The sequence below is a fragment of a genome, unplaced genomic scaffold (genome assembly GCF_019419815.1).
Source record: "Pyrus x bretschneideri cultivar Hongxiangsu unplaced genomic scaffold, Pyrus_bretschneideri_v1 Contig85, whole genome shotgun sequence".
In the NCBI taxonomy this organism is placed as follows: Eukaryota; Viridiplantae; Streptophyta; class Magnoliopsida; order Rosales; family Rosaceae; genus Pyrus; species Pyrus x bretschneideri.
In genome coordinates, this window is record NW_025999826.1 from 852,282 (window position 1) to 924,370 (window position 72,089).

At 36.7% G+C, this 72,089-nt stretch overlaps 2 protein-coding genes across 3 annotated transcripts; both read right to left on the reverse strand.

The window, feature by feature from the left end:
• Positions 1-8,579: 8,579 nt before the first annotated feature.
• On the reverse strand, positions 8,580-20,641 carry LOC103965223 (kinesin-like protein KIN-7D, mitochondrial). 2 transcript variants are annotated; one of them, XM_009378245.3, is made up of 25 exons: positions 19,930-20,641; positions 19,692-19,789; positions 19,435-19,524; positions 19,161-19,213; positions 17,624-17,689; positions 17,118-17,171; positions 15,981-16,040; positions 15,709-15,787; positions 15,538-15,605; positions 15,040-15,096; positions 14,844-14,948; positions 14,455-14,559; positions 14,185-14,292; positions 13,944-14,078; positions 13,676-13,855; positions 13,053-13,268; positions 12,256-12,396; positions 11,700-11,819; positions 11,541-11,591; positions 11,329-11,376; positions 11,038-11,184; positions 9,919-10,632; positions 9,263-9,392; positions 9,059-9,169; positions 8,580-8,922 (listed from the first exon to the last, which is right to left on the reverse strand). In XM_009378245.3, the coding sequence occupies exons 1-24, from the start codon at positions 20,268-20,270 to the stop codon at positions 9,084-9,086; spliced, it is 3,252 nt and encodes a 1,083-aa protein (XP_009376520.2). In that variant the 5' UTR covers positions 20,271-20,641; the 3' UTR covers positions 8,580-8,922; positions 9,059-9,083. The 2 variants fall into 2 exon arrangements, with proteins under 2 accessions (XP_009376520.2, XP_009376521.2); XM_009378246.3 differs by having other exon boundaries at positions 13,944-14,075; positions 19,930-20,640.
• A 43,540-nt stretch (positions 20,642-64,181) lies between these two features.
• LOC103965230 (probable carotenoid cleavage dioxygenase 4, chloroplastic) lies at positions 64,182-65,937 on the reverse strand. Its single transcript, XM_009378252.3, has one exon. It carries the CDS (start codon positions 65,934-65,936, stop codon positions 64,182-64,184), a length of 1,755 nt encoding a protein of 584 aa, XP_009376527.3. The 5' UTR covers position 65,937.
• Positions 65,938-72,089: the final 6,152 nt, after the last annotated feature.

Here is a 72,089-nt window from a genome sequence, read left to right on the forward strand (position 1 = left end):
AGTATGCCCACAAAGCCACTCATTTGATGTAATAGCTTTTTGGAATACTTATTGTGTTAAACTTTTATATGTTTAATAGAGGGCAAAGCTTATTGTTAATCACTATTTATAGTATCTTGTGTTTAAGCAATAAGGGAATCCAAGGAATGTATTTGATCTAAGAGACAAGTGATTTAAGTTAGTTAAATTAACGAGACCTTTCTCTTATGTTCATTCCTAAAACGTTCCTAGCCATAGGATTGCCAATTGGGCATTGACAATCCGCTAAGGTTAGTATGTGTTATGTCGACTCAAGCGTGAGTATGAACTAGTCTCAAGTCATTTGGTGTTGGACACTAAGGCAAACACATAGGTGCTCGAAAGAGTAATCGAGTACACTGAACAACGATCAAACGAGAGTTCGAACATACATGTCATGTGAGAACTCAATAGTTGCAATATGCAAAGTAGTCCTTTGACCTGAGGCATCATTGATGTCTAATGGTTAGGTCCTTGATCTTTGATTATGTCAACAGCATTCCATTGGAGTGTCCAAGGCATTGTTGGGGTCAAGCTATCTAGTCATGTAGGCATATGAATGCACAACAAGGGATCTCTAACCTTCCATGGTGGAAGGAGAATACTCTAAGATATGATTCGAGAGTCTTTGGCCAAAGCATATGAATATGACTAAGGAAGATGTTCCAAATCTTATTCAATTGAATCATATAGAGAAGTATCACATTGGATAGTAAACATGAAACAAACTATCACTTAAACAATGTGATTAAGAGTATTGTATTAGAGAAGGACCGTATTGCATTGTAGTTGTAACTGGATAGGTTCTCCAACCACTTCTACTTAGCTTGGGTAACCATGACATGCTGCTAGGCGTCACCCATGGTTTGTGGAAGCCCTAAAGATTAGCAAACACTAATTTTAAGGGAGAATTGAAATGTGGTTTCAATTCACAATCGATCGTTAAGAGTAACATCGCCCACTACCTCGCTAATTGGAACCTAATGGATCGTACACCGAGTAAGGATATAAGTGAAGAAATTATATGAAATGGATAAGCAATTAAATGGATTAATTGAAGAATGGTCAAGATTAATTAAATAGTTAATTAATTATACGAAACGTTCGTATTGGGCGTTTAAGTTAGTTTTGGGCTTCGGGGCACAAAAACGTTTTGGTCCACAAGGCCCATTATGTTTAAGTTGTATGACAACTAAAACAAAATGGGCAATTAAGCCCAATAACTACATAGAGGCCGGCCATAAGGGTGGAGGGTAGTGAACTTGGCTTAATTGCAAGTTTGCCACTCCATTGTGAGGTGATATAAAGACATCTTTATAGCCATTTCATCCTTAGGGTTTTCTAATTGAATTTGGGTGAAACATATTCTCTCATTTTCTACATAGAGGCTGGCCACCTTAGGTGAGGAACATCTAGCAATCTTTCTTCCCTAAGTCATCCATTTCATCTTCACACAACATCTTTGGTGTGGAGACTTAGAGACACCAAACTTTTGGTGTTTTGGAGAACAAATCCTCAAATCCTCAAAGAAGAAAAGGAGCACTAAAAGGGAGAAAATCACAAGGAAGATCCAAGGAGCAAGGAGGTGACTTGAAGGCCCTCCACTTGCATGAATCCCTTGTGCAATCAAGGATGAGCTTCAAGGGTAAAGAATCTCTAAATTCTTATTCTCTTTAATATTGTTAAAGAGTCTTATGGTTCACCATATACTAGGCTTTGAAAGTCATGAGTTTTATGAATTGTTTTTGAATGCATGCCTACTTTAAAGTGTTATTAGTTTGCATATGTATTCAAATGTTCTTACATGTTCTTAGCTAGGACAAAAATTTTCCTTCAACCCTCTATAGCTGGAAGACAAATGTTAGTTATCCTCCATAAGAAAATTTTAATTTTTGGGAGAGTCTTCATTCCCCATATTAGCTTCCAGAAGGTTAGATCCACAGAAACAAAATTGCTAGCACTCGGGCTAGCCAACAAGTGATTGTTCAAAGACAGAGCATGGCTAAAAGCATAACCCGACTAACTGAATAATCTTCATTCAAAGACCAATGACAAATCAGACAATCTGAATGGGAGAGATCTCCAAGGAGGGTAGCCTCAATTGTGGCAGATTTCGATGGGGGAGGAGATGTCATACCGACCCTAGATTCCATTTACGATCAACAATCGAAATGACACCCGTAGACGTTTTGGCCACATTATCCGGAACAGGCATAATCAGGTGAAGCAGACCATCAGGGGTGGAAGTGAGCCATTTATCTTGCCAAATACACACAGTTTTTTCCCTCGCCACTTTGCCATTTGGCCTTTTGCACAATAAGGGCCTAACTTGGAATAAGATTGCCCCAAGCCCAGGAGGCCCAACCACCGTTGGAAACATTGAGAGCGTCTTTTGAAGGAAAGTATCGATCTTGGAGAGTTCGTGCCCAAAAGGCAATTGGATAGGAATTGAGGTGCCATAATTGCTTTGCCAACAAGGCAGTATTATAATCCAAAAGACTTCTGAAGCTAAGCAAGCCACGCTTTTAGAAGCAGAAACCGCCAACCAATTATGCCAATGAATCATACACTCGTTTTCCTTTTGGCCCCACCAAAAAAGGGCTAGAAGACCATCAATGTCATGGCAGAAAGTAGCTGAGAATAGGAAACAATTCAGAGGGTAAATAGGAATAGCCATCGTAGCTGCCTTAATTAAAATTTCACGCCCTACCAAAGATAAAGAAGTCGATTTTCAACTTTGAATTTTCTGAGAAATCTGATCTTTCACAAAAGACAAAGCCTCCTTTTTAGAACCACCCAAACAGTAAGGAGACCAAGATATTTACCCAAGTTCGAGGTCTGGAAATGTTGAAAATATTGCAACCTTCAATGATGATAGTTTGGGGGGATTTGGCCGAGAAAAAAATGGAGGACTTTTGCAGATTGATAGTTTAGCCAGACACCTCACAATAAATATCCAATAATCTTAGGAGGGCCTAATAGTTATCACGATCCACGTTGATGAAGAAGATAGAGTCGTCGGCAAAGAACAGATGGGACAACACATGGCATGATAAAGCCAAATAAATACCATAAAGAGCACCCACCTCACAGTACTCACATATTAAGGAAGAAATGGCCTCTGTCATGAAAGGGAACAAGCATGGAGATAACGAGTTTACCCAGCGAAGACCCCTTGGAAGGGAAAAAAATTTCTCTATTTTTGCCGTTGAAAGTGACAGAAAAAAATACTGTTTTGATGCAGGTCATAACCATCGCCACCCACTTTGAATGAAAGCCCAGCCAGAGGAGAACAGCTTCCAGAAAATCTCACTCAACTCGATAATAAGCCTTATTCATATCCACTTTCAGGCCCAATTCGAAGTCGTGTTTAGTTTTTTAATGCTTTAGAAAATGAAAGGCTTCGTGAGCAATGAAAATATTGTCTTGAATCCGATGCCCCGGAACAAAAGCACTTTGATGATGAGAAATGAGACCCGGGAGATAAGCCTTCAATCTATTAGCCATCAACTTCGAAAAGAACTTACAAGCAAAGTTACATAGACTAATAAGACGAAATTGAATTATAGATTCAGGCGTCTCCACTTTTGGAATGAGAACAATGTTCGTATGATTCATATCAGGATGATGGTGCCTAAGAGATGAGAACTCCGAAATGACCCCAAAAATAAATTATTGACAATCTCCCAACAAGATTGATAAAAGTTCACGTGAAAACCATCATGATCGTAGCTTTCAAATCTCCCATTTAGAACACCGCACCTTTGATGTCCTCAAGAGTAAAAGGTTTTAGGAGATCATCATTGATCTGTGAAGAAACCACATGTTTCAGACCCGACAAAGCAACCTGAAAATCTCTTGGTTGGGAAGCCAAAAAGAGATTTCTAAAATAGTCTTCAATGTGGCTGCGAATTTGGCCCTCCTCCTCCAACCAGATATCATTCTTATTTTTCAATTTTAGAATGCGACTTCTTTACCGCCTAATAACTGTAAATTGATGGAGAAATGCAGTATTTTTATCTTCCTCCCGAAGCCAATTGATACATAAAGCCAATAAAGTTCCTCATTTCTCCAAACCTCAGCTAGCTTTTGGGTATTTGATAAGTGCACTTCATGCTTAGTAGTAGAGTTAGGCTGAGATTCATTATCTCTGATGATTTTGAGCAAATTGTTGATTTTCGTCCTATTGTTAAAGAATTTCTTACTCCAAGAAGACAACACATTAGAACAATGAAGTAAATTATTGGACAAAGCATACCCAAAGGAATTATTTATATCATCATTCCAAGCTTCTTTACAACATTAAGAAACTCAAGATCCCTAATCGAAAACGCTTCAAGTGAAAAAGGCATGGGGCCAAGAACACTAGGATGAGAAGAGTAAATGATTAAGGGGCGATGATCAGAGCCCATCAAAGGACCATGGGAAATCATCGCCTGAGGCCATCAATCCATCCATTGCACGTTAACAATAGCTCTATCAAAACGTACCTCAATCTTACCCTAATTCTTCCAGTCACGTTCCCAGGTAAACACTGGACAAATGTATCGAAGATCAATGAGAGGTTTATGATGCATAAAGTTCTTTAGGAATATGGTACGGTCGTAATCTTATTCTCTACCTCCCATCTTTTCACGCGGCTCGTTAAAGCCACCAACACATAGCCATAGAAGACCAAGGTCAAAGAATGAGATGCAATATTCTCCTAAAAAAAACTTTTTTATGATAGTGAAGAGGACCATAAAACCAGAAGATATGAATGGAAGGGGACTCGGACTGCACTTGGACACATGTGTCGATAACAAAATTAGATACATATAAGATTTGGACAGCAGTACCATATTTCCACCTGAGACATAACCCACCAGACTTGCCAACTGCAGGAACAGAAAAAACATTGCAAAAACCTAGGGAGCAGCCAACCTTTTAAAGACATCATTCTTACACTTAGTATTAGATAAAAAAAACAACAACCAAGGGCTTATTTATTCTTACTTGCTCACGAAGAGCATCCACTATCAAGTCTTGCCCAATCCCTTAACATTTCAAGACTAGGTAGATCACTTGTTCCCCCTGGCTATGTCAGACCAACCACCAGTGCCCTAGAGAATTGTGGGGTTCTCCACACCCTTGATAGCACCACTGTCGACTTCACCCGATGAGTGTGGAGAAGCGGTGGTATACATGTCATTGGAATATTCAATAGAAATTACTGGTTTGGTTGTTGCCAAACAAGAAATACATGATCTACCGCGACAGGCAGAGGGTCGGCCACGGTTACGCATATAAGTTGCCACAGTAGCAACCTTGGGATGCTTGGTCTCCTGGGCTAGAGAATGAGATAGTTGATTCTCCAGTATTATAGTTTTTTGTTTTTTCTTTCTACATCAGTATCACAGTTATGAACCTTTCGTTTCTGAGCACTTCGAATTGGCATAAGGTCAAAGGAAGGTTTCCCCAGATTTCCCAACAAAAGACTCTGAGTAATGCTAGACATGATAGGGCCACTGCTAGCATGATTAGGAGTCCCATGTGGAGATCAAGACTAATAGGTGTTCCTGATGGAAGTCCAATTAAGCTACATAGAGTGGATAGGGTTCCATTTGAGTAATAATGATAGGAAAGAAAAAGATCCCCTTCTTGGAAACACATGGTTGCTTTAGGGGGTGTGGTGGGGTTTGAGGTATAAGGGGAGAAGGAAGTTCACTTTGAGGGTGACAGAAAGGCCAAGGTTGATTGGAAAGACTCAACAAGCCAATTGTCAGTAGAAGTGGTTGTGGGTGGAGGGAACTTTTTCTAGATAGGCTTGAGTTGGTTTCCGTAGGAGGCAGGCTAAACGACAAAAATGGTCCCCCCCTAAAAGATTTTTCTGTGCATCCTGGTAGAGATCACCGTGGCTGAGGCACCCCCTACCCCCTCCCTTCGCCGACAGTTTTGGTAGAGAATTACCAAGAACCCAAGGAAGGCTTTGAGAATCCCTAGGGGATGGGGAATTCCATCTCTTCCCTCCACTAGAACCATTGTTAGAGTGAGAAGCCAAGGTAATACAAGGGGGACGGACTTGTTCCCCAATCATGGCCGAAGAGTAAGGACAGTCTTGCACACATTTGGTGCATCATGCTCACAATATTTGTCAAAATGGCCTAGTTTTCCACATCTAAAACAAAAATTGGACAGTCGTTCATATTTGAACACCAACCTAGTTCTTCCCCTATCACGGCGCTGTAACCAAACTCCATTAGATCATGGTTTTGCTGGCATCAACTTTAAGACGAACACGGAGGAAATCACGAACTCCCTCCGGACAAGCTAAGGTGTCGTCAACAACAATAACTTTGCCAAAAGGTCTCACACACACGAGCATTTTGAATAGAAAAGTCTTCTAAAAGCACCCCATGCATTTAAACCCAGTAGTAAATCCAATGAGCAGGGATTTCCTCAAAAGTAAGGTGAGATGACAACCTATAAACAACCAGAAAGTCTCCAGCAATATTCCACGGACCGTTATCGAGGATCCTGTTTGCTGCAGATTCTGAGGGAGCGGTGATGGTGAAGGTAGTATCCGTATGAGCAGAAACTTTGAAGTCTCCATAGAGGGCCCACAAACTCTTGATTAAATGCACAATAGTACTCCAGGGGGGGTAGGCATTCCGCAGTCAGGAAGCCTGCCAGGCAGGTACCAGTATTGATGATGGGATGTTCAGGAGTTCTATCTAGATTAACTAGAAAATTGGTGGTTTGAGTGGGACTTTCCTCCATTTTTCCAACTTGGGATTGAAAAATAAGAAAACTGATAAGGGATGTAGGGTTTAATTAGGGAAGGTTGTGATGTGAGCATGTTGAAAATGACAGAGCCGGAAGTGGGAATAAAGGGATGTTCCTTAACATAGGTAGCAAAGCCACCGGCTAGGGCTGCAAGCTGGATACTATAGGAAACATTGACATAAAAGGGATAAACTCTCCATGGAGTACGTGTCCAGGGATTGTGGTGCTGGGAACAGGAGGTCAAACCCCAAAAAGAGAAAAATATCCCATGGAATTTCATATTTAAACTTAGACATGAAGTAGAGACATAGAAAAAGACCCAAAAGGAAGAGAGATAAAGAAACAAAAATATATGGTATATCTTGGAGGATTTGAACTGGTAGATGGAGGAGGCAGCGACAAGATGGGATTAAAAGCAATAAGTGGCCGGAATTAATACTGGGAAAACTTATTAGATGTGATGGGTGGAAGGTTGGGACTGAGGCAAAATATCTCATACAACTAGTGGATGGGAGAGAACCAGTTATGTTGGGGACGAAACACGACGAACAAGATGAAAACCAGACAAACTGGTGGAAACCCTAGCTAAGCAAGGAGAGACTCTCAAGACGAGAGAGATTTAATGCTAGACACAACATTTATCTCACCAACATTTGGTATGTCATTTAGTGGAGATCAACTTATGTAATTAGAATCAGAAACTCACACTACAAAAAGGGCATCGTTTGTGTTATGTGTAAATGAATCAATGTCGCATAAAGAGAAACTTATACATGATATTGGATCATGAGTACGGGATATTATACCCAAACTATGAAAGTACGAGCGTTGCTCTCCTAAACATCAAAAGACAATAAATACACTCACTCATAAAAAAATGATGTGCTGAAGAGAATCATGCACGAAAGTACTCCATCTTTGAGGTGTGAGAAATTGATTGCGTATTTAAAAATTAATTTTAATTACAAGCAACATTACTATATTAAGCTATTGTTTAAGAATTTAATCTACTAATGTTCTCGTTTGTCAAAAATTACAAGCGGAGTTACTATATTAGGCTAGATTAGAGAGTGACAAGAATTTCAACTCAAAATGCAATAGATTGAAGAAGGAGACCCTGTCGGCGAAAACATCCACCATTACATATCTAAAAAACAGTTCACCAGCTAATAATAACCCATGGAAAATGATAATCACCGTTCGCACTAACCTCATGTGCATCGTTCACTACATAAGCAATACAAAGCTTATTCTTTCTTGAATCAGACAATGATGCTTGTGCTTTCACAGGGATTGGAGCAGATTACACAAGAGACCCTATATGAACCCCTATTTGTTTTCTCCCTCTCCACTCTTATAAAACATTGTCCATTATTTCCGTTCATTTTATCCAATTTTGATATCCATAAATTAAGAGTGTAAGAGAAAAAAGACAAAAAAATAAAAGACGTGATTATCAATTCCGTTCTCAACCTATGTGATATTTGCATCCACACTACATCATTGCCTTACAGAGCCAACTAAATGTGTCCAGAGAATTAAATGTAATACGAATTTTGTTAGCAACAGTCACCCACCATGCCGCCCTTTCTTAGGGACAACTAAAATTTACTCACATGGACTAAAGTTCACGGTCACCGTGGCATACCGAACCATTAGTAAAAGACCATGTGTCAAACTATCTCCACGTGGGCTTGTATTAACGGCTTGGAACACCACCGTGGCGGCAAAAGGGAAAAGAAATGCTAGGAAGTGTTGCATGTCCAAAATTCAGAAGAAAATAAACAGTGAAATAATGAAGGAAACACCTGAACAGGTGGAAGAATAATGCTTCTTAAGCATACTTTGTTTTCTATACACGGCAAAGAAATGTTTTATATAGGACAGGACCCCTCAATCACAACATTTTGCTGCATACTTAAAAAAACAAAGCAACATCATCCCCTCTGCATCTCAAACTCCCAAATGTGCTCATTTCTTTCTTCCCCATCTTTGTCCCTAGTTATTTCACAGGACCCAAATGGAGAGCGACACAAACAACATACCGATATACTCTTTTACACAGTTACTTACATACACCCAAACTAATTAAAGAATCTCACCCACTATTTCACATAAAAAAGAATGTTCATAAAAGCCCTGCAAAATAGAAACGCAGGAAAGCAAATTGAGAGTCACCCTCGCTAAAATATGAATAGATCACACATCCAATACTGCAAATTGATCGAAGTGATCCAAGCAACGAATTGATCAAAGATTGAGAAACTTGCATTACCTTCATTTCCGGGAATAATAGACTGTCACGAAGTAAATGCAAAAAGCCTATCTGAAATCTTTGTACGACAAATTGGGCACTCAGAACATGCAAGTGAACAAGACTTACACACTGCAAAAGGTACACCAGAGTTACTATTGGAAATGATTGAGTAACTAGGGTTGAATTGAAACTTTTGTTACACAAAACTTCAGAATGACTTACAACAAAAATGCCGGCAAGGGAGAAGAATTGCTGCTGTTGGTGATTCAAAACATACTTTACACAAATGGGAATTGGAATCTCCGTTTCCCTGGTGTTTGAGCTCTTTCTCCTTCATCTCTTGCATTCGAGCCTGAAAACATAACAGTGGGGTAGATTATAAATGGCTTTCAATTATAACATTTTTAGGATTACAAAAGGACTCCTCTACTTCAAACCACACAACTTGACGATAATTCATTAATGTGTAAGTCTTTAACTTAAGCATCCGCATGCTTTTCACAAGAACAAAAAAATGGTTGACCCCTCATACTAATAAGCATATGATAACATCATGAATTCATCGAAGCCAAGCATATGAAACAGAACCATTTGGATTGAGCCAAGAAGGACACAATCTCTATGCAAAAATGTTTCCAAACCAAACCTATGACCTAAGAAAGCAACGCCCTAAAATTAAAGTACCAATTGACTCTTATTTTTCATGTCCTCAGCGCCATTCAAACATTACTGTGCTTTTGACTTATTGGTTTTACAAAACTAAAGGAACCTTAAAACAGAACCGATAGCCTTTTAATGTCCCCAATCCAAATCATAGAGGAATACTGAAACAATCCTAGAACATTTATTTCAAAAGAGAATGCAGATTCTCGGGTTACCTTAAGGCGAAGAACAAGAGGTTCATCCTTAGGACTTTCATCATCAGCGGATTTTGAAGCATCCAAAACTTGTCTCTCTATGGTGGCAATCTCATTCACAGTTGCTTTTAGACCATTACTATTTTCTATCACATCATTATGCCTTTCTTCTGTGTGTGTCTCAGGGATAGACCCGCCCTCTTTCTTTAATTTTGCGACCAACACCCACATGTTTGCTAAATCATTTTCTAGAGCGTCCTCCCTTTTCTTTGCATCTTCAACCTTTTTCCTGTACTCCTCTTCTGTAAATTCCTTTTCAGCAAGGGCAGTCTCAAGAGCTGCCTCTCGCTGTTTCCTTGCTTGGAGTTCCATCCTTAAATCATCCGAATCAAGATTCCATGCCTCAAAGTTATCAGCACCACCAGATAGCCTCCCTTTCCTCCCACCTCTTGGTCTATCATTGTACTTCCGACTAATGCCATTAACAGGTTGCATGGAAGAACTTTTAGAATTGACTAACTCCCGGGCAGCCAACAACTCTTTTTCTAGTTTTGCATTCTGCAATGAGAGCTTTGTCACTTCACCAGCCAAATTCTTCAATTCAACAGCAGCAGCAGAAGCCAGTTCCTTTGCATAAGAAGCTTCTTCGGCCAGTTTTTGGTTCTGCACATGTAACCCACTCCTCTCCTCTGAGAACTGCACGTGCTCCAGCTTTAGTTTTTCATTCTCAATCCCCTATGAGAAGGAACAAAAGCATCAATTAGTTAGATGTATAGCATGAAAGTTGAAGCAACGTCTCTTCAACATCTTACATTGCCACAACAATATATTCAAGCACACAAGAAAGAGAACTCCTAATATTAACCAATTCACGTGAAAGTACAAAGAAAATATAACTAAACAAAGCTATGGATTTCGCCATCTAAATAATAAATAAATATAAGTTCAACTGGCAAGTAATGATGACAGAGAAACTATAACTTCTACATAAAGTACACATGAACCAAGAACAATAAACTAAAACAAAAGAGAGGGTGCTAGTCAATAGTATGTAAATATACTTGAACTAAAGGTGGTAGCTAGCATTTACTAATCCATTAAGCTCTATAGATTGATGAGCCAGAAAGTGTCAGTAACCACCTGAGACTGAATTTTCTTTTGCAACTCCTCAACATACTCTTCAGATACACACTGCTCGGAAGACGGTGATGATCTTTCACCAGATACTGAAGCCAAACGCTGCTCTAACTGATCCACTTTTTCTTGCAATTCCATGTTCTCTGCACACTGCAAATACACAGAAAGCTCAGCAATATACTTCAGGATTTAAAAGCCTGCACTGATACAAGTAAAGCATAAAATGATCAGCTGAATGGAAGAAAAAGTTAACAAAAGATAATGCTCAAAAGGAACTAAGGAAGGCATTCTAGCCTTATTTTGCAATTGCTCCTGGAGAATACGATTGTCTGCTGATTTTATCTGCATGAAAGGTACACTTAAAAGATGAGTTCCACGGCAATTAGAATGTAATGAGCAAGGGTTATATCCCCAAACACAGATAACAGCTAAAGCAATAGGAAAAATTTAAAATTAAACATTGCCCATTTTGTGTACATCAAAAACTGATATAAGCATGCACTCACTTCCAACTCAAATCCCTTCTCATTGCACTGGGTTGTCAGTCTCTTAACTGTCTGTTGCAGATTAAAACAAAATTTCAGCAATTTTTTGACAATAGTAAAACAAAATTGGAGTACTACTTATGAATAACAATAACTAAGATGATGAGAATGCAAAACTACCTGCTGCATCTCAACCATAGATGCATTAGCAATTGAAGCCTCACCACTTTCGTTAATGCACTGTTCCAAAACCCTCATTTGCCTTCTCTTTTCATGGATATCACATTCCAAGTTCTCAATCTGTAAGCATGGATTTTTAATCACGATCATTTTAAGCAAAATAAACATACTTCAGCTGCTGCTCAAATGAAGCTGTAAACTGTTAAACTACTTAGGATGTTGAGTGTTAAATGGAGATCATGAACTAGACAGGCCCGTAAATTTTACATTATTGCTTGTAAAAACTGATCAGATTCAAATGAACATGACCTCATTTATAGCCACTAGCCAGAATACCACAGTAAGATGGATCCAAATGACAAACTCCGCAGATATATTCAATTAGTTCCAACTGTCAATTAATATTGTGTTAAATAGGCCCTACCCAACATTCAACTAACAAGTGCAAGCCACTGTCTCTTATTTTTTTTGCTAACCAAGCTTTCACAACATTCCGGAGACAATAATTAGGACTTCCAAGTATGCAGAATAGGATTAATAAGAATAGAATATATACTTGAGTTTTGGAGCTTTCAGGGTCATCTACAGACTGCTCCACCAATCGTTTCAAGGAGCTGGTGCCCAGTGCAATCTCTCCAGCAAGCATCTTAACTTGCTCAACCAGCAGGTCTATGTGATCTGACATTGTCATCCCTCCCTAAAGTATATTAAAATAAGCAATCATAATTACATCATAATAATGAATAATAAATCCTTTAAAATAAATGAATATTGGAGCCAACAAACGAATTCATACTGAAGTGTCTAAGTAAATTATATATAGAACTTGCCCAAGGGCAATTATTACTTACCATAAGTCTGTTAATAAGAAATAATAGTTATTATGTGGTACGTGGCAAAATCAAATAGTACATACAAGAAACTTTATGGCACATCCTGATTTGATCATTGAATGAGTAAGAGTTCTGAACAGGAAAAGTATTTGAAGGAAGAATGGTAAGAACTCTGAAAACTAGACAAGATAAATCCTCATGTATCTTATTTGCAATTTCCTACAAGTGTATATGCTTGTATAAGCGTGCATAAGCCCATATATATATGTTGCACGCAAGCGCGAACATGTGGGAAAGAAACAAGCAAGTTCCAATTCCCTCTTCCTCAGACAGTTGGCCCCAGAAATGTTTCGCAAAATTAACTTAGCCAAAAGACTAAAGTGCTTCCTCATATATATTTCAAATTATTATTACCAAGACTTAAAATAGAAATCAACTGTATTTGTGATAATTCGACAAATGCATCCAAGCTTTATATGCTGAAATGGAAACAGAACAAAAATATATGAAAAGTAGTTACCACTGGAACTCCTGAACCACTGATAAGTTCACCCGCTTGAGTTGAATCTGTAATTGTACTGCCAGCTGGTGGGAGCTCTTCATTCCACCTGCTCAAAGATCTCTTGTGTCTAAAATCATAAGCCATATCTGATGGAACAGCAGATGCAGAAGACAGTGACTCCTTTTGGTTCTCACCTTCTAGAAGCAAGGGTCCATCTCGCACTACTTCCATTTTCTGCCATACAAAAGCCACACAAATAGTAAACATTGTATGATGCTTTCCACTCCAGAAAACAAGTAGGAAAGATCAAGTTTGACGACACTATAAACCTTTTAAGAGAATATTAACTAGAAAGGAAAGAAAAACATAACATTAACATTAGAAGTTAAGTGATCAGAAATGAAATCCTTTTTTTCTTTGCTAAAGCTAAGCAACCAAACAGTAATATGAAACAAACATCCTTGTCTGCATAACTTGCAAAACAAAAATAAATTCTCAAACTTTCAACACAGTTTCTCCTCGTACTGACTTGTCACATTTGGCATAAATATAATCAACATTCAAGCTCAAACAACTAACGTCAAAAAAAGGAGAAGAAAACAGTACAGACCATATACAGCTTAAATGAGTAAGGAACTCACTTCATCCTCACCAACAGAAAAACCGCGTTGGTGGCTGGGAATATCACTCAATCCAGGGATGGTATTTTTCGAAGAAACAAGGATGAGCTTCGTCAGCCTCTGGATTCTACTCATAAGAGCAGCCTTCGCTTCCTCTTCTTCCTCCAATCTTGATTGCATCTTAAACTGACCTTCTTCCAACTATTTCCAAACCAAAACAATCATAAGTAAGTCTTAATTTAAACTCATTAGTAAGCCAAAAGAACTTATTTCAGTTTAGGAACAAAACCTTTTGCTTTAAGCTGACAATCTCCTCATGACTGATGCCAACAAGCATCCCCTGCCTTAGTTGATCAAGTTCTGTTTTCAGGACCGAAATCTCTCTTTGATACTTCTTAATCAATGACTTTTCATCAATAATCTGCTAGAAATAATTTCAAAGAAAAGCCAAAGGGCAGAATAGTGAGCCGTAAGTGTTTAATGTTGAGTATTGACTTAAAACTGTATTCATGCTATGAGTCTTTGCACACCTTATTACGCGATGCATAGATTTCTACTCGCTTTGCCCTGCTTGCAAATTTCAATGTATTATGAGTTTCCTCCATGCTACTTGATGCAGGAGTCACCGTGCAAATAAGCTGGGAAACATGCGCAAGGAAAAAAAAGCAAAATAAATAAATAAATATGAAAAGCAAAGTTATGATAGTTGTAACTTTTAACTGCATAATTTTTTCAGAATAATTGATTCAAAAAGCAAATTTCAAAGCACATGGGCTAACAGTTGTAGTATTGGAACTCACCGAAACATGTCCATGCCCGCTTAACGAAGATTGTAAAAGACGGGTAAGCTTAGAATCTCGATATGGCACATGGGATGCCTTTCCCTCACTCAGCTTTCCGATTACCTTCATTGCAACCATAACATCAAGTTATGAATTAAATATCCTATTGCTTTTCTGTTCATTAGAAACCTGATCATGATTTATAAAAATGGTGGCCACTTTGTTTTCTAAACAGTAAAACTTGATCATTTATGAAAAGTGCATCAGCATCATGTTGCAGAAAAAATTGTTGCTATATACATTCTTTCATGTGGCTAGAATGGTGTGCATTAAGGCTTTACTTAGCCTTAGGACCATAGATAACACAAATTATGCAGTTAATGTTAATCAAATTGTACGGCACTTACAGTTCCAAGAGTTAGAAGACTCTTGTTTATGTATGATCCTTCCTTTCTTCTTAGTCCAGTTGTTTCGGTTTTCGAGCTCTCAGATCCAGCTAGATCAATTAAATTCTAAAGAAAACAAACAAACAAATAATAAGATTAAAAACATGTATGAAACTAAAAATCTAATATTTGGGATGACAATCCGTTTGAACCATACAAGTTGAGAGAAGATCACTCCGTCATACTCATCACCATGGGCACTGCTTTCTATCATCTGCAAATGCATCCGGTGAATTAAATATGATTAGCACGAATGTTTCACAAAAGTCACAATGTCATGTGCTTGTATAAAGAAACAGAAAAATACTGACACGAAGAAATTTTTACAGAGAAAAGTAGGAAATAACAAATACAACAGTCAAAATATTTACAAATTTATCTGAAAGCCTTGTACCTCCCCAGGCAAATATTGTATTGACAAATGAACTCGAAAAAATTTGTGCTACGTTCCATAAGGAATATCCAAGGCTCAAACAAGTAACCAAAACTCTGCATTTTAAAATTGACTTAAAACTGTTGCTATGTTTAATTGATGCATGTCTCAATGTGTTCAGAATTTGGTTCCTCAACATTATTTAAAGATAAAACATTAAATACAGATTGAGTATATAAAAACTTTACAAAATCAGGGAAGTATGTTGTGAAGAAGGTTTACCAGTGTAAATATGGTGTGACTTCGACTGCTGAACAGATTAAAATTGTTTGATCCAACATGACGATGCTCTGCCATTCCCATGCATCGGTTCAAAATGCAGTCAATAAATCATTTTTAACCTAATAAAACTGGGAGAAACAGAAAAGCCAAATATGTCATCCCTGCAAGTACCTTCTCCAGCAGCAATGAAAGAAAGTGCATGCCCAGGAGACAAAACGACTTCTTCTTTTATACCCTCAACATAAGTACCCTGAAAATTCAAGGATACAAACAGAGAAAAATGATAAGGCCAGCAAAAACTAAATGTGCTTATGAATACAAGATAAAAATATACATTTATTATTCCCCTAAAACAATATAAGTGGGAATCTTTCAGAGGCCCTAAAAATAAAAGAAAATAGATACAGTTAAATCAGGAAACCATTAAAAGATGAGTTACAAACCTGGGAATCTTCTCTAACACGCAAATTTTGACCTGTTGGATCAAGCAAGTCATTTATCACCTGATACCAGATGCAGAAATAGCACCTTAAATCAATACAAATAAGAATATTGAACATAAAAGAAAAAACTTTCACTCAGGAAAAAACTAAAAAGGATATCAAGAAACATCTGTCAAGTAAAAACTTAGATCATGAAGATGAAAATATACAAATAAATGATGGTTGGAAGAAATCCCAGAGTTTAAATTACGAATAACTTGATATAGATCCAATTTTGTGAACCATTAATAGGATTAGTCCACTTCATTGAAATAGGTCCAATAATTAAGATTTCACGTATGCTTATTTGTGGTTTGTACCATATTTACCCCTTAGGCTTACGAATTGTAGTAAATACACAAAATTTCTTAATTATGGGATTATTTTTGGTTTAACTAATCCCTTAATTGTAGGATTAGTTATAGCCATATAATCACCTCAACCCCAATCCGTTTCATCCCTCCTTTTTTTCCTTCCAAACAATTCCCTCTGTTAGATCATGGAACCAATCCTCCTCTTTTTTGTCTCTTCTTTACATGGGTTATATTTTTTTTGTTTTTCCCTCCAAATTCGTTCCTTTAATGGAGGTATATTATATCATATTTATATTTCTATGTTCCGCCATGTAGGTTCCCAGCATTTTTCTTCCAATACAATAGGTAGTTTATTTTTGTTTTGCAGGAAGATTATATCTGCTTTGTAGGTATAAAGCATCTTTCTTCCTATACAATAGGTAGTTACTAGATTATATTGGTTTTGTTTTCTTCATAAATAGTAAGTAGTTACTAGATAATATTTTAGTTTGAGTATTTAAATATTCAAAATTTAAAAACTGAATAAATGATTAAAAAATTTAAAGAATTTAAATATTTTTATCTAAAGGGGCAAAATTGATATCAAAATATTTAATTGGATAACTGGACTCAGTCCCAAAAACTACCTATGTTTTTGGACCTAGATCCAAAAGCCCCTTTAAATTATTAGGAAATATCTTCAAAACACAGAGGAATGACAGGTACATTAAACCAAGGAAAAACTGAGCTACCATATAATCTCAAGCCCTAAAATGTGACTGCCAATACATATAGCTCCACTGACCTCGTTGTAGATCTCTAGGTATGAGACACGCAGTAAAAATTCCCTTCCTGGGGTCTGAAAAATGAATGCAGCTATGAATTAGCCACCAAACAGGAAACTCAAGTCTGTCTCTAGTGTTTGTATCAACAGAAACAGAAAACAAATAGACACCTTGATGCTGAAAGACAGACAGGATATGCAATAAAAGCACTTACAAGTAAATTATCACAATAACATTGATGAAGAAAACAAATCACATCTGGACTAGTATGTTTAAAATCAAACTATTAAAATAGATGCAACATATATGTAACTCCCAAGGTAATACTAAGAAACCAGTGTGGGAATGAAGGGAGGGAATGGAGTGGTGACTGTACAAAAATAAATTTACTTTCTGAGAATGTACAAGAAAAAAATGGCAAGAAATATCCTAGCGTAATGTTAAACTGAAGGAAGGGGGAGGAATAAAGGAAAACTAAGATTTAACAGTCATACTTCAGAACTACAAAACTCTTAGGAGCTCTTACATCTTGAATAATACTGAAGACATCCTTTATCGCCAACGGTATGACACCTGGAGCATTTTGATCACCCTGTGTAGATTAGAAATGAGTAAACACAACAGTAAGGGAACCCAAACAAACAATATGAAGTATGGCAAAAAACTTCATAAAGAACAAAAGTAAGGTACAACACAAACATATGATGAAAATTATGGATGAACAAACTAAGTTCAAAAGATCATATTCTGGCAGAATCTAATGTGACCTTGCCAGATAGAATGGTATTAGGGACATACGACACATACAATGTTCCAAAGTAAACAAGTTAAACATAGCTATATGTCAGTGCATGAACAGTTGTTCATCTACATTTCGGCTAATCACAAACCAAACCTAGGACTTACCCAACTGCACCTTAAAAATCTTCAATCGTTTATGGCTTCATTAAATCATTATAGCTTAGTTAAATTAGATACTGATACTTAGGTGCTACCAGTGATGTTTTGACTTGCTCAAATAAATAGATCCAAATGACTCTGGATAATTTGATGATCAATGGAATCATGCCTGAGAGTGCATTTCTTTATATATTTGTAAGAATGCAGAAAAGAATCCATGTCAAGCTTTTGGGGATTTGGAGTCAATTGGGTATGTCAGGCCCAGGTCTTGTTTTTGGGTTACTATATGGTAGAAATGTAAAAACAATAAAGCTGTTTGAAGAAGGGATCCTTTAAGTTTTATGTGGTTCTTGTGACTTGAGACATGAAGAGCTTCTGAGGGAGTGGAACACTCCATGATGAAGCTTAGGCTCCATCATTTAGATGGCTTTTGAGGTTCGGCTTGTCATTTTAGTTTACCAGATATACATCTATGCTAAATTTCTGTCCTTCAGCCTTTAACAAAGTTCTTTTACATTATGTATTAATGTGCGTTGAATCTAAAGGGGAAGAGGGGATATAAGTGCTGGTGCAGGATTTTTACTGGAGTTAAACGAAGATAGTTTTGTAAAGGGTTGATAAAGATTAGAAAGCACAAACAGCGTGCCCATTTGTTATCAGGTTTTCATGACCACTCTTGCGTCCCCCCACTAACAATCTACAAGCAAATACAAGGGTTTCCAAGTATGTAACTCCTTTATTGTGAACAACAACTAGATCAATCTTAGATGGGTGCTAGGTCTGTTTAGATGTTGGATTACTGCAAATCCAAGCAAAATGAGCACATGGCCATCAAATTTCAACTTCAAAAAATCCTTGTAATGGAGAAAAAAAACAGATAAAACATTCACATTGAAAACAACCACTATCATTATGGTGTAATAACTTCCATATACGTAGTTTCTCATTCATCATTAGACATTAATATTTTCAGGGCCATGGAAGGCAACCTTAAATCTAGTCTCCTAGTGTGGGATCAAAGAGACAGAGTGTAAACATTGGTCATTATAACCTTTTCAGCACAACTCACAAACGGAGCTTTACTGAAAAAACAAGCGAACATGATTTTTCAATATTCTTTAACTTTCAGTAGCATAATCCCAAGAAAAGAAAGCGGAACTTACATGCATAGTGTGTGTCTTTCCACTACTTGTCACACCATAAGCAAAAACGGTACCTGCATTGTCAATACTCAAGCCGTAAGAAATGGAAAATTAACAAGAGAATTGAACATAATTTACTTAATCTATCCGTTTTCAACTAAACCTAATAGACTTTGGACCAGTCTCCACTTTTCATTAAAAAAATTATACACATTCCTACAGAAACAATATCAACATTTCTTGTTAGGGATTATCAAATTCTCCATTTGTGATCAACAAGAGAAGTATGTCATACCATTGACACCTTCCATGGCAGCTTTGACAACAGGTTTAGCGGCAACTTCGTACACCTCTTGCGAATTGGCATGCTGTCCAAAAACCCTATCTGCCGCAACAAAATCATCCCCAAATCCAATCAGTTTTCAAAAAGTTTCTACGTTAAATGCAGATTAATTCCAACACAATTTCTTTTTCATTCCCAAAACAAACTGAAATCAAAATGAACCCCACATCAAAATTTTCAAATTTAATGAATACTAACTAATATATTACCAAATGCATAGGCCGTAGCTGGATTATACTCATTCCTCACAATCTTATCGCCGTCTGCATACCAAGTGACCTCATCCCCTCTCTGAAACTCCCTCTCGCTGCAACCAAAACCCCCAAAAAACGAAACCAATTCAATCACACTGCCTCAAAACCAAACCCTAGAATCCAACATTTCAAAATCCTCCAATCCCAGAGCTCATAGATCTGATCCAATACGCTCAGATCTACTAACACTTACCTCAGCGGCCGAAACCGAATCGTCACCGATATGCTATCCCCACCCTTGGGCGCCTCGAGCATCTCCGCCAAAAGCTCCTCGGACGCGAACCCGACCGGCGAGCGAGCACTGTAACCCCCCGAAGCGTACTGCATTGAATCGGAGCGGCCGCGACCCGGCGTCATGGATCGGGACCCGAGTCCACCTCCCGAGTTGTAGAACGAGGAGGCCGAGGTCAAACAGGAGCGCGGAATCATCCGACCGTTGATCAACGCGGCAGACGAGGAGGTGGAGGAGTAGGGACTGGATGGCTTCCGGTAGGAGAAAGGCGAGCTGCTGCGGGCTCGTGAGGACGAGGCCATCCAGCTGAGTCAATTCGGACGGTGACTCGGTGACAGAGATTTGGAAAAATGCAGCGATTAAAAAACAAAAAAAATGGAAGAAGTAAGAAGAAGAAGAAGAAGAAGAAGAAGAAGTAAAAGAAGAGCAAAGAGAAAATGTCAGAGCGGTCACATGGCTCGCGAACCGAAAGCGAAGAACATTGTTTTCCCTTTTTTAATTTATTTACTTAATAATTATTTAAAATTAATCAAATCTTTCTGCTACTATTTTTCTGCAATGTGTGCCACTGTAGAGAGAGAAAGTAGCGAGAGAGAGATAGAGAGAATGTTTCGTCTTCTTAAAGGCAAAGTGAGAGTTGCAGAGAGAGAGAGAGAGAGAGAGGGGGGAGACGAGTGAGAACGACGGTAGTGGATGAAAAATAAAATTTGAAAAAGAATAGATAATTAATTACTGTGGTGACGTGGCGGGGGATTTTAATTTGGAGGATGGGCAACCGCGCGTATTGTGAATTAAAAAGGGGACTTTGAAAAATAAAATACGCTGAGAATGAGCGGGAATAATTGTGGCCGGCCGATTAGGACAAGTTTATATAGAGGCCAAAATTAATATTATTGTTAGTCTTCTGTGTTTGTTCTGTTTGCGGTGGCCAAAATTAATATTGAGCTTGTTTTTTAATGTACTTTTAAAATGATCGAAAGTATTTTTAGTGAAAATCTTTTTGGAAATAATTTTTAGTAAAAATGCTAATAAATTTTGGAAAAACACTTAAAGTGTTTCCTGAAAGAAGCACATAACTAGTACTTATTGTAGAAAGCACTTAAAGTGCTTTTGGAACCCGAGAACATTTTCTTTAAAAACATTTTCAATCATTTTTAAAACACATCCAAACAAACTCATTATTGTTAATCATTTTGTGTGTTTGTTTTGTTTGCGTTGGATAAACTATGAGTAGTACTATTCACTCATTTTTACTTTTAACATACTTTTGTTTATTTTTGTCCATTGATTTTCTTCAATTTATTTGATTTGATGGTCGGAAATTGAGGGGGTGTAAGAGGTAAAAATGAGTGTGTGGAGCACCACCTTAAACTATTAAAGCATTTCCGATAAAAGATGCAAAATATTGTAAAATTGGTATTTTACAGTTTTGGTTGGCTGGAAAACATTACAATGGCCGAATGTAAAATATTCATCTCCGCTAATAGATGTAAATAAAAATGAAAATTTGCACTTTTCTTTACATTTTTTTGGAGGTGGGATTTGACAATCAAAGAGAGAACAACAAATGGAATCTCAAATTACATCTTCTTTCATCGAGAGTATAATTAACATTTACATCTCCCTAAAATATAAAATGAGATGTAAATTAACTTTTACGTCTTAGATTTGTATTTCTCTGTCGGAGATGCTCTTACAATTTTAAGAGATGGAGGTTAAACTCAGGTGCAAAGAGATAGACATTGGCCTGACCAACTCGGCATGTCACGCCCCCGATCCCAACATATGTCTAAGATCGACACGAGACATCAACACATCCTTGTTTATCCATCATGTCTTGCCTCCAAAACAACCAAAACTCAATCAATGATTCAACCACGCAATCATTTTCTTTTATTTCATGGATGCATCTAACCTTAGCGTTAGACTGCCTACGTACCCTAAGAAGGGATCAAGTCTTTCGTAGTTCACCATCCACTACACTTTGACGTTTATCCCAGTACGTTTTAACAAAAAGGCATAGCATTCCTCAATCAATTATTGGGACTTGACAAGCATGAATTATTTGATTCAGGCTACATAACAAACCTACATGATATTCAAGATTTCCATTCCATCAATCATATAAATCACTATGTTTTCAACATAATACCGCAATTCATAGCATGTAACATATCTAAAAAATCAACAAAGCACATTATTATTCCCTAGTCACATTGATCACCTAATCTAATCATATTAATAACAATCATATCCAACATCATTCCACAATCACTTTAATTAACCAATTTCATGAATCAAAGATGCACAATATTAACATTTAACTATGTTAATCAATCAAAAAGATCACAAATCATTTCACAAAATTTAATAAAGGAACTCTACACAATTCCTTACTTGGATTATAAATAATAACATGGTAAATCTAATTTATACTCATAACGTCTACTGTGGGTAATTCCCATTCATTCGAATCTAGGGTTCCAGTCTAACTTTATGGAAATGAGCAAGAGTAATGATTCCAAACCACTTAACGAAATCAAACTAAAATATGGTCGCCTACCGAAGTGTTCTACGTATAACTAATCATCATCACCCCTAGCATGGTTATGGTCCCCCATTGCGGATAAACTAAGCAGAACCATAGGCATAATCTAAGTGTGCAGGCAGTGATCACCTAGCGTAGATATACCAAGTATGATCACCCCTGAAATACGTATGGTCCCCCATGGTGGATATATCACGCAGAACCACATCCTAACTCTAGGTAGTGATCACCCATCGCGGATATACCCAAGTGTGATCACTCCTAGAATGTGTATGGTTCACCATTACAGATAAACCAACCAGAACCATAGGCATAGTCTAATAACGTAGGCAATGATCACCCATCACAGATGTACCAAGCATGATCACCCTTAATAGTCCCCCATTGCAGATATACCAAGCAGGACTATATCTTATAGCTCTAGGTAGTGATCACCCATCACGGATATATCAAGCATGATCACTCCTAAAATGCGTATAGTTCCCTATTACGGATATACCAAGCAGAACCATAAGCATAGTCTAATCGTGCAGGCGGTGATCACCCATGTAATATGTATGGTCCCCTATCACGGATATACCAAGCAGGACCATCCATATACCACTGCTTCATGGTGTAGTAAGTTCAACACACAACCTACCCCTAGGAGTTACAACATAGAAGCTTGCACTATGAACTTCTCATGGCCAATAACATGTCACACAAGCATAAAAGTTCTACATAATACTTCTAATATGATTCTAGGCTCACATTGTCATAACAGTTATCATACCTATCATTCATATTTTCAAGAAGATAAATACACATATACATATATATCACAATAAGGCATCCCATACACATAAATCAAGGTATATAATGTCTGGGATAACTCACTAACTAATATAGGCCCACTAAGCCTACATAGTCTCTAGTAATACTAATTTTAATATTTAAGAATGAATAAGAACATTTTGATCAAAATCAACCCTAGTAAATCAATCAAGAAGATCTGCCCACCGGATTTCTAATCCATAAGTTTCTAAGGTCCTCAAATAATACGTATAAATTCTTACTAAGATTTGGTGATGATTTAACGATCGGTTCATCGTTTACTACAAAGATCAAGGGGCGACAATCTTCGAAACTAGGCTCAAACAATGAAATCATATCAAACAGCTATCAAAATTGAATTCAGAATATTGAATTTAGCCTAGAAAGACAAAGTTGACCAACTAGCTATGCGCCGCCGTATGCAGCGGTTTCTAGCGAACGGAAACCCTATTTTCCGATTAACTCCAAAAATTACCAAATTTTACAAAATTGTAGAACACAACAAGGGGAAGAACTTTTCTACCTGAGCCAAAGTCCAATTCGGCCGGGAAATGCTTGAAATCCTACACGGTTCACCAGAAAACCCTAGAATGGGTGATCGTCAAATCGACATCACCTGGACTCCGATGCCTCGAACCGTGGATGAGTCTTGCTCCTGAGTTCGAGGAGAGATGAATGGAGGTGGTAGTGATTATCAGGAAAAGTCAAAGCGACAAGATTGCCCCGTGAGTGCCGAAGAAGATGACGTTCGTTCGTGGTGAAATCGCAACCAAAGCCATCAAGTTTGGGTGGGATGGAACTTGGGACGGCGCCGAGTTAATTGGTGGTGGTGGTTCCCCGTGATTCGTTGGAGAAACGTCGTTAAATGCGTCAGAATTTCTGGCAGGACCAGGTCAGGTCACTCGGGTTGAAGGGGGTCTAGGTTAGCTGGTTCCTCATTCCCCTCATTTCCCTCCTTTCTGATTGGTCCCTCTCTCTCCCTCCTTTCTCTCATTTTCTCCCTCTCTTCCACTGCCATATGGCAGATTCTAGTTTTTTTTTTTCTTTTCTTTTGTTTTAACTAATTATGAAAAACCAAACTTTGTAACTAAATAATTATATTCTAATATTAACAAAAATGTAGTTAATAAAATCTAACAGATACGAAGTACGTAAAATAAATAACGAAATTCTGGGGACGGGATTTCACATTGCAAATTTACATGCACTTGTGAGTCTTTAAATTTTTGTTACCCTGTGAGTTCTCAACTTTCATGTCATTATGTAAGTTTTTAGCTTTGCGTTACTTGTGGAAAAAGTAAATATTTTTTGTATCTTTGGATGGAATTGTGCTAGCTTGTACAACATGCTAAGCGTTTGTCGTTATTATAGCCGTTAATGATTGTTCGTTGCAAAAGTCAATTATTATGACATTGTGTGAAGTTTGTGCAAATAAATGATGAGTAAGACGTTTGAAATCATTTGTAGGTTGATGTGTCGGAGAAGATTACGTTCGTTTGTTGTGAAATCACGACCAAAGTCGTCAAGTTTGGGTGGGATGGAAGTTGGGACGGTACTGAGTTAATTGGTGGTGGTGGTGGTTCTCCGTGATTCATCGGAGAAATGTGCTGATTCATCAAATGGCAGGATTGGGTCGGGTCACTCAGGTCCAAGGGAGGGTCTAGGTTGGCTGGTTCTTCCCTCCCCTTCTTTCTCTCCTTTCTGATTGGTCCTTCTCTCTCCCTCCTTTCTCTTCCTTTCTCCTTCTCTCCCACTGCCATCTGGCAGATTCTACTCTTTCTTCTTCTTTTTTTTTAACTAATTATGAAAAACCAAACTTTGTAACTAAACAATTAAATTATAATATTAACAAAAATGTAGTTAATAAAATCTAACAAATACGAAGTACATAAAATAAATAATGAAATTCTAAGGACGGGATTTCACACAGCAAATTTACATGAACTTGTGAGTCTTTAAATTTTTGTTACCCTGTGAGTTCTCAACTTTCATGTCATTATGTAAGTTTTTAGCTTTGCATTACTTGTGGAAAAAGTAAATATTTTTTGTATCTTTAGATGGAATTGTGCTAGCTTGTACAACATGCTAAGTGTTTGTCGTTATTATAGCCGTTAATGATTGTTCGCTGCAAGAGTCAATTATTATGACATTGTGTGAAGTTTGTACAAATAAATGATGAGTAAGACGTTTGAAATCATTTGTAGGTTGATGTGCTAAAGAAGATTACGTTCGTTTGTGGTGAAATCACGACCAAAGTCGTCAAGTTTGGGTGGGATGGAAGTTGGGACGGCGCCGAGTTAATTGGTGGTGGTGGTTCTCCGTGATTCATTGGAGAAACACCGTGATTCGTCAGATGGCAGGACTGGGTCGGGTCACTCAGGTCGAAGGGGGGTCCAGGTTGGCTGGTTCCTCCTTCCCCTCATTTCCCTCCTTTCTGATTGGTCCCTCTCTCTCCCTCCTTTCTCTCCTTTTCTCCCTCTCTCTCCCACTACCATATGGCAGATTCTAGTCTTTCTTTTTCTTTTTTTTTTAATTAATTATAAAAAACCAAACTTTGTAACTAAATAATTAAATTATAATATTAACAAAAATGTAGTTAATAAAATCTAACAGATACGAAGTACGTAAAATAAATAATGAAATTCTGGGGACGGGATTTCACACGGCAAATTTACATGCACTTGTGAGTCTTTAAATTTTTGTTACCCTGTGAGTTCTCAACTTTCATGTCGTTATGTAAGTTTTTAGCTTTGCGTTACTTGTGGAAAAAGTAAATATTTTTTGTATCTTTAGATGGAATTGTGCTAGCTTGTACAACATGCTAAGTGTTTGTGGTTATTATAGCCTTTAATGATTGTTCGCTGCAAGAGTCAATTATTATGACATTGTGTGAAGTTTGTACAAACAAATGATGTGTAAGACGTTTGAAGTCATTTGTAGGTTGATGTTAGCACAATCCTTTTATGTTTATTGTCTCTCTTCGAACAAAATATTAATACATGAGGTTACAAGTTATTTCAGGTTGTTGAACTAACATGGATCAACGCCTAATCTTCTCCATTTAATTAATTTCATCGGTATTATGGTGTACTGATTTTTGCTAAATTATATGGTTAAATGCAAGTGGTTGTAACTAATGTATTGCCGTATTTGTCTCCAACAAATATGCATGCACAGAAATTTAAATATAAATTTAAAATTAATTAATGTTAAATTGACTATCCAGCTAGTTCCATTTAATGGAGTTCTAGTATCTATCTATATATATATGAAGTTAAAGGCCAAAAAGGTGAATCGTACGTAATTCCAAAAATACCCTTTTCTAATTAGGATTTTATAATAAAACAGTTTAATTTCTAAAATTTCAAACTAATAGAATAAACTACCCATGTAGTGCAGTAGTGGGCGGTTTTCTTCTTCTAATTTTGTAAAAAAAAAAAATTATTTAAAACAAAAATAAAAGAAAAAAATTACAAAAAAAGAAAAAAATAATTGTAAACGAGCAAATTGCCACGTGTGTGTGGCGAGAGGCTAGTACTCCATGAAAGTTAAAACTTGTGATGATTTTTTTTAACAAACAATCGTACTTATACTAAGGGGGTGGAAGAGTGGACTCAGCTTCACAAGGAACTAATAATAACATGGTTTAAATTCTTCTTTGACGAGAATTAAATTTAAAACCTCTCATTTACAACGAAGAAATGGTTCAAAAAATTAGTTGCGGGGAATTTAGGTAGAACGAGAGCATCTCATATCATCCCAACGTGTTTCGGTGCATGTACTTGTGCTCTTCAACAATGCCTTAAAAACAAGATAATAGATTTTTAATGTCGTCCTCTATTATTTTCCTCTTCTTTATGCATTAAATTAGTTTTTTTTTTTTTTTTTTTTTGGATCTGAAATGTAAACTTCATCAAATCGAAGCAAGGTTATAGGCCAACACAGAGGAAAACAAAATAACCTAAATATATTAAAGGGAACCAAATACATAAAAGCCCAGCTCAATTAAATAAGCAAAAATGAAAACCTAAATCCATAATCTCCAACCACAGAAAACAGTGTCTGCTGTAGTTACCACCACAAAAGTCATGCCAACCACTGCCAAAGTTGCAACACTAAAGAAAACAACTGAGTGGTGAAATTAGTTAAATAACAAAAATCAGACTTGTTCTACAATGATGCATTTTTCTCTGACCAACACCAATCATGGTCGACAAATCTAACAAAAAATTGTAGTTGGAGTACAAAAATTATGTCGTATCGATTGTTTATGTAGAAATGTGATTTTCACACTATTTTTTTAGTTTATCAAACACATCTCATTATTTAAGGTCATCATAGTGAATAAGTAATCAATAATTAAAATTAAACAAGAGTGTGTGAAAATCGTTTCCCTTTATTAGGTTATAGACAATGTTTAAGCATTTAAGAAAATAAATCATTTTTATATTTTATTGGTGGACAAATCTACCACTATAATAATAGGCTACTCAATCTTAAATATATGGTAATGATTGTTATTTACTAGCAAATGCCACACACTCAATGGGTGAGAGAAACAGACTTTTTTTTTTTTTTTTGCGAGAGTAGTAATTTGTTTTTGACGAGTTGGAAGTTTAGGAGAGGAGAGAAAGACCAATGGGAGAAAAATGTGGAAGAGAGGGAGGTGGGAGGAAAAACAGGGTAATTTGTTTTCTGAATCTTGCAGAACAAGAATAGTCAACCTCGGCGAAGTCGGTGGACTTCGCCTACCTTTATGGAACAAGGATGATGGTTGCATCATTGATCATTTTGTGCAACGGACTCTGGCCTTGGAAAATCATTGTCTTCCAGCAATTATGCGTGGTTTTTTTTAGGTTTTTTTCCTTTTGAAATTTAGGTGCTAGAAAATATTTTGGGGTAAACTTAGATAGAATGGGGAGTTTAAATCCAAAAACTCTAAATATTTAGCCATAAAAGCATATCAATAATATATTATTTGCCAATACCAGAAAAGTCTTTCACCTCTTTTACTAACAATGCTGCAGATCCAAGTTTTGATGAAATATAGGGTTGGTTTAGGATGGTGGTGCTATTAAAGCAAAAAAAATAACTTATTAAAAAAATCTGGAACATCAAATATGTGTGGTAAAACAAAACAAAAAAAAAAAGAAAGCTTTTATTAAAAGAATGATGTTAATGACAGTGAAAAACATAGAAAAGTAGAAGCACGGTCTACCATTTGTCTTCCATGTCTTGCATAATAAGACTAGTTAATCTTGGCAAAGTTGGGGGACTTCGCCTACCTTTTTGGAACAAAGGATGATGGTGGCATCATTGATCCTTTTGTACAGTTTACTCTGGCCTTAGAAAATCATGGTCTCACTGACACGTCCCGATCACGGTGTTCGAAGGACAACGGGATGGGCACGTGTTAGCCGACACCCAAGGATGATGCAAGCCACTTAATTAATGCATATGCCGAGAACATGTAAAACATGCATATAAATTTCGCGCCCAACCACACAAGGTAAAATCAAAATACACACCTTAACGAAATAATAATAATAATAAGGTACTGATCACTGATTGAAGAAACATATTCAACTGCCAATGTTTAAAAAGTGATAATGCATGCACATGTTCAGAGCATACTACTAATTCGAAAAACAAGTGAAAGGGATGTTAAAAAGTGTGATTACAAGAAATGCCCTACGCAGAGGGAAAGATACAAAGTCATTGATATGCAAATGCCTTGAAGCTCAGATCGTATGCCTTGTTCCTAGGTCCTGAAGGCAATGGCGGATCCACTAAGGGTCATGAGGAGTCAACTCACCCTCCCAACTTTGGCATACCTCCATGGAAGACCTATATGATGCCCCCTTGATATTTAGAGTTTTCCTTGAGATATACCCTCCAGCTGCTCGATGAAATGCCTCAATGAATGGGCAAGGCAAGGAAGGGTAGGCATTATGTACAACATGGGTGAAGGCTGCATCGTGCCCTTGGCTTCAATGATACTACTATGTACTACAACATAGTTTGGTGCTGCAACCTCTGTTTTTCCACCTCTAGGATTTCTCGAACTTGCCTCAATCCGCCAAAAAATTTCCTAAAGAGAAGTGGATAACAAGGAGATACATGTTTGATGCCTCGAGCTAGAATATTGCTACTCTCAAGTCCAAAGCTGCCACTTCCTACCAAACACTATTCACTTTGATGCACTGGCCCTCATTTGGAAGTTTGCTTTTGAAGCAAAACCAAGTCATTTGATATATTTTTTTTAAAAAAAGACCTAGCCACATAAAAAAAAAAACTTAAGCTTCTAATTAATCTAGACATATACAAATCCAAATCTTTAAAATCTGAATTTCTATCTCTTCACAACCCAAATTCACGATCTATAAAATTCTAATATTCATTGTATTAATAATGAAATTATTGTAAGAATTTCGAATCTCTTTCCCTTCCATTAATAGTAGTAAAGTTAAATAATAATAATTATAAAGCTATAATATGATATTTTCAAAATATGAAACCTTGTTGTGAACAATTGTCGCTTATAATGAACACTTGTAGTTTGTAATGTTGTTTATTTATGAATTATGAATGATGGAGTTATGATTTATTTTTTACGGCTATTTTTTGTTGAAAAAATGTTTGTAAATCACGTGACCTCCCAAACAATTTTTTTTTGGATCCGTCATTGCCTGAAGGGGGTGCAAAACAAAACATGAGTGGACCAAGTTTAATATAAAATAATACTAAAAGCAATTACCCTTCAAATGTACTAACCCCCATTTTTAGAAAAACTCATATAGCATAATAAGTAATAGGTTTTCTGAAAACCCTAACAAGCCATAAAACTTTCATAAAACATATATCATATATAGTGTGTTTAGACCATCTCCAACCCTAACCTAAAATCTAAAAATATTTAGCCCAGAAAATTTAGGTTTTAGCCCAGAAATAGCTTTTCTACTCCAACCATTCTGGCATAAAATTTTAGCCTAACAATATTTAAATTTTGATAAATTTTGAAAAATCACTAAAACAATACATGAAAATCATGATAAACCACATAAACTTAATACAAACGACATTTAATAAACCACATAAACTTAATACAATCGAAAACTCATAAACTACATAAACTTAATAATGATATCCACCATCTTGACTTGGTGGTGGATTTGGACCTCTAGCATGCTCTTTTGCCATCTTGAAAAATTTGGAAATGAGAAGAAATGGTAGAAAGAAAAATTGGAAGAACTGTAAAGAAAAATTGGAAGAACTGTAGGAGAAAAATGAGTTTTGTGTGGATGTTTGAACAAATACATAGGTATTTATAGAGTTTTTGGGTGAATTTTTTAAAATAATTTTAGCCATTGGATTTAAATTTGGACCGTTAGATCTTTTTTTTTTACCGTTAGATTTGATTATATTCGATCTAAGCCGTTGGATTCAATAAATATAGAAATATAAAACTAAAAAAAAAACATTTTCACGTGGACCGTTGGATTAACCAATGGTCCAATTAACACAGCCATTGGATTGAAAAAGGTAGCCTAACGACTACAGACAGCTGCTGACAGCTCGGGGACATGCCCACATGGGTGGGGTCCGCCTCGACTGAGTCTCTGGCGCATCTGCGTGTGGAGCAAGTCCTACTCGCGTTTGGGCTTCACAGCCCTGGTTTCAATCGCACCGGTTAGGGTCCACTCCAATTTGTGGCCTAAACTTGGGCCGGTATTTAGCCCCTGGATGAGTTTTAGTTTTTAGGTTAGTTTTAGGCCATGGGTTGGGTTGGGTTTTGGGGGGGGGGGAGGGGAATTATAGGTTTTAGGCCAGAGTTGGAAATGGTCTTAGTAGTGGTATCATAATTACTCGGACGCACATGCATCGTCGCCCGAAGGCATATTCATCACTCCCCCTCGAAAGGCACATTGTATGAACACCCGTTAAGTAAGCACAGAAAATCATGAACATCTATTCAATATATATATATATATCATTGGAGCTCAATAGCTCAAACATAAATCCATGTTCATAAATATTTCAGTAAACGTAAATTCGATAAAGCATAATATTTCACAAAGCGTAAATCCGATAACTCATAAATGTTTCATAAAATCATGTTTTTCATGTATGCATTTCTAGTAATAAAATCATGCATTTTGGAAAGGGTCCACTCACAGTTACTCCGTTAGCAAAGTGTCATTCAACAATAGGGAGAACGAGATTAGCTCTAATGACACACCTATGCACAAAAGATGACTAATTAGTAAACCCTAACAAGAGGATTGAATTTGAGAAAATGGACGTCGTATTCGAATTCAGGACATCAAAAAACCTAAGGAATGACCTCGGGTTCCCCTATGCGTCGAGATGGGTCGCCGGAAAGTTGGCCAAAAAAATCGCTTGCGTTGCTTTCCACGGTACCTCCAGGGAGGCGTGTGTGCTCCACATGTTGGCCATCGCTACACCACGCGCATCCTCACTCGCTGGCGAGTATAGTCCTACTCGCCTTCCTCACGAGGCCTGAGGTTAGCCTGTTTCTGGGCTCAACTTCCCGAGCTCGTTTCTCAACCATTTTTGATGTTTCAAAAAGCCAAAATGAAGCTTGACACAAGGAGAAGAGATTTATACCAATTTGAGACCGAGTAGTGGCCGGAGTTGGCCAAAAAATGGTTGCAAATTGGTTGTCTTTGTTAGAAAACTGGGGAAGCTTTCCCTGTGAGTTTCCTACATCCAAAGGTTACCAAAACTTCTCAAAACTACTCCTAAACATACATCGAGGCATGATCTATAAGTTTTGGATGAGGTTTTAGGCTTACCTTCGTCGGAGAAGCTCGGTGAACAGTGACGGTGCAAAGGAAAAGAGAGGGAGTTTGAGGGGTTTCCTTTTTCGTTCTAGGTTCACAACTAGGGTGGTTGACGGTGAGGGTGTTGTCATTGTTTGTTGTTGTTGTGTGTTGTGTGCCCTCGGGGAGTGTTGAGACAAAGAGAACAAAGAGATGAAAGAGAGATGAGAAAAGTGAGAGTTTAGAGAGAGAGAGAAATGACAGTTTAAGGGATTAAGGGGTCACACGGGAAAGAAGGGGAAGTCGGGGGACAAAGGTGTAGAAGTGGGTCCCAGTGGCTCACAAATTAAGGCCACTAAAGACGAAACGTGAAATTACTGAAGTACGCTCGACGTTTCGAAATTCATAAAAATTACATTCTAGCTCTAAATTCAAATCTGCTTGCTCCCAAATGTTCTTGGCGATGAGTACAAAAAGAATAAATTAAGAAAATTAGTTATATGCATCATGACGAGATGATCAACGAAAGTCACATTCATGCCACGAAGGCAATTTGGTAAATTCACACATTTAATAATACAAATACGTAAAAATTTAGGACAGGGTATCACACTTATAGGGGTTATGCATGGTTTTTTCCATTTTTTTTTATTTTTTTTATTTTTAAATTTAGGTGCCAGAAAAAAAATATTTCAGGGTAAACTGAGATAGAGTGGGGAGTTTAAATAGAAAAAAATATTTAGACATAAAAGCATATCAATAGTATATTGTTTGCCAATACCAGAAAAGTCTTTCACCTCTTTTACTAACAATGATGCAAATCCGAGTTTTGATGAAATATAGTGTCGGTTTGGGATTGTGGTGCTTTAAAAAAAAAAAACAACTTATTAAAAAATTTGAAACATCAAATATGTTTGGTAAAACAAAAAAGTGCTTTTATTAAAAAAATGCTGCCAAGATAGTAGAAAAACATAGAAAGCAGAAGCAGAGTTTACTATTCTTTAAAAAAAAATTGTTTTTTTTCAAAGCATAGTAATCAGTGCCCATTTAATAAAATTTTCAAAATGGCAAATATACCCTCTCATATTTTACAAAATTACAATCATTACCCCTACATTATTCTCTTTGACAATTATTATATCACATTAAATACCATTTCATTTTCAGTCATTTAAAATATTCACAGCAATTTATATAAAAGTTTAGCAAAAACTCAGACACTTTTTAACATACTTAAAAGAAAGTTTACCAAACACTCAACAACTTTTACAACTGTTTATTCTCATAGCACAACAAAAACAATTTTTTTCAAAAAGCACAGCAATACCAAACGAGCTCATAATGCCTTATCAAGAGACAAATGCTTCCATGATTAAAAGTTGTGAACCAATTATAAGCTTTAAAATTGTAGTGAAAGTAACATAAGAGACTTTAACATTTTACCACCAATCAACTGATTTACTTATTGCTTTCACGCATTGACGAGTTAGGATTTTAAAATAATAGGATTATAATATAAGCTCTAAAAAATTGATCATACTTTCATTCAAATTGTCATTGATATGTTATCATAATTCAGAAACATCATATTAAACCAAGAGACAAATGGGGAAAAACTACTAATATTATATAGCCAAAAGAAGACTATGAGTCACGACACAATAAAGAAGAACGGGGGAAATTTTTTTATCAAAGGGGAAACTTGATTTTAAACGACCTTAATAAAAGTGTAGCAAGTTGTATGTTCTTTAGCTCGAGTATTGCATTTAATTGAGATTTAATTTAAGTTCGAGAGGAAGAGAGATAGAGGAGAGAAGAAGAAAATACATGAATAAAGTGGTGGTGTGCTACAAGGAGGAGAACAACTAATATAGGAAGAGCTTGGAGTGTAGTAGGCGGGCCAAAAATGCTAAAAATCACCTACTAAACATTGCTTTTATTGAACGTCTTATAGGGGTCAAGACAAAGTAACAAGAGGGTTACATTGGATTTGTTGGAGTCATAGGCACTCAATGCGCCCAGTGTAGCTCCACTATTTCCACAATGGATAACCTCGATTGTTATTTAACTATTGGCATAAAAACAAAAAGATTATGATTGAATTTAAATAAAATATTTAAGATATGTTTGGTATTTAACTTGAATCTGATTTTTTTTTTAAACTCAAAAACAATTTTTGAGTCTCAAGTCAATAATCCTGGTTTGATAGGACTATTTTTTAAAAATGAACTCAAAACCAACTTGAAAAATTAGTCTACTTATGAAAAACACAAAAAAATTAGTTTTTAAACTCATATCTCCCCTCTTTTCTTTCTATCTTAATTCTTCCTATTTTTTTCCCTCGCCTCTCTGTTCTGATTTTTCTCTCTCCTTTCTCCTCTCTCTCTTCTGATCATTTCCCTCTCCTTTCTCTCTCTTTTAACAAGATATTTTATTTGATTATCTTCAATTCATTTGATTCGACGATTAAAAATTAAAATAATATCTAAAAAGTAAAAATAAATGTACAAATAGCACAATGCATGAATAATGCATTTCCAAAACCTTTTGGTTCTTGTGTTTGGGTGGTTCAATTGAGTGACCGGAGCGAGCTGGAGGAAGAGAAGCTAGCTAAACTAAGCTGTGCTGTCACCCTCACCCTCTACTTTTTTCGTGACGTTTAAAGGCTTGCACACTCACGTGCAATGGGGGCCTTTTGACCACTTTGTCATCAACGATTGCCGTGTGGATGTGGGTTCCATGCCAATCAAATACAGCTCTCCCCATTCATTAGGAGTTTCCATTGTTTTATTTATTTATTAAATGTCTTCTCCTTTTTTTTTTTTTTCACTTTTCAGCATAAAAATATGAAATCTAAATCGGATGAATATAAGCTTAAACAAGAAGATCCCATCAGCCAATCCCCTTTTGTCATGTCATCAATCCTGCACAACAACATGATTGTACTCAATAAGTCCAAGACCTTTCATTTTGGTTTTTTTAACAAAAATTTAAGTAGTGCTTTAAGGTCAATATTTTTGTTGTGTGATATGTCTCACATGAGGATTTTTTTGGCCTCGTTTGACATTAATAATTGAATTGAAATAGATAATTTACTAAATTTTATGTAAGACGTGGAGAAAATGGATCGTCAATTTTCAAAATTTTGTCAAATTTGAAGGTGATAGATGAGTTAATATTTATCCTTTCAAAATTACTAAAACTGGGAGGATTGAAAGTATAAATTTTCTTCATGAAAATCCATCGTTCCTAATTCAAATTAAATTGAATTAAATGAGTAATATATTGGAATTCACTTCTTGACATTGAAACAATATTTTGTGTTTCTGTTCACGTTATGCTAAAAAATGGTGTGTCTATATTATTTTTCTTATGACAAAACTATATATTATTAAAGAGTTAAAAAAAAAATTGACTTCTATAAGGAAAAGCCAAAGGCCCAAAAAGGGGACCAAAAGTAGGCCCAAGTTCGTTCATGTGAGTCCCAGTTGATTTGGTCCAAATAGAAATGGCAATAGAAATTAGAAAGGCCGCTGCTTCCTTCCCCTCATCACTTGTCTCAGCAAAGCTAAAAGCACAGAGTAGCTCAATTGCAAGAGTATGCTGCTGGCCTCTTTCTACAATCCTGCAACTGCAACCTCCTTCATGTTTCCAAGGTCGCCATCCCCGACACGTACACATACACATGGTCTTTCTCTCATCACCAACACCAAGTAGTTATAGTAGTTGTGCATCACATTCAAGCTGTTAAGTGTTTGATGCTTCAGGGATGTTCAGTCCTCGGATGGAGTTTTTCAAGAAATGGGTTGTGTAATGGCGAGAAGAACAAGCAAGGAAGACCGAGATGGTGGCCAAGATGTCCAAGTGCGTTTTTCAGGTGGAGAGGAACGACTTTATCTCGGAATGGTCTTTGATACTTGCAGAGCAAGGTTGCTGATCGACAAGCGAGGGACTATTCATGCCGAGGGAAAGGGAAAGTACCCTCTTTTTATGGTATTATGTAGTTGATCATTTTTCTCAAACTTCAAATTTTTGAGTAAATGTTATTTGGACACACAAAATTGACTACTTTGTTGACACGCTCATGGTATATATGTTAACATTTTAAGCGTCGTCGTGCTTAACAATATTCATAGGATCTGTTCCACAGCTTGGTTATCTAACACTACAATGAACATTTTATAGAAGCATAATCTGCCTGAAGAAAACAATGTAGCTCAAAACACATCTCATGTATTTTTATCTTTTACTTTCGACAAGTAATAAAAATGTAACTTTTCCAACTTTTTCAACCTTGATTATTATTCTAGGAGTTAATAGATTAGTTTTGCAGTTCAAAATATAATCTTGAGACGACTTGTGACTGTACATGAAGGCACATACACACTTGCATTTACGCACGTCTATGCGTCTTTGCGAACAAACAAACTCTTGTATTTTGAACGGTTGATTAGTTTTTGTTCTCTATGCAGGTTACATCCACGTCCAGAAAGTGAGGTGAAGTTTTTGCATGGGGTTCTTGACTCCATTGCATGTATAGAGGTACGGAGATTTCCTTCCCTCTAATTAAGCTTGATCAACAAACACCACGGAAATACGAGACACATAATAAACAAATTCAGAGGCTGATGACATTGAAATCTTCACTTGTGAAATGAAACAGGCAAACGTTTATGGCTAACGATCTAGGAGCAACTTAAGTTGATCAAGTGTTCACAGCCCGATGTGGTGCCGGGAACGAGAAATGAACGAAGATAAGAGAGAAGGTACTCGGTCTGCCGATGAGTAGTGCAACTCAAATGGAGGTTGCTTATGGAGCTACATTGTTGGCATTAAAGGGTATTGTGATGTCTGAAATACCAATATGCACTCATTCCAAAAAATCACGTGCAAATCACATGCAACTTTATAAACGAAAAAATTGACGAAGTTTATCGTAATGACCCAAAAACCTGGTCAAAGCCCATAGGTTCAATATCAATTTGGAGTCTGAAAAAGCACTTTTTACGTGAAGCAGCATCCGTTGTTTGAGGTGGTGAGACTTTGAACTTGCGACCAAACCCAAAACAAAAAAGAAAAAAAGAGAGAAAAAAAAAAGGATATTGAATTCCCTTTGTCCAAGATTCATTGTGATCATCCCTTCCACTCACATTACCCATCAAACATTCTTAATTCAAATATAATTGATTAATCATAATCAGAGAATGCTTGCATGGCTAACAAGAACGAAATGCAGGTTTCTTTGATATTGGCATTGCCGTTTTCTTCTTTAGGTGAGTCCTTTTGTTTTCTCTCTAGCCACTTTTCTTTTCCATTTTTTCCTCTTTTTTTCCAAAAGTCTCAACCTTTATTTCCATTTCTTGCTTCCAGGTATTGGGTTGATCTTCATTTGATTTTCTTGGAATTTTCATTTGATTCAACATCTGAGGTGGGATTTTTGTTCTGTTATTTTTTCATATTTTTTTGCTTTTAATTTTGATTTATTGGGTATCCATATGACTGTTTGTCTGATTAATTATACGTATTCATGCAGATTGATGCTTAAAATTATAATCCAGAGGAAGCAATAATGGGATTAGTGTTAAAAATTAGAGTTAACATCCGAAAATCTATGAGCATTTCAATCAGAACATGTTACAGATCAGTTTGCAATCATCCATTTCTTGGGGGAATGTTGCTTTTCTTCTTATTTCTATACAGAGAATTTCCTTTTGTGTTTTCTCTGTTGGTGTATGCATCCCCTGTGTTTGTTTGCTCTGTTGTTCTTCTTGGGACCCTTTTGATTTTTGGCCAGTCGAACATACTTGAAATCGAGAAAGAACAGAAGATTAGCCATGCCCTTGCTTCTCCTAGAACTCGGGTTTCGAGGGATGACATTGTTGTTATTGAGAAAGATAGGAGGTTTCCCGCTGAAAGGCTTTCAAGAAAGTCTAAGGACACTGCAGAGAGTAGTGAGGTTGATGATTATGAAGGTTCAGTTAGATATGTGCCACTTATTGATGAGTGCTTGCAGAACATTCTGAGTGGAAAGAGATTGATTGGGGATATGGGGAGAGAATTAAACAGTAAGGACTTGGAAAGTCAGCTAAATGTTGAAAAGGAGAAAGCGAGGCATGAAGGCATGACAAGGAAAGTGAGAATTGATGAGAAGCAGCATTCTATGGTTCAAAAGGTAGGAGATGAGAACCGATATTCGGTTGATGCTCACAAGGGTGATCATTACTTGGAGCCTAGTGGTGGTGATGATAATGCTGACGATGACGATGACGAGGCTTCAGATTACGGGTCAGAGAGGGCAAACAGTTCATCACCAGATGCATCAATGGCTGACATTTTTCTGATCCTTGATGAGCTACACCCTCTTTTAGACTTAGAAGCTCCACAGCCTGCTAACGATGAGTCTGACTTTGTGTTTGATAGAAGTAATGATGGCAGTAATGAGTTGAACGAGGATATTCGAAACAATGATGGAGAAGTAGAAGAGGACGGGGTTGATGATAATGATGTCGATGAAGAAGAAACACATGGTGGAAAGGAAGATGAATCTGCAATCAATTGGACTGAGGATGACCAAAAGAATCTCATGGATTTGGGGAATTTGGAGCTTGAAAGGAACCAATGCTTAGAGACTGTTATTGCGAGGAGAAGAGCAACAAAAAGCTTCAGTTTATCAGCAGAGAATAATCTAATTGATTTAGATAGTTCTGAAAATCCCTTTAATGTTACACCAATATCGACAATAAGGCACAACCCGTTTGATCCTCAATATGATAGTTCGTATGATAGCATGGGGTTACCACCAATTCCTGGTTCTGCTCCATCGATTATGTTGCCAAGAAAAAACCCGTTTCATCTTCCTTATGAGTCAAATGAAAATAAACTTGATCATGTCAAGGGAGACAGTTTTCAACAACGCTTTATGACATTTCAACCCAAGGAAGTGTTCTTCCGTAGGCATGAAAGCTTCAGTTTGGGACCGTTGAGCTTAGGGGATGCCAAACAAGAGAGGCAAGAGTTTAAGTGGAGACCTTTTTTTGTACCAGAACAGTTAGCTCCAGAAGGAACAAGTTATTCCTCATTACAAAGACAATCAAGCAATGTTAGTGATTCGAAGTTGAGTTCTAGTCATGATACTGAATCAATGAGTTCTGCAGCAGATATGGATGACAAGAAGTTCAGTGAGCAAGACTTTGCTAAAGAAGCAGAAGTGATCTCCAACATTTACCAAGCTTTTGATCTTGTTGGCCATGGAAGTCAATCTTTTGAAGATGTACAGATGGAAATAATGGAACAGGATGGAAAAAAGGATGTTCAACATAATGAACTAGAGATAAAATTGGGCAAGGTGGAAAATTCGGAACCAAGCTTGTCAAGTACAAGAGGGTTTGCTACTCATATGGAAATAAATGATGAGTCAAGCTTGTCATCATTGTCACAAGTAGATGAAAAGATTTCAGATGTGAGGAAAGGTGGATCAACAAGTTCAAAATCAAAAGGTGATCTTGTTGTGAAGGTTGCAATTTCACCACAACCTCCACTTGAGGATTCAGAAGTCTACTTTACGAGCAGTATGATAGACGACAATCAACATAAGGAGCCAATTTATGACTCAAGCCCTCCTGCATCTAAAGGGGTCCTTTCCTTTGACTCCATTTCTTCAGACTTGCGAGCAGAGATATCTAAATTGATATCGAATTTAGACTCAGATGTCGATCTCTCTAAGAATTTGGATGAGAATGAAGCTTCTTCAAATTCTTGTTATCAATTTGTTTCTTCCAAAGAAAATCCACCAACAAAACAGGAGAAACACCTATCATGGTTAAATAAGTCCATGGTTGAACCGTGTTTTGATGAGCACAATTCACTTACTGTAAGTTACCTAAGCACTATGCGTTAGAGAATGTTTGAATTATCTATATGGTTTACTCTTATACCTTTTGAATAATCTGTAGCACTCAATTACTGTTTTTAAATAGGTTTAATCACTTTTCATTTACTGTAATCGGCATAATTAAGTTGGATGAACTTCCTTTTGAATTATCTACAACATGCTATTATTGTTGTTAGACCCTAATTTTTTCCTTTGACATCAAGTTGCCTTGTTCTTTTTAGTGCTATCAAAGTGAAAGTTCTATTCAAAATGTTTCTGCAAACCACATAAATTTGCATGAGGGCAATGTCAAGTCGTGTAGATTGTTGCCTTTTTTTTTCCTTCTATTTTTTTTCCAGTTCAATCGATGTGCATGTCCAAGTAATTTACTTCTCATGCGGAGTATGTAATGCTCTCATGGAATGTGTGTTGTTGATTTATTGAAAATAAGAGATTTAGATACATGCAAGTCTAACTGCAGGATATGTTTATGTAATTCCACGGTTTTAGATTTATTTGAAATCTTGTGTTTAAGCTATATTTGCTTCTGCAGAATCTACATTAGTGCAAGCATATTTCACTATTTATGTGTTTGACAATTGTTATACCAACCTATTCTTCTTGTTAGGTTAAATAATTTAGTTTGACATTCATGTGAAGTCGTTGTACTCAATTTTGGAAATTTATACTGAAAACTATACAAGATTCTAAATCATGACTTTTTTGATATTTTAGGAACCAGCTTCCATCTTGTCAAAATCCAAAGAGGATTCAAGCACAATTCAGGATGTGAAAGTATGGGAAGTCGGTGAAGTTCAGGACCCTGGTTTGACAAATTTGTCTTTAGTGACTTCTAAATCTGCATCAAGCAATACAGAATCTAGTGTTCAAGGACCTTCTACTACTTATACTGCTTCAAAGAAAGTCTCTGAAGTTAATGTTGGCGAGCCTAAAAAACCATCTAATTTGAAGGATGGATCAACAAAAGTAGAAACTAATGATGTGGGTTCTACCAAGGAGACTGCATCTAGAAATTCGGGATTTAGTGCTCAAGAAAATTTTGCTACTCAATCTACTTTGAAGTCAACCTCGAAAGGCAGTGTTAATGAGCTGCCAAAACAACCAAATTCGAATGATGCATTGGGTTCTAAAAACGAGATTGCATCAAGTTATACAAGCACTGATGTTCAAAAAGTTGTTACTACTCAATCTACTTTGAAGTCGGTCTCTGAAGGTAATGTTAGTGAGCTACCAAAACAATCAAATGCGAATGATGCAATGGGTTCTAAAACTGCATCAAGTTATACAGGGTCTAGTGTTCAAGAAGCTGTCACTATGGATAATGCATCAAAGCGCATTTCAGAAGGTAATGTGGATGAACTGACAAAGTTCCCAGATTTAAAGAATGGATCAGAAAAAGTAGAAGCTAATGCAGGGGAATGTACCAAGCATATTTCATTAAATAATCCAAGATTTGGTGTCCAAGAAACTATCACCACCGATATTGCTATGAAGCCAGTGTTAAAAAGGAATGTTGGTACTACTACAGAACCATCAAATTTAAATGATGGATTTGCAGCAGTAGAAACAAATACAGTGGGTTCTACTAAGGAGGATGCATTAAGTAATGCAGGATACGGTGTTCAAGAAACTATCACTGCATCAAATTTAAATGATAAACCCGAAAAAGTAGGAATTAATGCAGTGGATTCTATCAAGGAAATTAGATCAACCAATTTAGAATCATCTAATGACAAAACTATCACTATTCATATTGATTTGAAGCAAGTCTCAAAAGGTAATGTTGGAGAGCTACCAAAAGCATCAGATTCAAAAGATGGACTGATAAAAATAGAAACCATTGCAGCGAGTTCTTCCAAGGAATTTGTATCAAGCAATGCAGAAGAACCTATCACTACTCATTTGGCTTTGAAGCAAGTTTCAGAAGGTAATGTTGGTGAGCTGCCAAAACCATCAACTTCAAAGGATGAATATGACAAAGTAGAGACTAATGCATTGGGTTATACCAAGGAGATTTCATCAACTAATACAAGATTTAGTGTTGCGGAAACTATCACTACTGATACTGCTTTGAAACGAGTCTCAGATGGTAATGTTGGTGAGCTACCAAAAGCATTGGATTCAAATGATAGATCGACAAAAGTTGGAGCGAATGCAGTAGGGTCTACCAAGGAGATTGCATCACATAATACAGATTCTGGTGTTCAAGAAACCATCACTATTGATACTTCCTTAAACCAAGCCTCAAAAGGTAAAATTGGCGAGCTGCCAAAACAATCGGATTTGAAGGATGAATTGACAAAAGTAGAAAGTAATGATGTGGGTTATAACAAGGATATTGCATCAAGCAATACAGAAGCTGGAGTTCAAGGTACTATCACTACTCATACTTTTCTGAACCAATTCTCAGAAAATGAGAGTGAGCTTCCAAAACCATCGATTTCAAAGGAAGGATATGCAAAATTAGGAACTAATGTAGCGGGTTCTACAAAGGAGGTTGTATCAAACAAAGCAGGACCTGGTGTTCAAGAAACTATCACTATTGATATGACTTTGAAGCAAACCTCTAAATGTAATGTTGGTGAGCTAACAAAATTGTCAAACTCAAATGATGGATCTGAAAAACAAGGAACTGGTGTAGTTAATCAAACTAACACTAATGATACGGCGTCAAAGCAAGTCTCAGAAAGCAATGTTGTTGAGCTACCAAAACCATCAGATTCTAAGGTTGGATCAGCAAAAGTAGGAACAAATGCGGTGGGCTCTACTCTGGAGACCGAATCAAGCAAATCAAAGTCTGGTGTTCAAGAAACTATCACTACTGAGGCTGCACCGAAGCAAGTTTTAGAAGGAAATGTTCATGAGCTTCCGAAGCCATCAAATGTAAATGATGGATTGACAGAAGTAGAAACTAAGGTAGCAGGTTCTCCGAAAGAGATTGAATCAAGCAATACAAAATCTGGTGTTCTAGATGCTATTTGGAAAACCAAATTTTGGTGAGTTGCCAAAATCATTGAATTCAAAGGATAAATAGGAAAGAATGTAGTGGGTCTGTACAAGAGATTGCATCAAGCAATGTCATTACTTGTGTTGCTTTGAAGAAAGATTTAGAAGGTAATGCTGGTGAGTTGCTACAATGGAAGGAACTAAAATCAGTTATCTCTAGTTTCTAAATTTTGTAAGCAAATTTCACTTTGAATACATGCAAATGCATCATATTTTTTTTCAAAAAATTCGTATTATTGTCTTGATGGATATGATTGTATTTTGATGTAAATGATACTACAATTTCTTTACTTTCGTTTATTAAACACATTGATTAGGTTTTTCCTTGATCTAAAACACTGGTTAAGAAATTTGAATTTGAATAACATTAGCAGTATTAAGATGTGTTAACTTGTCCTTGATTGGTTTTATTACACAAAAATTAACACTTGCTCTGCTAAATATAAAGAATCCAACATAATAATGAATTGAAACCTTATAGTTTTTTGACATTTAATTACATAATTACAAGGTTAAATGAATCATTATATCAAGTAACAAGCATTTGATCATCCTTAGTTTTTTTATTTTTTAGAAAAATATACAATATTCATTAAGATAAAGAGAAGGCTTATATGTTAAAATGGTCCTTGTGTTTTAGTCATTGGATCAATTTAGTCCTTGTGTTTTCAATTTAGCCAATTTCGTCATTGTATTTATCTCCGTTAGCAAATTAAGGACATTTTCATCTAATTTCTGTTAAAAAAATTATAAATTATTAAAAACTTATTTATAAAATTATAATTTATTTGATTTAAAATATTTATAAATAAAATAAAATTAAAAGAAAATTATTCTCTCCCAACTCTTTGACCACCTTCCTAACACTACCTCGTTTCTTTTCTATGTCACAACCTTTATCATTTTTCAGATTGGAAATTTTATTTCTTATATGTGTTATTTCTCATTAATTTGCATTTTCTGTAAAGAGTAAGGATAATTATTTCTCATATGATTTTTCTTATGAATTTTTTCAAAGAGATTGAATGAAATGTCCTTAATTGGTTAACAGAGACAAACACGAGGACTAAATTAGCCAAATTGAAAACACAGGGACTAAATTGGCCATATGACTATAACAAAGGGACCATTTTGACATTTAAGCCCAAAGAGAAGACATACAAGATGATAGACACATAAAAGTATGTAACGAACACGAACATATGCATAGGTAAGAAAAACAAGATTTAAAAACATGAAAAATGGAACTAATACTTGTTTGTTTGCTGACAGCCTGACGTTGGTTCCTTATCAAACATGCATAAGGAACGTTCCCAATGCCTTTACCGTTAGAGAATACCATAATATCTTGGAGGTCCACATAATAGTCCTTAGTTGCAAAATCTTCGATCAGTGCTAAGCTCACCACACTTGCTACCCCACAAGTGAGAAATATGGTTGAGAGTTCTTGTCGAGCACATTTGTAGCACACATGGATTTCATTTATCATTGAGTTCTAACTAGAATCCATGAAAACAATGTCGCTTACATCGACCAGACGATCCAAGAAGTCAACACCAAGAGTATTGTGCCACCGAAGTTATTCTTCAGTCATCAGCAAAGCATTAAAAGATTGAGGTCAAGCAGATCCAATCGAAGACAAAATTGTTGATCTCTTCATGAAGTTGTTTCCAATGTATATCTTCCAAAATCTTACCAACGTATTTGATCGCGTGACCTATTGTATTTTTGTAGGGAGTTTTGTCGAACTTAGGGGGAGTATCTTGAAACTTGACCTTAATGTACTTTTTTCCTTTAGATCAAGAGCATTTTTCCCATAGGAATTTTGCTAACCTAATGAGGTTTTGATGAGGCACCCACATGAGGATGGTCATACCTTGTGTGCATTTTCTACTACTTGATGCATCCTAAAGATGCCAAGTATCGACATTGCATTAACTCCCATTTTTCGCCTTAGACTATGAGTATGTTCCATTTGGTTTATCGCAGCTAGCTTTTGGTGAGACTTTATCCTTTACATGCATCCTTACTTTAAGACTCACACATGCAATTCTTGTGCTGAACTAGAACAAATGACAATTGCCCCCATCTGCTAATGATGAAGACCTGATGCAATTACTTCTTAAATTCCACACATTCAAGAGAGAAGTGTTGTTAGTAGTGTTTTACTTTAAGTGTGGTTGTGTAAAGAAGTAGAAATTCAATAGGATTTAGAAGATTTTTTCCTTGTACAACTTGTATTACTTGTTGGGTAAGTAAAACCCATCATAATTAGTATAAATAAAGACATTAGACATGAAGAATTCCACACATAATTCTTTAAGTCCTTCTTCTCTCTTTGTGGCACCTTGTCTCTATTATCTTTCAACAATTAGTTTCAACAAAAAAAATGTGAATTATATGTATATTTAAAAATGTGTGAAAAATAATAAAAAATAATATGTATTAAACATATGTTGCATTTATAACACACGAATTTACTAACTAGCCCTCAAGTACGGTCTGCTCTTGGGCTTGGGCGGATTATTATTAGAGCATTCCCACCGTAGCAAATTGCTCGGGGGACAGTCTCCAAAACAAAGGCCCGAGGGCCGGTGGCAGGCCTCCAGCGTGAGGAAGCCCGAGGGAAGGGGGAGGCCCGAGCAAAGGGCCCGTGAGGGATTGCTAGCCCTTGAGCCCGAGGTGGGAGTGACGCAAGGCTGACGCCAGGGTGGCGTCAGCGTATTATTTAATTTTTTTTGTGTTAGGCGCGTGCACCCCACCCGCGCGTGGGGGCGCGTCCCGACACATTAATCAGAAAAAAGGGTTTTGTCAGTTACCGTTGGGAAGCCACGTGGCTTCCCACGGTGCGTTAGATCCTAACGGTCACTTAATGTGGACCGTTAGATCTCAACGGTAAAAAAAAAAAAGTGTCAGATTTAATATCCACCGTTCGATCTGAGATCAACGGTGGATATTAAAATGCTTTAAAAATTAAAAAATAAATGAAATAATAGTTTAAAAAATCTGAAAAGTTACCGTTGTGACACGTGGCACAATCTGGAGCGTTGGAATTCAAATTTTTTTATATCCAACGGCAGAGATTAATTAATTGAATAAAAATTTAAAAAAATTGTAAAAAATTCAAAAAAATTCAAAAAAATTCAAAACAATATCTGAAAAATTTGAAAAAAATTGTAAAAAAAATTGTTTTTACTTTTCTATAAATACCTTCTCATTATCATCTACCTTCACAACAATTTCATATTTTCTCAACTACTTTCAATCACATTCCTTTCTTTGTCTCAAAGTTTGAATCCATTTTTTTTCAACAAAATGACCACTGGTGCAGGTACGAATTGGTCGCTTATTGAAGATGTTGCGTTGTGTACTAGCTGGGTTGAAGTTACTCATAGTTTGCTTACGGGTAATGAGATGCAGTTGCGAGAAATGTGGAGTCTTATTCATACCAATTATCTTGAGAAAATTGGTGGGAAAAGAACCAAAGAATCGATGTCCAGTCGTTGGAAATTACTTAGCCAATCGTTTAGTACGTGGAGAGACGCTTTGGCACAAGCTAGTAGTAATATTCGAAGTGGGGAAAATTACTCGGATATGGTAACAAGATATTATTATTTATTGTTTGTATTCTTTATTTGTTACGTACAAAATTTATTATTTATTGTTACTTATTTGTTACATTATAATTATGTTGTTTGTTACATTATAATTATGTTGTTTGTATTATTAATTTGTTTGTTACATTATAATTATGTTATTGTTACTTATTTGTTACATTATAATTATGTTGTTTGTATTATTTATTTGTTACTTATTTTCATTAAAATTAATGTATAATATCACTTACATTAAGAAAAAAAATGTGTATATTTAAGGTTAAAATTATTTACTAAACTTGGAACTCTAGCCCCATGTTATGATTAACATGACATATATATATATATATATATATATTTATTTGTTAATTATTTTCATTATTTACTAAACTTGAAGCCTTCTTACTTATTTTCATTATCTTTGTTACTTATATATATATGTATATATTTGCTAGTTACTTATTTTCATTATAATTATTTATTTGTATTATTTATTTGTTACTTATTTTTATTGTGTAGGAACTTCAAGCACAAGCTTGGTACGCTGCCAAAACCAAAAGCAAAAATAAATCATTCAACCGGTGGGAATGTTGGAATATTGTCAAAGATTGTCCTAAATTTAGAGTTGTGTCAGTTGGTCCAGAAGTGCACATGAATAGCACCCCTCTACACTCTACACCCGATCATGAGAGAGCAGATGATGCAGAAGAAGTGCCCGAAACGCCCCTCCCTGAACAAGTGTCGGGTTCGACCCGTTTTCCAATTAGGCCTCAAGGTAAGAAGGCGTCAAAGAGAAAAGGGAGTGCTTCCAAGAACGATTATGCAAAGTTCATGGAAGAACTTACTCGCCAAGGTGAATTGACTTTGGCGAGGGAACTGGCGAAAGATGAGGCTAATAAGGCTGATAAGGCATCAAAAGCAGCAGCTGTTGAGAGAAAATTTTATGCTAATGAGAGAGAAAGAGAGCTACTTAGGCAAGAAATGGAACATGTTAGAGAAGAAAGACGAGCTCAACAAGATCGTGAGATTATGAACATGTCTTTAGAAGGGAAGTCTCCAAATTCTAAATTTTTTTGGAAGTCAAAGAAAGTGGACGTGGTGCGAAGGAGGCGTGCAAGAGAAACAATAGCAAGCCAAGGTGGTTCTAGCACCGCAAGATAAGATCATCCTAGCACCACAAATTGGTTAAGTGATGATGAATAGAGTACTTTTTGTAATCGGAGCCCATAATTTTCCAATCACTTTGGGTTGTAATTTATTATTTATTGTTTGTATTATTTATGTTGTTTCCATATTCATGAATATTTATTCAAATTAATTTGGTAAGTTATTTATATTAAGAATTAATTTGGTAAGTTATTTATGTTGTTAAAAGTCCATGACCATGACCATCGTTCTAATTAAAAGTCCTTGTATAAAATAATTAAAAGTCCATCGTTCTAATTAAAAGTCCTTTACATAGATTACATATACTAAGAATTACATAAACATAAACATAAAAAAATTACATAAACATAAACATAAACATAAACATAAACATACTAAGAATTACATAAACATAAACATAAACATAAACATACTAAGAATTACATATACTAAGAATTACATAAACATAAACATACCAAATAATAAAACACACCAAATAAAATAACATAAACATACCAAATTCAAAATAACACACTAAAATGAACTTAATTATCTTCAGCTTGTTTCAATGCCCACTGGTGCTCTATCAAGTCAATTTGTCGGGCATTGTGCATGTCTGGCATTTGAAATGCAGTATATCGTTGAATGAGCCTTTCATTGTAACGTCCATCCCTTTGTAATGGCTCATGTTGCACGGGGTCATCGGTGGCGTCATGAGCACAATATATACGTGTTCTTGAATTGTTCATCGGGTCTGGCTCATATTCATCAACAGCTTCATAATCGTACTCATCTTCCACAATCATGTTGTGAAGAATGATGCACGTCATCATGATGGATCGAAGCGACTCTACATCAAACAATCTGGCAGCACCCCTGACGATCGCCCAGCGAGCTTGGAGGATACCAAAACAACGCTCCACATCCTTCCTGCACCCCTCTTGACAGCTTGCAAAGTGTTTTTCCTTCGCACTCTGCGGACGTGGCACTGTTTTGACAAATGTGGACCAGCGCGGGTAGATGCCGTCAGCTAGGTAGTATGGCCCGTCGTACATACGTCCGTTGACCTCATATGTAACTTTTGGTGCCTTTCCTTGCAGGACATCGTTGAACACTGGGGATTGGGCAAGGACGTTGATGTCATTTTGAGCTCCCGGGACCCCGAAAAAGGCGTGCCAAATCCACGTATCAAAAGATGCCACCGCCTCCAGAATGATACTTTTTGCCCCTTTTCTGTCCCCGTAAGCGCCTTGCCATGCACTTGGACAGTTTTTCCACGTCCAGTGCATACAATCAATGCTTCCAATCATCCCAGGAAAGCCACGTATCTCCGCCTTCTTCAACAGCCGCTCCAAGTCCATGTGTGTGGGTTTGCGGAGGTACTCAGCGGTGTAGATAGATTCCATTGCTCCGTAAAACCTCATCAGGGACTCAAGAATGGTTGATTGCCCCATCCTCGTTATCTCATCCACTTGGTCTGCAGATGCTCCATATGCAAGCATCTGCAAGGCAGCAGTAATTTTTTGCTCCGGCAGTAGACCCATAGCACCAAAAGCATCTTTTTTTTGCACAAAATAAGAATCATGGTTGCAAACAGCAATCATGATTTTGTTGAACAAATGTCGTTCCATTCTAAAACGACGTCTAAAGTACGTATCAGGGAATGCACTATTAGGAACAAAATAATCATCCAAGAGTTCCATACCTCGTCGTTGCCTGCTTCTATCAAGTTTTCCAGAACGCCTGGGCCTGCAGATCTGAGCCGCAGCTTGGATGACTCGACGGGAATGTGAGGCTCTGCCCCTTCTTACGTTGTCATCTCTCATTTGACGCTCCTCATCTTCTTCCCTCTCATTTCTTACCCCCTGGTGATTGAACATTGATTCTGATTGGTTAAACAAGTCTTCCTCTTCCTGATTCAATTCCCACATCATCCTTGAGGAAGAAGAAGAAGACATTGAAAGAAAGAAACATAAACTATGAATATTGATATTGATTTTTGTGAATAAGGAAGCAGAAATTATGAATAATGATAGAGATCTTGAGAATTTTGGTGTGAGATTTGTGAAGATGGATGGTGGATTATATAGAGGATTCAGAAAGGATTAGGTTCTGCATAATGCCACGTGGCATGCCGTCATTCGTTAAAAATCTGATGGAAATCTATCATCAAAGATTGTTAACAGATTATGACACGTGACATGCCGTCATTCGTTTAAAATCTGATGGAAATCTATCCTCAAAGATTGTGAACCGATTATGACACGTGGCGCGACGTGATTGGTTAATAATCTTATCAGAAATCCATCACCAATAATTGTATTATTTTGTATTATTTAATAATACTTAGGATAATGACACGTGGCGCAACAAGAACGATTAAAAATCTTATCCGATATTACATTTAAAATTATTTTGTATTAATTTTATAAATAAAAAAAATACTAATATTTTATTGCCTATTGCCAGGGCTATAGAAGTGTAACGGTGGAGATGCAAAATCTATTGCCAGTGCTATTTACTGTTCATTAAGGGCAATTACTGTTCATTAGGTGGATTGAATAGTGTATTGCCAGGAGGAGGGCTCCAACGCTGAAGTTGTTCTTAGAGTGACTCTGAACAAATCCAAGGCCCGCATTGTTTAGAACCAGCAAAAAAGAAAATGGCGGCAGCAGTAGGAGTTCCAACCTGTCACCGGCTACACCTCCCACCACCACCATATTCTTCCTTCTCCCTTTTCTTCAAACCCCTTGTTACCTCCACCACCACCACCATTGCATTCACGCATCTCCACATCCCACGCCGTACACTTATCTCCCATTCCCTTCCTTCCTTCTCGTCTCGCCCTCTCTTCTTCTGCCACCCTCCAACCGCTCCCCACTCTCCTCCTCCCCCAAGGCCTCTTTACAAGAAGAAGCACAAACCCAACGACTCGAAATTCCAGAAGATAATAATAATGGTGAAGAAATTGAGATCGAAATTGAGAACTCGGATAATAAAGAGGATGGCCAAGTGAGTTCGGATCCCACACCTGCTCTGAAGAGAGATGGGGTGAAGCCGCCGACGCCGACGGTGAAAGAAAAGAAGGAACTTGCGTCTTATGCTCACAGCTTGGGGAAGAAGCTCAAGTCCCAGCTGGTGGGGAAGCCCGGCTTGACAGCCAGCGTCGCCGCTTCTTTTACAGAGAACCTTGAATCCAGTGAGCTTCTCAAGGTAATTTCTTATTTATTTGTTACTTGTTATTTTTGGAAAATAAGATTTTGGTGGTTCAATTAGTACCCAGTTGGGGTTTAAGGGTTTATGCCAACATTTAAGGGGATTTTGTTGTGCTAGTCTGAAATTGGTATGCTGTTATTGAAGAAAGCTTATTCTTTGCAAGTTTCACATTGTCAGATTTGCCATAGGAATGGATTCAAGATTGTTTGGAGTCTTATCCTTTTCTTTTTTGTTATAGAACTGTTCACTTTTCGAGTTTTTTAATTTTCGAAATGAGAGATTTGGAGATTGTTGGTTCTGGTAGTTGTAGAATGCATATATGTTAGCTTTCTCACTGCTTTTTGAGTATCAAGTATCAAGGGATTTTGATACGAAAGATCATAATTCTATGCTCTGTAAATAGTTTGCGAGGATCGCACTGATATTTATCTTACACTTCGGGAATTCGAATTATTTGAGGTTTAGGGCTTTGTTGAGTTGAGATGATATAATTGAGCAATCATGCTTAGGTAGTATCAGCTTCCCTTACAATCACAGTTGAGTTAAACTTCATATCAGAAGTTTAAACAGAGTTTACAAATGTACAATGTTTGTAACATACACTTTGGGGCCTTACTTCAGCTGCTGGGAGCCCAAAAAACTACATTTGTAGCACTCTCTAAGGGCATGGAATGTCTAATTTTTCGGTTAGAATCTCGGCAGTAATGTCTCTATTAAACTCCTCAATCGGAGGATGTCAATTTTTGGGATGTAGCCCAAGGCCAACAAGTTTGTTTTCGGTCTTGGCTAGGTAAATTGTCGTAAATGCCCCTTTTGAAAAAGCTTCAAAAGAATTTTATCCCGACTTTTAGAATTCTTAGAATTTTGCCCTTTAGAGTGAAAAGACATAAATAACCCCTTTTCTTTCTCACAGTCTTCCTTCGCTGCTTAGATTATTTCTGTCTCATCAACTCCTCCTTCACTTTGCCATGGCCTTGTTCATCCATCGTTACCCACACTTACAATTATATATAAGTCTTCAGTAATAGGTTTTATTTGAAATGATTGGATTTGAATACTTAGGGCCTGCTTGATATCCTATTCAAAAGTTTCATCATTTTTCAAAATGTGTTAAGAACATCTCTTAACAACAATTTTCTTTAAAATCCTAAAGCTTGTTTGGTATGAGATTCAAAATTGTTTTTAAAGAAAACAATCCCATCCTACGACAGCACCCTGATGGAGTGGAACTTTTAAATTTAACACAGAGAAAGAGAGAGGGTCAAAGAAGAGTGAGAGCATTGGAAGAGAGAGTAAGATGATAGAGGATCGGAGGAGAAGAGAGAGAAAGAGAGGAGAGAGAAATAGGAGAAAGGAACGAAAGAGAGATAGAGAAGGGATAGAGAAAGAAGAGACGGGATTCGGTGTGAGAGGAAAAGGGAGAGAGAAATTGGGTTTACATTTAAAAACTCTACAAACACACTTTTGGTGTAAACAAGAAACAATGCTAATTTTTAAGTTATTCTTGAGTTCAGTTTAAAAAAAAGAGTCCTACCAAATAAGTTTTCAAGACTTAAAACCTGAAAAATATTTTTGAGTTTAAAAGTTGGATTCAAGTAGAATACTAAATAAGTTTCAAACTTAATTTTAGAAGAAATATGTTGAATACTTCATTATTTAATTCATCCTTTAAGGTTTACAATATTTAGGCACACACTTATTTACAAGGAAAGTAATTACAAAATATAAGGAAACTAAATCCTATAAATTACAAATCCTAATCCTACCAAAAATAGGACTCCGTGAATATTTACAATTAAGACTCAAATCAACACCCCCCTCAAGTTGGTGCATAGATATTATACATGCCTAACTTGATAATTGAGTTTTGGAAAACCTCCACATACTTTGTTCAATCATGTTGTACCGGATTAACAACTATTTCCTTTGCAGATTTATTGTCACAATATGATTTTGTAGTCTCCTTTGGTTCAAAACCAAGACATCTCAAAAGTTTTCATAACCAAAGAAGTTCACATATTCCATTTGCCATACCTCTATACTTAGCTTTTGCAGATGACCTTGACAACACTTTCTACTTCTTACTATGCCGCGTAATCAAATTATCCCTAAAAAACGTAAGATACCCAAATTCAGACCATCTGTCAGTAACATTGTCAGCCCAATCTACATTTGTAAACACCTCAACCTTTAGATGCCCATATTTTCATAAAGTATTCTTTTATTGGGTGCAAACTTAAGATATGCCAAAATTCGCATTACTGCAATCATGTGATCTCCACTGAGTGAGTGCATAAATTGGCTTATAACACTCACAACATATGCAATATTAGGACGTACAAGTTGGAGATAAATAAATTAATCTCCCCACAAGTCTTTGATATCTACCCCTACGAACAGGAACTTGATCTGGGTAAATGCTCAAGGGATGCTTTTCTACCATAGGAGTATGTAAATACACATTTCCTATGACAAATGAGACAAGAACACATGTACAAAATAAATGTAGGGGTTTTTTTTTTTTTTTTTTTTTTTTTTTTAACTTTAATCCATGAAAAAGATTGGAATTTAATAAAAACATGGTGTTAGGTTTACATATTGATTATAGTCCCTTGATGTGTCCTTATTTCAAATTAATTAATGTGTGTTTTATTCAATGTCTTCTATTAAATATTTAAATTTATTAATATACACATTTTAATTATTTTTTACCAAATAAAGTTTTTTTTTAATTTATTAACTTTATTTAACATTTTTCAAACTTAAAAAACTCAATTAATGTACCTAAATGTTAGTACCAAAATGTATGTATCGAAATATATTATATTGAACTAATGTACCTAAATATTAGTACCAAAATGTATATACTTAAATGCATGCACAGAAATGTATTATATTGAATTTGTAACGACCCATGCCCAAATATTACAGTTTTTATAATTTTTAAATGTGAAATTACGAACATGCCCTTCGAGGTAAATGCGTTGACTTTGTTTGATCGCCTTGTCATGTCACGTAAGATTCATTTTCTTGGCATATCCTCGTAGTAGTTGTCACGACGAACGCGTGAGTGCAAGCGAAATCGAATTTGGAGTTATAACGAAAAGTTATTAATGAATGACGTTTGACCATAAATTTGGAAGGCTCTAGATCTTGCTAGAGCAATGAGATGGTGCCATGAGTGTGCCCAGGATGGAAGGATGAGAAGATAAAGGAGAGAGATGGACGGAGGAGAGAATGGGGAATGAGAGAAAGGAGGGGGACTGCCCAATCGGGAGAATGGGGGGAAAACAGTGGACCAATAAGAAAAGAATGAAAGGAGGGAAGGGAGAGAGAAGGAAAACACCAGATCATTCGACCCGATTCCTGCGCTTTCTGACCTACATCCCACCATGTTTTTCGACACCTTTTTAGGTGATTTTTCCTGCAATTCACCGCCATCCACCATTTGGAACACATTCCACGACCTCTCTTCTTCCATTTTCATCGATTAATCGATGGATTTTGGGCCTAGATTCGTGGATCTTACGTCAACGATTTCGAGGGCACCCACGATGGCGATCGACTATCTCTGTAACCACTATCGTCAACCACCACCATGGTTTGACTCCTCACGAACCCGAGAACAAGTCCCAAGCCTTGGTTGGTGTGTTGGAGTATCAAAGAGGATGAATCGACAACCACCAATTTAAAGGGTTTCTGACAGATCGAGGGTGATTTAAGGTGTTTCTTGGTTGAATTGGATTTCGGCGTAGGTATGAAAGTTATTCCTCTTATTGAGATCTTTATTCCTATAAAATTTAGGAATTTTTGAAGTTGTTGACTTTTCCAATATGTCGGGGTTGCCTGCCGCCGAGTGCGGCAGTGCATGGCATTCCGAGTTGCCGCCTCATGGTGGCTCATGCGGTGATGCGTAGGGGGAAACCCGAGGTCCCTCCTTACGTATTTCAAAGTGCCAAATCTGAATTCGCTGTCCGTTTTCTTAAATTCTATCATTTAGGTATAGTTTTACTAAATGGTCTCAAATTTGGTTAGGTGCATCGGTTGGAGGTGACACCATCCTTGCTAGCTCGAGTGGTTCTCGGGCAACAAAATATTTGTTAGTGGACCCCTTCTAAACTTGCATGTTTTTTTTTATAAAATATTAGGCTTGCATGTATGGCATGTTTCACAAATGGAGCATGATTGATAATATGTCTTTATAGATTTCCATATTTATGTTTTATGGATTTATACACTATGATTTATTTAAATTTCTTTACGAAATATTTATGATTACTATTGAATTTACGTTTTATATATTTTATTATTAGGCGTAACCCGAAGTCATATAGCTTCACCTTCGGGTGATGGGGCCTACCATGTTTCTTCACTGGTGTAACCTAGTGTCGTACAGCTTCACCTTCGGGTGATGGACATGTACTGCATTCGGGCGACTATGATACCCCTAGAGAGAGTACAATATTGAGGAGATTTACGAATTTGCCTTTGGACGGTGATAGCACCGTTATTGAGCATGATTTTACTCATACTTGTTTTACGAATGATTTCATGGCATGTTAGGGTTTTTAGAAGAACCTATTATATAGTATTATATATGTTTTCAAAATAGGGGGTTAGTTTGTTCATAAATAAAATGATTTTCGTATTATTAGTATTATTATAAACTTTAGTCCACTCACCTTTTCTGTTTTGCGCCCCCTCAGGATTTAGATTTGAGGCACATGATCCTGCATGTTTAAAATGGCTTTGTCACCCTCGGGTGTCGGCTAGCATATGCCTATCCTGGTATTTGGGGATATCAGGATCGAGGCGTGTCAGAATTAATGTACCTAAATATATGTACCAAAATAGATATACTACTCTCGGGGATGTTGCATTTTAGACGGGTTATTGTGAAGCGTGATTCCGCTCTCGTTATTATTGTTTTCAATAACTACTCTCGGGATTTGTCCGAGTTTGGTTTGCTAGCGAAGGATGTCAGGCAAGTGGCAGAGTTGCTTTCCCGGTCCATTTTGTGCACGTGCCAAGAACATGTAATGGGGTTGCCCATAGATTAGCTAAGTTTGGCATTTATGGACCTCCTGATCTCATTCAGGACCTCCTCAGCCAGGAGTTGATGTAGTGCATTTGATTTCAATAAAATATCAAGGTTTTGTCAAAAAAAAAAAAAAAAATTTAAATAACTTAATGTACCTAAATAAACAACACAAAGTATACCAAAATATATTGTATAACAAGAATTAGTTTATCTAAATGTTTACAACATCATATATTATGATGAATGAAATGAAAATTATAATTATAATGAAATATAACTAATACATTAAAATTAGGAAGAAAAGGAGAAATAATTAAAACATCAACATATAATTAATAAATGAGGTGATTAATTTACTAAGGGACTAAAATTATATTTTGATCTTACTTTTTGTTTTAGTTTAAAAGTCATATTTGCCAGGGATTGGAATTAAGTTTCCTAAATAATGTATTGTATTAATGTAGGTTTAGGGTTACAATCTCTTTACAATTTAAATCATCTAATTCGATCTCTGAAATGTAAAGTGTGTGTGTAGGAGGTTGTTGATCCAAAGCTTGTGATGACTTGATCTCGGATGAATGGAATGCCGCAAGGGTTTGACTTTTGGTGATAGAAGAATCAACATGTGTAGTGGTGCTCGATGATTCTTCACGAGTTTGGCAAAGAACGCAAAGAGTTTTTTTGACTCTTTTTGAATGTTTGGTTGATTGGGAATTTGAGAGTTTGGAGGGCTTGAGAGCTTTAGCGTTTGGGTGTGACACACCCCGACATGGAATGTCCACCTGGACTCCTAATCGAGCTGTGTTGGGTGGCACCAGGAGGGTGACGAAGCCATAAAGTGTAGTGAAGTGGAAAATGTGGGTTAATTTAAACCTAAAAGTGCCTAATTGCAAGAGTGCGCATGTGAGCGGGAATGAACCCATTTCACATGTGATGTCAGAGCATAAGTAAAGTACAGTAAAGTAAAAGAAGAATGATACCATCGGAAGTATTCCCATAAGAACGTTATGCCAGAAATCCTTGCCGACACGAAAGCTTTGCCACTAAAACTTGGATAGGTGAAAAACAAGGGTGAGTGAGCCTAAAAATAAAGTTTTGTAAAAACCCTTTCAAAAATGTATAACCCCTAGCCGTAAAACAAATATAGTTTCCAAATATGTATACTACATAGCATGAGAACACTTATGGTAAACAATAATACTTAAGAAATACGATAAGTCATAATATTTCACATAAAAAACGTATAATATCCAATAATCACATTATCTCGTGTAAATGAACATATAATATCGGGTGCTCATCGACATATGCTGACATACAAGTTCATGCATAGGTATCTAGACATGACTGGGTGTAATAATGATTTACACTCTAGTACTACAATCACGTGAAGATTGGCGTTATGCATGTCATATACGAGTTCTAATTGCCTATAGCACTCTAGGACAGAACTGGCACCTACAATGGATTCAAAATGAGCGTACGGTGCGATGTAAACATAAACACGAACCCTGGCCCTGGCCCGAGCGAGTACTAACACCAGTGTAGCACACGATGAGCAAATCACGCAAATAAATTCATGCATGCATTGGTAAAATCGATAATTCTAGTCAACAATACTATTCATTGCCGTAAAAATAATTAAGGCAACCCCTTATAGTATGTATGCCTATGCGCCTCGTAAGACGTAGAATAAGTTCATAATTTTTGTCGATGCACTAATTCTTATAAATGTTAATCTAATCTAGCGTAACGTGGAAAATTCTATATTAAATATATAAATAGAAACTAAATAAATATATAACATTTAAAAACAAAGACCTACTCTCAGATACTTGCGAAGTTGTAGCTGCCCGAATGAGGGAAGCCAGAGTCTCTAATACTAATCACACGTAAGCATAATATTGAGACCCATTAGTAAAACTCCACTAAAATGATTACATTTGGAAAAATGGAGGGCGGATTTGGATTCAAGGCGTCGAAATACACTAAGAAAGGTCCCGGACAATTTTTGTAAAAAGTCAACGGTCTACCCTAAAAAGTCAACTGAACCGCCCTGGCAGTTAACTATGTTAAAACTTCGGAATTTTACTAAATGGATGTAAAAAACAGACTCGGGATGTCAAAATAAGCCTGGACGGATCCGAATCCGAGTTTTTTTTGGATTGGGTCGACCCATTCCCAGTCGTGGGTATGGTCACCGATTTTTGCAAGGAAGAAGCCCATAACTAGCTGGTTTAGCCAGGATATATCTTGAGCTTCGTTCGAGCTTGATTCTTAACCAAAATTTCACGTTTTACCTATGGAAATAAAGCTTAGAATGAGAAGAGATTTGTACCAAAAAGAAGCTGAGTCGTGGCTAGAGTTGGCCGAAAATGACTTGCAAAACTCGAGCTCTTCGTCGGAAAACTGGGGAGAAGCATCCCCGCGTGGTTGTTGCATTCAAATATTGTCATTTTTCTCAAAACTACTCCAAAGGTACACCAAAACACGATATACTAGGTTTAATAGGGTTTTTGAACGTTACCTTCGCTGGAATCGACGAGATCTTTGTTGGGAAACCACAGCTCCTCACCGGTGGTCCTTGGCTCGATGGTAGTAGTTGGGTTCTCGGGGTGGCAGCCCAGACCAGGTGTTTGAAGTGGTTTTGCTTTTGTGGTGGGATGAAGATGATGAGGGATGATGGTATGGGTGGTTCATTGGAGGAAAAGTGGCGGTGATGGTAGTCGTTGTTGTTGTTGTTAGGGAGAGATACGGGAGAGGTGAGGGAGAGAGAACTAAAAAGAGAGGAATGCGAGAGGATGAGAACAAATGGCGAGAAAGGGGTTGAGAGTTTGGGTGAGATGTGGGCCCCACGAAACCAAAAATATTAATAAGATATAAAAAAATATCCCACCAAAATTATTAAAATACTAATATAATATAATAATAATTATGAAAAATATATAAAATAAAAAATAGTAATTTTTACATAAGTATTTTTCAGATTCATAGTTTCGTAAAACCTTCATTTTAACTTGAATTTCGATTTTGCTTGCGCCTACGCGTTCGAGTACATCGAGAATACAATAAAATAATAGCTCATACTCGTCACGAAATGACGGTCAACGAAAGTCAACAATCTTGCCACTGGGAGCATTTTCGTGAATTCACTCTTTTAAAAATAATAAAATCGTAAAATTAGGGATGGGTTATTACAGGGTGTGATTGTGGGCTTGATTAGTTGACCTTGATTGTGAGCTTGCCTACAAATGGATTTGGCCTTGATTAATTGATGAAAGAACCAAGACTTGATTTGTGGCTGGGTTTGTGATTTGACTTTATCAATTAATATTTGATTTAATTTAACTTAAAATCAAATAATTCCTTTTTGCCAAACATTGACATGTGTCCCTCTTGATGACTCGTTCGGTATTGATGAGTCACAGACTCACATGCCATGTGTACGATTTGTGAGACACATGGTGCATGCCACGTATGCCCTGGCATGTCAAAATTTTAATGTGTTGGTAAACATTTATTTTCACCGAAATTTTGATGTCTATAAATGTCCTCACTTCAAAGAGCAGCGTATACATGTGCTTGTCACGTGTAGAAGGTGTATTTTGAAGTCCTTTCGCATAGTGAATGTACTTTGACCACTGTGTTTTGAAGTCCCTCATTGTAGATGTCGATTCAAGGACCGTCAATGCTTGGTATTGAACAAAACGGGGCCACTAGGAGTTTCACGTGGTGGGTGATCTTCGGCTTTGGGTATGGATAAATCGACACGTGTTTGTTGTGCTTGTTGAATCTCCATGAGCTTGATGAAGAAAATAAGAGTATTTGTGCGCTTGGATTTGGGTTTGATTGTGGTTGCGGTTGCATCTAGAATTTTGTACTACACTGCCTACGTACCCTTTATGGGATCAAACCAACATAGTTCCAAATTGTGAACTTGAGTGTGGCTTTATGCCATTTGGGATTTAGAGCAGCTTTGTGCCATTTTGACTACTTTAGTAATTAATGGGAATTTGACCAATCAATTTGATGTGGTTTGCATCCACGGAAGTTGAAGTGGTTCGCATCCACTAATTTGACACCGTCGAAGTTGTCTCCATGATCTTTTATTTTGAAGAGAGGAAGGGATTATGAGGCATTTCAGTGTCAAGGGAACTCCATAATCAAATGGAGTTGCACAAAGATTGAATCGAACCTTCCTTGAGAAGGTTAGATGTATGCTATCTTAGTTGGATTTGAGCAAGTGATTTTAGGCAGAGGAATTTACTTATGCATGTCATGTCATCAACCGTTTACCCTCAACGTTTTTCAAGGTAAGACATCAATGGTGGTATGGACTAGAAAACCTTGTTATGATTATGATTATATTCGTATTTTTGGTTCACTTGCTTATTTTCATGTAACTGAAAATAAACTTGATCTTATAGCGAAAAAGCTATCTTTCTTGGTTTTAGTAGTGGTGTCAAATGTTATAGGTTGTGGTGCCCAAGGATGAAAAAGCTTGTAATCAATAGAGATGTGACATTTGATGAAGAAAGTATATTCAAAGACTTCTAGATGAATCTAAAAGATGTTCAACAAGTGGAGCTTAAGAAAGTTGCCTCTAGTACTTCAAATCCTATTCTCACTAATGTCGGAGCTACTACAGGTGAAGAAGTGAAAGACTAAGAGGATGTTGTAGAAGTTGAAATTTGAAGATTCTATTCAAGATGAAGATCAAGTTTCACCTTTAGAGTCTATTGCCAAGAATAAAAGAAAGAGAAATTTTACGAAGCCAGTTTGGCTTTTGCTCTTCCTATTATCACTAATGAGATTCCATCCAATTTTGAGGAAGCAATTGAGAGTGAAAAAATGAGAAGTGGTGCAATGCCATGGGTGATGAGATAAATTCTCTCTAGACCTAGGAGTTAGCTAAATTGCCTTAGGGTAAAAAAGTTATCGGTTGCAAATGGGTGTATACTACGAAAGAAGATGTTGACGGGAAAAGTAATGTGAGATTCAAAGCAAGATTAGTTGCTAAAGGGTATGCACAAAAGGAGGGCATTGCCTACATTGAAATCTTTTCTCCAGTTGTGAAACACTTCTTAATTCGTATTATGTTAGCTTTTGTTTCATAATATGATCTTGAGCTTGTGCAACTTGATGTGAGGACATCTTTCCTGCATGGGGATGTGAATGAAGAGATTTATATGTGTCAACCGGATGGGTATAAAGTAAAAGGGAATGAGCATTTGTTTTGCAAGTTGAAGAAATCACTTTATGGCTTGAAGCAATTTCCAAGACAATAGTATTTGAGGTTTGATAAATTTATGAGAGGCCAAAATTATTCTAGAGGTCAATAAAACCATTGTGTGTACATTAGGAAGTTGCAAGATGGGTCTTTTGTTTATTTGGTGATATATGTTGATGATATGTTGATTGCCTCAAAGAATAGATTGAGATGTTGAAAAAGCAAATGAAGAATGAGTTTGAGATAAAAGATCTTGGAGAAGCGAAGATCTTTGGCATCGAGATCACTAGAGATAGACAAAAATGTTTGGTGTGCTTAAATCAAAATCAATACCTTGAAAAGTTGATTCGAAAATTTGGAGTTCATGATTCAACCAAACCGATTAGTACCCTTTTGGCTCCTCATTTTAAATTGAGTTCTCTAAAATGTCCTAAAACCGATAAAGAGAAGTTTCAAATGCAAAATATACATATGCTAATTTGGTTGATAGTTTGATGTACGCAATGGTATGCTCTAGACCGGTTATTCCTCATGTAGTTAGTATGGTGAGTTGATATATACACAATCCTGGTAAAGAGCATTGGCATGCAACTAAGTGGATATTAGGTATCTTCATGGTACTAAAGATGTTGGTTTATGCTTTAAGAGGATAACTTTGACAACTTTGCAGTTGGTTATGTTGATTCAAATTATGCAGGTGATTTGGATAAAAGGAAGTCTACTACAGGCTATGTGTTTACTATGGCCAAGGGGCCAATTTGTTGGAAGTCTATTTTGCAATGGTTTACTGCCTTGTCTACTACAGAGGCTGGATACGTGGCAGTTGTTGAAGCTACAAAGGAGGCCATTTGGATACACAGACTTAACAGAGATTTGGGGTTGATCAGAAGTAGGTAGATGTGCATTTTGATAGTCAAAGTGGCATTTATTTGGCTAACTATTTGGTTCATCATGTGAGGACTAAGCACATAAATGTGCGTTATCACTTTGTGCGTGAAGTTGTTGAATGGGAGATCATTCTCCACAAGGTTCCAACTAAAGACAACCCCGCTAATATGTTAACTAATGTGGTTGGTATAGCCAAGTTTGTTCATTGCTTGAACTTGGCTCACATTTTGCCTATGTAAAGAAGATGTTGAGTAGTATGAGTTTTGGAGCATTTGGTTCAGCATGATTTCTTTTCCTGCTAGTATTTGAAAGTGATTTTTGAGTGATTGCTAATTATATTAGTTTGGCTTGTTGTGGTACTTTCGGGAATTTGGCCAAGGTAGAAATTGTTGTATGTGTGGCCAAATTTCAGTGGGCCTCAAGTGAAGCCCATTATCCCATTGAAGGGACCTTTTTATTTGGCCCATGTGAAAACCACATGTATGGCTAGGGTTAATATTGGCAGTAGCTGCTGCCTTTTGTTTATAGTAGACATAAGAAAGACAAAAGGAGCCGACAACCTCATTGTTGAAGAAGAGAAGAAAGATGCTACCCTCTTTGGTTAGCAACCGTCCATCAGATTAGTAATTGTTGTAATATCTTTGAGCTGTATATAGGAGAGGAACTTATTCACTATATTTCTTTCTCTATTTGATTCTTTGGTGAATGAGAACTATTGGGTGTATTAGGATTTTGGGTTGTGAGAAAGCCTACACTTTGTAAGCAGTCCCATTTGGTTGATAGTGGATTATTGGTGAGCTCCTACTGCTCCTAGGACGTACTCCAGTTACACTGACTGTTAAGGAACCTCGTTAAATCTTGGTGTTTTTCTATTTTGTTCTTGCATTTCATTTGTTATATCTCTTATGGGTTAGCTTGAGTTGGTTTCCAATTGGTTTGGTGTTATCCTAGCACAACAATTGGTATCAAAGGCTAGATAACGCTTAGGATTGGTGACTCTCACGATCGTTGAATTTGAAGAGCTCATTTGGAATTTGGTTGCATTTGGTCAAGGTGGTGCTCCATTTGCATTTGGATCATGAAACGTCAATTTGTCGATGGCTAGAATCACGCCAAGATGGAGATTGTTAGAATTTGGTGGCTTAGATTATAGCCACACTTTGTTCCACATCAATTAAAAGGAGAGCCATGTAGTAGTTCATAAGCAATGGTACCACACACACATATGGCCGAGGCCATTTGGTAAAACCCCATACCCATTGCTCCTTGGTGGCTAAAGTAAAGGGAATCGGCAATACCGACTCATGTGTGTGGGAACCGTTGGTTTGCTTCCGCACAACGTAGATATCAAGTGGGTTTTAAAGATGCATGGTCGGGAAAGATGGTGGGGGTGGTCGGGGTTTTTTTTCAATTAGTTTTGTAATTCTTTTTAATTAACTTGTTTGTAGTTTTATTAGGTTTTATTCAACAATGGAGAGTGAGCATGGTTTTAAGAGTCGAATAAGATAAATAATCTTGGAATATACATGTTAAAAGTGATTTTGGGTGTACGTAGATTTTTTTTTTAATCTTTAAGAGGGCGCAATTATCATTGCATATTAAGGTATATGAGTAATTAAATATTAAATTTTAATGTGCAATGTATTTAATATTATGCGGAGTTCTAATAAAAAAAAAGCCTTTCTTCTTATACCACAATACATCATTTTGTTTTTGTACTTTTGTATGATATACGGTATCCGGTAACTTCGTCCAACATTTGGCATCAACAGGTTTATTTCGGATTCGATCTGCTACAACAATAATTAAGTGCATTTCTAGAGTTCATTGAAGCCAAACCTCAGTCATAGAAGGTACACACTTGTGGACAAGCTGAGATAGTAATATTTGATAAACTTTATATGACCAACATGATTCGTCTAACATCATCGATATTATACTAACTTAAAAATATGTTAATAGGTGTTGAGTTTTATCACAAAAAATTCTGATAATATTAAAAGTGTAAACTCTCATGTATTATTTTGTTAGTGAGATCCTATTCAGCAATTATATTTAGTACAACTTTTGTAGGTCACTTTCCTTCACGAAGAGACCATGGAAACCGTACGGGACCCGGCGGGGCAGCTTGAGAGCCGCCACAATATCAAGCTGTTGCGACTTAGCATCCATCACTAAGAACCTTGATTCTCCTGTCTTCTCATCGTGCACAAATGACACCACGTATCCATCATCCTCCTCCGCGTTTGGATTCTCCGGCTCTCTAGCAACAAAGAAAGGCTCGCCGCCGTAGCAATTTGGTCCGTACATCCTGCATGCCACCGTGCGCTCACCCCCATCGGACGATACATCTAGATCCAACTTCACCACCCCTGCACACTTTGGTATTGAATGATCATCAGCGAGCATTGTTTCTCCAGGGACAGATCCATACACAAACTTGTTCTTCTTCCCCACATAAGCACGATTGATTATCCCGAATTCTATATTCCTTACGGAGATTGGTTGCCTTGTTACGATCCCCGTCTTGAGATTGATCCTCATTTTCTCGACAGACGAGCGGAAGAGATCCCATCTCTTGAAAATGTATTGTGGAGACAATACATTTGGTGCAACCAACACGATAGTATCCGTATCAAGATCGTCTTCTTGATCATCGTCCCATGCGTTAATGGTGTGTAAAATGTTCAATCCCGGAACATTAAACCACCTCATCTCGGACTCGTCAACTGCGTACCGTGGAAGTACTCCGATCCTAGTCACTTTGGACGGATCGAAAACGACTGGAGATCCACCGGTAGTGATCATTTTGATGGGGTCCAGTGTTAATTGTATGTCAACAAATATGGCATACTTCTTGGTGATTGCAAAGTCGTGGATGATAGATGGACGACGCATAGAGAATATGGGCACGTCCGGGTGCTTTGTCCCGTCTGCATTGAAGCGAAAATAGGTGAGGAATGGAGGCACTGGTCTGTAACGGAAAGCAAAGGTCTCGCCTGTTTCGGGGTCTATCTTCGGATGAGCTGTCATGCCCTCGGAGAGCTTCTGATCAAAATGGTGCCGCCCCATAGTCTGAATATCTCCGTTGGATGTCAACCGCACAGCATAAGGGAGGTCAGACTCGCAAAGCGCGTAGAGACGGTTGCCAAAGAGAATTAAACTGGTGTTGGCCACACCAAAGCCGTTAGCAAGATTGAGATGACCAGCAATGATTCGAGCAGCAAGAAGAGCCACGTTCATTGTGGAGGCAAGGAGGCCGTTAAAGCTAGAGAAAATGCTGGGAAAGAGAGGATATCCGGCTTCGCGCTCCACAGTGTATTTATAGGTCTTGACGTAGCGGCTACAAAGCATTGCTCGGCCTTGGGAGATCCTGATGGAGTGAAGCATGCCATCGCCATCGAAGAGGTGATAAGGCCGCCCTTGGGGAAGGAATTGTGGGTTAGGGCCATTGCGAATGTAAGCACCGTCAAGGCACGGTGGTAGGGAGCCTTGTATCAGCTCGCACTCGGTTGGGGGAAGCTCTTCGGTTATAGGAGCATAGTTGTCGGAGAGCACGAGCATCGGGTCCAATGAAGGTCGGAGTAGTGGTGGCTCTATGGAGTTTTTTATGAAGTCATCCAGAGATCGCAAGATCATTGCACATCGCTTCGTACTTGGAGCAATATCATCATCACTATCATTAGCTTTTCTTGCTATAGCTAATAGTAGTATGCATGGAGAACTAGTGCTCTTCGGAGGTTGTGATTTTCTTGTGTTTGGATTGAGGTTAGAAATTGTGCACAGAAAAGAAGAACGCAACGCATCCATAAAAGGGCTGTTAGCAGGAATTTGAGCTAATAAGTATGAACGAGATCCCAAGCCAAGCGACCCCCTTTTATATCGTTAACAGAAAATTTAAATAAGCTGAGGTTTAAATCAATTAAATATTTTATCTATTGCAATGGCCCATGGTCCGTCGATTTGTAGTTTATATTCCCAAAAAAAAAAACAGAAGATAAGTGTATTTTAATAAATAAATAAAAAATATATATACACTCACACACACGTAAGGAAGTAAATGTCCCTGAAATGTAATAATAAGTGGCAAAAATAAAGAAAAGTATTGTTTGGCCATAAATTGTACTCTTTAGGATATTGTACATCTAGCTCAAGAGGTATGGATTCGTATTGAAGTGTTATGAAAATAGCTGAAATCACTTTTGATGAAATTGATTTTGAGTTTCAAAAGTATTTTAAGTATTTTTTGGAAGAAGTATTAGATATGTACTTCTTGTATGAAGCATTTAAAGTGATTTTTTCAGAATCTACTCGAATTTCTACTAATGATTGATTTCAAAAATATTTTCATCAAAACGATTTCAATTATTTTAAAAGCATCATAGAGCCGATATTAGCAACATGTTTTAGACCACAATAGCCAGTTGTGAATACAGGTGGACATTTTAATGGGTCAATTGCCCAACTTGACCAACCTAATCGAAATATATTGGGTTGGGTCGGTTAACAAAAACAAATTGTTTTGTGCCCGCTGAAGAAATAGTTGATTTGTGGTTTTAAACATTACAATTAGGGGTGTGTATGATTTGGTTCAGTGCGGTTTTGATTTTTACTACAAAATACTAAAGCATACTAAAAGATTCATAATAATTAATTTATAAGTGTGAAAATATGAAGAAAAAAAAATGTAGACGTTGATTATCACATCTTCTATGCTTTGATGAAGGGTATATTAACATCCTCATTTAGATTTCTAAAATCCTCAAAAGCCTTGTGAAAAATGTTATTAAGAGGACTAAAAAAAAATGTCACTTAGTATTACGGTCTAGTAGTATTCCTCTTCACTTGTAAGTGAGAGGTCTTAGATTCAATTCTCGCCAAATGCGAATTAGACTCATATTATTGCTAGCCCATTGTAAGACAAAGGCCACCTCCTCCCCTTTAGTATAGAAAATACCTTTTGTTCACAAAAAAAAAAAAAAAAAATAAATAAATCAAATAATGTAAAAGTGTGAAAAAAAAAAAAAAATATATATATATATATATATATATAAACGCTCGTAATTTTATCCTCTATGCTTGAACAATGGTTATATTGTCATTTGAATTTTTGAACTCCCCTAAAAACAATGTTCATGAGGGTTCAGAGGGTCTTAAAATGACAATGTACTCACTGTCAAAAAGTAGAGGAGGCGATCAAGAGCATTTGCATATTATTTCCCATTTTTCCTTTTTGTAAATTCATTATTATGATTTTTTAATGTGTTTTGGTATTTTGTAAGAAAAATCAAATTATTTAAAAATTTATAATGAGCGATCAAAGTTGACCATTCATGACCGTCAATCGTTGTGTACCGTTGTTAACCGGTGTTGAACGTTCACCATTGTCGGCCAACAGTAAGGATTTGATCTACCTTATGTGAGACTAAGTTCTATCGCTATTCTAGTAAGCTTATTTTTTCGGTTTACCAGCAAATAAATTTGTAACGAGTTCTTAACAGGTGAATCGATAACGATGTGATTAGTTAATATGTTGACTCAAAATTCATTATTTTTCATAATTTTTCATGTCAAGTTAATAAGTCGTGCAAAAAATTGTTAAGTTTAACCAAATTCTTTCTATTAATTGCTTGCTCCAGCCTCCCCCCGCTCAATATTTATTTGTTTCACCAAATCCTCAAATAATTGCCTGTCCAGCGTCCACCGCTTCAAGATTTATTTATTTTTAATTCTTCACCAAATCCCTTCCATTGATTGCTTGCTCCAGCCTCCACCGCTTCAAGATTTATTTTTTATTATTTTTTAAAATTTTTGATAGGAAAGATTTACTTTTCTGGATCATTTTATTCTCCCCTATTTGAGCGGAATCCCGTTCTTCACCTTCAGATCCCACTTTTCTGTATCTGCATCATGCATCATCAGAAGTCAATATGTTTTTCAAATTGATCTCGCTAATTATTGAAACGTGATTTTACCTCTTTTTTTGTGCGTATTTATGGGTGATGAGTTTTTGGCGAACAATGAAGTTACTAAGCAAAAATGAGAGAAATGTATCAGGCTTCTTAATCATTAAAACCGACCTGTCAGATAATGGATCGGCTTGTTCATTTGTTTGGGTGGGTTACGGGCATTGTTCTAAGAATTCTCGTCAAACGCCTAAGCGGCTGTTCCGATTCGTTCTTAAACATTTAAAAAATTAAGAAAGTATGTCTAGATCCGTTTATACATTCGTCTAGCCCGTTTAAATCCGCTTTGGTCGTGACTTTGACTTAGACATAAAATCGATTACTTTCGTTTTGTATTTTTTTTTTTCAATAAAATGTAAGAGACTCATTGAATAGTTAGATAGATACTTATTATTGTCGATTCTAAAATAATCCCAAAAATTCTGGAGGTGACATGTGAACTTTTGCTCAAGAAATACAAGATTGCCCTTATTAAATGGGCAGACTTCTCAAATACTCTCGTGAGCAACTTAGCACCCCTAAAGGTCCATACAGCTGAATACGACTGTCCACAGCTCATTTGCCCATAGTAAGGAAATGTCAAAGCATTAAGATAATGATTAATTACCCAAATCCCATATTTAATACATTTCCAATTGAAAATTGACTTCATTCAAGTAAATAATCTCTATTTAAATCAATTAGGGATATTTACACCATTATTTCAAGATATTATTTCCTATTTTAATATCTTGAGAATATTCTCTCCATAAACATTGGGCAACAGGATGTTGTCATGTGTAGGATAAAACTCTAACATCATGGGGCCACTACCCTATATATACCTCCATCTATACCAAACTTTGGTAAGCTTTTGTTACCCCTAAAAGCCCTAAACACTTACTCTTTTTAGAGAAACTAACTTAGACATTGAAGATCCATTGACCTAACCACCCCCCCCCCACCTCGTTGGCGCGTGAGGCTTAGGTCCTTGATCAAAAGTGTTGATTGTTTTGCAGATGCATTTTCGTCAAGACTGAAAATGGCGGAAAGTTGCATCGACAATTATATGTTTGTTCCCCATGTTTTCAATATGTTCTAGTACTTTATGATCTATATGTCATTTTATTTTGTAATTTATATATACAATTATGTGTTTTGAAGTATACAGACACTTATTTTCACAACATATAATGAATGTACTTAAATCCGTCTAGTTGGCTTAAACCCCCGCCTAGGCCCCGCTTATCCATCTAGGCGCTAGACCTAAATCTGTCGTCCGACTAACGCCTAACGTCTTCTAGAACCTTCGTTATGCATGTTATTGGACTGACCAACGATCCTAGAGCTCAACCCGAAACGACTCGGCCGATGCCGACCTTTAGTAGCAGCAACGGTTTAATTAAGGAATTTTTGGCATAGGATGTGGCTAACGAGAAAAATTAAGGGACAGGGCAACATATGTAAACTGAACAGCATATGATATTGTTTGCCTAAGTAAACATAAGTTGGTAAACTGAGGCCAACAATCATATCGGAGCTAACTTGTACAAACCTTGGATATATAAACCCAATTGTTTTCATATGAAATTATAAAGAAAAATGTTACTCTTACCATATATTTGTATCATATTTTTAATAGAGATAGAGTCTACATGTGTTGGTGGATCCTACATCTATTACAAAGATGATATAAATATGTGGTAAGTGTAATATTACTTAATTATAAATAGATGCCACAAATTTCATCTTTTTAAAAATTAAGGAAGTAGTTGAATAGAAAAGAAAATTTGTCCAAGGGCCTTTTTGTAATCAAATTGGTTTTGCTTCCGACCCTTGACGGTAGTGAACAGTTGTAACGTGATTCACCTTTATTTTCATTCCGATTCTTGACTGTTAGCAAATAGTTCAATGAGAATGCCTGATTCCGATTCCTGCAACTCTTTGCAATGGTTTTTTCTAATTTTTAAATCTAAATCTAAAATTTCAATTCAATACTAAATTTTTGTGTCAAAGATGTCACGTATAAACATAAATTTTTTAAGGGCTTCATGAATCCCTGATACCTAGTTATTCATTGATTCTAGTCCACCCACAAATTATACAAACTGGGCGACGAAATAAGTTGCACAAAACTTGTGAAGATAGGGTTGTGCGACGGAGACATACAAATGTGTCGAGCAAGAACATTTTTGAGACAAAAGAACACTTCATTGCACTAAATTTGAAGCTACAAAGGCATTCATGTCGCAAGGGTTAAAACCATGACAACATGTCATCGCCTTGATGAAATTGCGATAAGAACAAATTGTTACATAGGACTTTGCACGACCAGAGCTTTTGTTGTGCAAACATTGATGCAAGGAAGTTTCGCCTATCATACTTTATTTTATAGTAATTTGAATATTATTAAATTATAAGCTATTGTCATTCATGGTCTTGCGTAATGAAGATCTTCCTTACTTTTAATTTTGTGTGACGAAGTTATTTCGGCGCGCAAATATTTTTTATTTATTTATATATTTTAACAATTTATTTTTAATTACATAATTTATTTAAATTATTATAATTAAATAAAAAACAATGATTGATAAAAATATAAAAAATCATTTTTAATAATATATATATATATATATATTTATATATATATATGAAAATGTACGTACAAGCCGGAGAAAATTTATAAAATCTGAATTTAAAAGAAACACAACAAAATAAAATCGTCAAGGTCTATTGCATTGGCCGGTTATGTAGGGTTGAGTATCTGAGAGGTCAAAGGTGTATAAGGAGCAGTTGGTGGCTGGGGAATGAATGTTGGACAACTGAAAGACTTGTAAGATTTGGTTCATCTTAATGTCCTGGGCCGCCAATTGGGCATTCTGGGCTACAAGTTGCTGCTTCAGATCTGCAACTTCCTGTGTCAACGTGGCAACCTATCCTGTGCTCTGTTTGGAATAGGAAGTAGCAGTGTCACGATAGCACACATTCCTCATCCATGGCGGTTTACTACTAGGTTGGATCAGATGTCAACCTTTGGAGGCACCATTTGTTACTAAGACAACCTACCCAGCCTACGATCAAGTGTCTGATCCAGAGTGTCAATTAGTATCTAAAGAGTTGCATCCTCGGTCGGAGTGTGTCCTCGATTGGGGTTTCTAGGGGAAGCTGTGGTGCCACCTTTTGTAGAACCGCATGACTCTTCTCCACTATAGTAGCCTATAATAATAAAAACAAACATATTAATATTCAATTAATATTAATACTATTTATAAATTTAAGAAATACATAACTAAGTTCATTTGGAGCTGCTCGGTGATCTCATCGCTGGGTGGAACATTAACTTCCTTAAACATGTTGATCTCCGGGAACTTAGAACCTGCCTAAAAAAAAAATTAACAAATATGTTATTAATTCTAATAGAAATTAAAATGTATTACAATTTAAAATTAATGTACTTTTACCTAACGTCGCTCCTCTGACCTATAGGAGAAGCGCCTCAAATCGTAGCAGTGGAGAAGTTTCTTTTCGACCTATTTATCTTGTTTGCCTTCGCTCTTTTTTGTTAAACTCAAAATAAACGTATTAGTGCGTATATGAAGGAAAATATTTTGAAAACTAAGTTCATTTGAGCAACATACATAACACTTAATAATTAAATGGCGGTAGCAGAAGCATATGCACTGAAAAAAAAAACTTGAACCAAGACTTTCAAAGTCTAGTAGATGTGAACCAAGACTCAACTCAAAATCTAAGAAAGAGTTGAGATTTCTTTATACCTTTGAAGCACCTCTTTGCTTAGCAAAGGTTAGTCTTCTTTCCTTTGTCTCCTTGCTTCTTGGCTCCATGGATATGAATGGAAGAAATTTGCTTCTTGTCTCCTTGGCTCCATGGATTTGGATGGAAGAATTGGTTCTCCAAAATTTCCCAAGGTAGGGGACCTCTGATATTCGACATCAAGGATGAATGAAAGAGAAGGTGAGTGACCATAAGAGAAGAAGATTGCTAGCTATTTCTCCTA

Bases quoted from the DNA above. Each gene is read 5' to 3' on its own strand.
- LOC103965223 (XM_009378245.3), bottom strand. From the start codon at position 20,270: ATGGCCTCGTCCTCACGAGCCCGCAGCAGCTCGCCTTTCTCCTACCGG. The intron at 13,856-13,943 runs GTTTTGTTCCTA...GTTTGGAAATAG, and splicing joins TTGTCAGCTTAAAGCAAAAG to TTGGAAGAAGGTCAGTTTAA. The intron at 9,393-9,918 runs GTAACCCGAGAA...TTATGTTTTCAG, and splicing joins CTCTTGTTCTTCGCCTTAAG to GCTCGAATGCAAGAGATGAA.
- LOC103965230 (XM_009378252.3), bottom strand. From the start codon at position 65,936: ATGGATGCGTTGCGTTCTTCTTTTCTGTGCACAATTTCTAACCTCAAT.